This window comes from Gavia stellata, chromosome 10, assembly GCF_030936135.1.
Source record: "Gavia stellata isolate bGavSte3 chromosome 10, bGavSte3.hap2, whole genome shotgun sequence".
Lineage (NCBI taxonomy): Eukaryota > Metazoa > Chordata > Aves > Gaviiformes > Gaviidae > Gavia > Gavia stellata.
The window spans coordinates 26,265,217-26,335,708 of NC_082603.1; the positions used below are offsets into that span (position 1 = coordinate 26,265,217).

The 70,492-nt window shown below is 47.7% G+C and overlaps 3 protein-coding genes across 4 annotated transcripts in view; all 3 read right to left on the reverse strand.

Annotated features, from left to right (window-relative positions):
* Window positions 1-1,730: 1,730 nt before the first annotated feature.
* Window positions 1,731-12,340, reverse strand: LOC104260934 (vitamin D3 hydroxylase-associated protein-like). The gene is given in 15 exon segments (XM_059822198.1): window positions 1,731-1,859; window positions 2,267-2,350; window positions 4,515-4,554; window positions 5,215-5,258; window positions 5,829-5,928; window positions 6,588-6,685; window positions 7,446-7,571; window positions 8,352-8,476; window positions 9,102-9,142; window positions 9,732-9,938; window positions 10,269-10,311; window positions 10,314-10,401; window positions 10,744-10,875; window positions 11,220-11,333; window positions 12,131-12,340. Coding segments are annotated over 15 exon segments (1,581 nt in total).
* A 2,409-nt stretch (window positions 12,341-14,749) lies between these two features.
* On the reverse strand, window positions 14,750-24,934 carry LOC104260935 (fatty-acid amide hydrolase 1). Its single transcript, XM_059821689.1, has 15 exons — window positions 24,767-24,934; window positions 23,436-23,549; window positions 22,557-22,700; window positions 22,075-22,208; window positions 20,773-20,979; window positions 20,309-20,349; window positions 19,613-19,737; window positions 19,254-19,379; window positions 17,998-18,095; window positions 17,524-17,623; window positions 17,164-17,204; window positions 16,288-16,327; window positions 15,605-15,713; window positions 15,120-15,265; window positions 14,750-15,028 (listed from the first exon to the last, which is right to left on the reverse strand). The coding sequence occupies exons 1-15, from the start codon at window positions 24,932-24,934 to the stop codon at window positions 14,900-14,902; spliced, it is 1,722 nt and encodes a 573-aa protein (XP_059677672.1). The 3' UTR covers window positions 14,750-14,899.
* A 32,527-nt stretch (window positions 24,935-57,461) lies between these two features.
* The window catches only part of DMBX1 (diencephalon/mesencephalon homeobox 1), a 21,307-nt gene continuing 8,276 nt past the window's right edge, over window positions 57,462-70,492 (reverse strand). The window contains exons 2-5 of one of the 2 annotated variants that reach the window (XM_059822215.1): window positions 64,249-64,414; window positions 59,861-60,039; window positions 58,325-58,679; window positions 57,462-57,862 (exon numbers count right to left, since the gene is read on the reverse strand). In XM_059822215.1, the coding sequence (XP_059678198.1) occupies window positions 57,462-57,862; window positions 58,325-58,679; window positions 59,861-60,039; window positions 64,249-64,402 (1,089 nt within the window). In that variant the 5' untranslated portion in view covers window positions 64,403-64,414. Of the gene's footprint in view, window positions 57,863-58,324; window positions 58,680-59,860; window positions 60,057-64,248; window positions 64,418-70,492 lie in introns of those variants that run through there. The other variant, XM_009820086.2, reaches the window with a different exon arrangement.

Consider the following 70,492-nt stretch of genomic DNA (forward strand, 5'->3'; position numbering starts at 1 on the left):
TGCAGACCAGGGCTGAAAGCACCCATGCACTCTGCTTCCATATCTGCTGGATCATAGTCAGACCTTCCCTTTGGGTGCTGGATTCTGGGAGCTAATGCTGCGGGATCCTGAAATCTAATGACTGGCTGGAGGCAGGAGAGAGGAGAGCGGGAGGACCAGTAAATCCCTTCCAGAGCCACCCACAAAGAGCAGCTGGAATGCAGAGTGCAAGTATACATGGGGAAATTCCTTTTAGAAATAGGACCCTTTCACTTCATTCAGCCTTGCAAAGATATGGAGGGATACACGAGCAAAGGACACTGTCCTTCCCTTGCAAAACAAGGTCTGCGCATGCTCAGGTCTAGCCAGGAATACTACCTGGGCAGGTTACCCGTTTAATGGTGAGCTCCCATCTTCCCTATGAGAGGACAGCTAAAAATCCTTTGCTCCTGCCCTGAGATAGTCATGGTCATTTGGCAGACTCCCATCAGGCAGGAGCTCTGTGGCTGGTGCCTCCCAGCAGCAGTCCTGCAGAGGTAGGGCATTTTCTGGGAGCCGGGCTGTGCCGTGGTCCTTCTCCTTGCTCTGTGCTGAACAGAGGGTGGTGAGTCAGGCTGAGAAGCCAGGACTCACTGTGTGACTCAGACCTGCTTTTGACCATGCCAGGCTGATGGATGACTGCAGCATCCCTGCAGATAAATAACAAGAGCGGTGACGCCCCTTGGCCCTGTGGCTCTTTCCTCCTCTTGGGGAAATGCTGCCTCCAGCCCCAGTGCCTGGAGGGATGCAGGCTTGAAGGAGGCACGGATCATCGCTAACGTTGATGTCTTGTTTCAAGGCACACTTGCTCATTCAAAGCATTTCAGTCCCCTCCATCACTCCCACCTTCTCTTCCAGCCTCTTCCTCCACCTTGAGAGTGAAGGACGGGATGAGAAACAGCACACAATTGTCTCAGTCAGGTTGCAAGCACCAAACAGTGTGAATGATCTAAACGCAGCCACAGAAATGCTTAAACTCAGTTTTCCCTCAAGTGCTTATAGGCAGTAAGAAATACCCAACCTTATTTTCCCATTGCTTTAACTGGAAGAGAAAATGAGGAAAAGAGTGAGGACAGACCAGTTACCATTTCTCATAGCTTATGCTTAAACAAAGAAAATGAAGCTTTCCACTACTCACCGCACAATTAAACTGCAGAGCCCACTGCCAGCGGATGGTGTGGAGTTCAAGAGAATAAATGAGTTCAGGAAGGGGCCGAACAAGTTCGTGAAGGAGAGCTTTCTTGGCAGTTATTAAAAATGATGGTCTGACTGCAAGTCTTTGCCAAAAAGTCCTTTAGCCAACCAATGGCAGAGCCAGAGAGCGAATCCTGCACTTACCAGGTCATACTCTCTCACAAACATCAGCTCCTGCCCACTGTTGGAAGTAAAATACTGGGGTAAACAGCTCTTTGGTCTCATATCACGCAACAGATATCGTTACATTATAGTTATTGGACTCCTTCGGTCCAGCATTAACTCTCATTCCTTGCTTTTGTTTTTTGACTCAGTTTAACTCTAATAAAGAAGGACAATTTGGACAGAGATGAGATGTTTGCTGACTATTTTTAAACAGCATTTATTGACAGTTTATTGAAACGGTGGTTCAGAGTCTGCAGGTCGCTACCTACTTTGCTTTGTGCATCAGGTAGAAGGTGGCTCGAGTGAAAGGTAGGGAATGAAAAATCATCATAGTGAAGGCAGGTTCCCAGAAATCACACATTTCTCTTTGTGCTGTGGGCAAGCTTCTCCACCTCCTTCATGAAGCAAAGACACAGCTCCTCCTGCCATGGCAGAGCCACGCATTGGACGGCCACCGGCAGCCCCATGGCTCCTTCCACAGCCTGCAAAAATGGGAAATGTAAGTTGGCCACATTCAGAAGAGACTGGCCTTGTACTAAGGTCTACCACCCCTCTGACAACTATGGTCACAGCCACTCCCTGCTGCAAGAGTAGCTTTTGGGCTTTCTACAGCACAGACGATGGAGGGGAAACTCACCCATGAATGACTGGGACAGATATGCCACTAATTGCTGCCCCATAATAATCCAAACACCTGCAGCTCAGATGAGGTAGGGGCATGAGAAGACCCACCCAGAGACCTCTCCTTTGCTTTCTTCCCCACAGGGAAGACCAAGCACCGCACATGGTTTGGGGAATGTCCAAGAGACAAAAATATCTTGCTCCAGCTCTGCCCACAACCACCACTATGGATGCATCCAGAGACACCTCAATGGAGATTACCAAATACCTTCCCAGCATAGCCATGGTTAAAGGGTGGCCCCAGCACAGGACTTAGCTTCCTCCATTTAGCAACGAATTCAGCGCGGTAAACCTAGAAGGAAAGACAGAGATGACAAACAATGTCTGTTGGACAGCAGTGGCAGATCAATACCTACAGTATGAGAAAAGGAGGAAAAAAACCCTTCCTGGATAAAACTGAAAAATCAAGTAAGATCTGAGCTGTGCCTTGAAAGAGCCAATGGATTTTGTTCTTCCACCCTTAGGTTTCCTGTCAGAATACCATGTGCTGCCCAGACCTAGCCATTAATGCTAGGTGGGCATTTCAGAGTTGACTTCTTCAAGTATTAACCCAATCCTTCCTATGAACAGTTTTGTCTTTGAATTTTATTGAATGGAGATCAACAATAGTTTGAAGAATTATGTCTAGCTGACTAAAAAGTCAAATTTCCTAAAAGCTTTGGTTATTTTGGTAGAAGAATCTAAAAGACATGAAGTCAAAATATTTTCACAAAACCTTCTTTCATTTTGCATCAGGATACAGGTAAGAAAAAGAAGCAGCAAGAGACAGGTAGGCAAGCCCGAGGTCTTCCCCCCACAACGCAGGAGGCACCGCTTCAGGCTCATACTGTAGATCCAAGAGAGACCTAGATTTGTAGTCTGGTTTACCACAGCTTTGCTGAACATCAGGCAATGAATGAATCCATCCTCAAAGAGTTGTTCCACTTTATCTTAGTAAATGGACATGGAGGAACCACAGTATGTCTGCTTCTGCAGCCATATTCTGGTTACAGCGACTCATTTCTCCCATGGTCCAGCCCCTATTCTGCACAACTCTCTCACTGCAAGTTTTCTGTACAAGTGTCTGCCACATCTCTCAAGAAAGCCCCAGCCACGAGGCTATTTTTTAGTCTGACCTCAATTTCCATCTGCAGTCTGAGATCCTTCCTGCTGAAAAGTCAACAAATGAGATGGGTCTCCAGGAAATACAGTCAGTGTAGTGAACCTGATTTTTTTTTCTGAGAGGAAAGCTGGTCGCTAGCCAAAAGTTTGGAATCAGCTCTTGTTTGCAATAGATGAAAAAATGTGAATATGGTTTCACTGAAGACAAACAATTCAAAATCTCTCTGAGGCCAAGAAATCTTTATAAGAGTTTTCTTTTTGGTTGGGGTTTTTTTGTGGGGGGAGAGGAATCCATTTTCATCTAAAAAAACCCCCAAACCTGTTTCCTTCCAAACACTCCCATCAGCCCAGTGACCAGGCAGATTTGTAGGAGATTTTCCTCTGCCCTATAATCTGTCAGACCTGCTGCAAGTGAGTGTACATGTCCATCGAGTGACTGGCACTGACGGAGGCTGCGTGGTGCAGGCTGGGGGCAAGTTTCTTCTTGGGGAGGGTTGCAAGGGTGTCCCAGGGAACACAGATCCTGCCTTGTGGGAGGACACCAGAACAGCTCAGCTTCTTCAGCCTTGCAAAACACCAGCTGAAAGGGGATACTATTGCTCTCTATAAATAGATCAAGGACGAGGGAGGCAGTGGAAAATAACAGAGACAAGAGGTGGTATTTAAGCTCAAGGACAGGACTAAAATGAGAATAAACTGGAAGTGAATAAACAGCACGGGAAATATGAAGGTTTCCAACCATCAGAGCAGGGAGGAGAGGAGCCACCCAATAAAAACAAATGCAAGCATAAAACTCAACTGGTTTTAAGAGGAACCTCATCAGCTTGTGGGCAGCACTGGACTCAGTTGTCCAGGAGAATGCTTCCTGTCCTATGTTCCTGATCCCAAATGAGTTCATACGAAACCCACCTAAGCCAAAGAGTTCACAACCACAATTTTTGACTCCTAAGGTCTCTGCTTGACAGTTCAAGCATGGTCTTAGCTCATGACAATAGCACCTAATGTCTGAAATGAAGCATTTGTACCAAAAGACAGAAAGAAGAAAAAATGAAGCCTCATCTTTAGTGGCTGTTCTTATGCTACTTCTGCTTAGAAAATGGAGGGTGAAGGATAATCTTTCTTCCTCATACTCCAGTAAGTAGAGACCTCCTCATGAACATCTATTGCCTTGAGCTTTTATAAATTCTTGCAAAGCTTGACTTTCAAAGAAAAGCCTAGCTACTTTATTTCCACATGATCCATTTCCAACCCTGAATCCATCACAGAGCTCAAAGCAATTGCTTAGAAATTTTAGGGATCTCTCACTATATTTAGTAAGGAAAAAGAAAAAAAAAATTTAAAAAAAGTCACATTACCGCCACTGCTCCATGCTGATCCCAGAGGTTTTTGGAAGACCTGGAAAGGTGGCAGAATTAATCAGCTTTGGGACTGTGGCAACAGAAAACAATTAACAAAATGCACAGACAGCCTATTGTTATGGAAACCGCATGACCCTTCTGGGAACAAGCTATAGCATCACCCAGCTGATTCCACTGGGTTCACATGTGCTTACAGGTACATCAAAAGAGCTTATGTTAAAAGCATGCCACCATGTCTAGGTGCTCTGGCACCTAGACAAAGATCATGGCAGTCTTCTAAATTCACTTGCTCCCGGTTTGGTGTGTCTCTGTCTCTCTTGGAAGGGCAGGTACTTCACACCACACTGCACCTGCGTGCAGAGACCTCTGCATTAACTTGGCACATGATGCTTTGGGTACCAGAATCCACCTAATGGGGAAAGTAGCCCATATATCTCTGTGCTGATCTCCATGGACATATCCTAGCCCTGCCATGACAAGGATCCTTGAGCTCTTAAAATAATCTCTGGCTGCATAGCCCTGGATAACACTGTGCTAACCCCAGGTGGTGCTGAGGCAGCACATATTCATCTGGCTCAGCCTGTGCTGCACAGCCCCATGACAGGGCTTTGCACAGCGAGCTGGCATCTACCTGCATGAACTGGTGGACACATCCATGTGCATCCCCTTTCTCTAGAGCTACTTCAGTGCGTCTTACCCCACTCCACAGAAAGCGCTGAGACCCCGAGCAATTCATGGGTACTTTCGGAGGGAAGAGAAAAACTCGGGGTTAGTCAACAACAATGCAGCTGAAATAGCTGGCTACCATGCAATGGCATTTTGGGCACACTTCTTGTCCTAGCAGAAGTGGCTCTGAAGAACAGGTATGGTTTCCAGTGAAGTGACTTTACTCCCACATTAATTTATACATTTAATCACAACAATCCATGCCAATAAGGCTCTACAACACACTGCTAGCCCTGGAGAGCACCTTCTGGATGTGGGGATGCTGTTTAGATCCTTGGTAGTGATATCCATTTTCTTGGAGCCCATTGCTGGATGAGCTGTATGGCTCATGGGTTCCTGAGAACAGATCATATTTTGACCTCCCCATGCAAAACTCCCACAAAAGGCTGTCAGACCCACTTGGTAAGTTAAGTCCAGGTATAGGGACTAAGTGTATTTAAGTGTATTTCACTATGAAGCCCATCAGGCACTTAACATGAAGCAGCAAAGCACTCCCAGAGGGGAGCAGCCTACCTCCCTGCACGCGGAAACTTCCCCACCTTGCAGATTTCCTATAACACAGACAAGACACATCCACACACTTACCATAGGTTTCAAAATGATAGCCAAGATCCTTTTCACAAAAGCAGGAAGCCTGTAAGTATTGAACTGGGATTTCAGATTGGGGTCCATGATGTCTCCTTTGCTGGAAGGGCAGAGAGTGAAGGAGAAATCAGGACAAGCCAACAGTGCCAGAGCTACTGCAACAGCAGTGCTGTTTCCAAAGCAAGGTTTGTCTTAGAGGGGAGTTTCTAGAAGACAAAATCGGCCTGTTTCAGTCCAAAACACTGAACAAGAGATGCTCATGCGGGGTTTAGATGCTCAGGTGTAAATGCTCACTGCAAAAGTTATAGAGAAATCACCATGTTACTGCCTATGTTGTCAATGCCATAAAGGCTCTGGAGTGCTTTGCAGCGGTGGGGCCACATACAACCCTGGGCACGTTTCACCTTGAAGTGAGTGAGCAGCTGGGTGGGTGTTTGGCCACTAGCCAAGGCTAAGCCACTGCATCTCCAAGTTCTATAACGTGCGATGTTTCCATCATGCCATGGACTAATCACACACATAAAACCAGTTGCCACAGCACTGCTGACGCATGGCACCTTACTACCCTACCGCGTTATTCGTGCATGTGTACTGCTCTTGTGAACTATGATGCTCATGCTAAATTCATCCCCCCAGAAATTGCTCCTCTGCTGCTCATTATTCAGTTTGCACTCACAAGAGTATAAACACTCTGGATGCAACCGCTGGCAACGCAGTGCCAAGTCTCATGGTCCACACTGAAATGGGGGTTTTACTCCCAAGCAGTCCACCAGGTGAGCAGCACTATCTGAGAAAATCCCTCTGGGGAACAGCTCGTCTACCACGTAGTCAATCTTGGGTGGTGCAAAGGGAACAAGCTGCAAGAAAACCATCCCCGTTCAAGAGTCAACAAAGATGAATGATTCGTAGAGCCCTCTGTGAACCTCCCTGCCTCACTAGTGAGGTGAGCGGGAAGTGGTGGGAAGCTTCGGCCCTCCTTGCTGCTGCAGGACAGCAAGACCCCATTTTCAAAGCGACCTGGGTTAGCAGCATCTGCCCCATGTCCTTTCCCGTCTCCAAGGCATTAACACAATTGTGACCCGGCACAGGCTCTACTCCTCTACACGTTAGAGAATAATTTTTAGAGGCTTCAAAACACCAAGTATTTTCAATTAATTTGCATCATTGGAACAGCTCCCATATAGAAATCCCCATTGGCGGAACCACAGAATAATTTAGGCTAGAAGAGGTCCCTGGGGGCTCAACTGCTCCAACCCCCTTCCCACTTACCCACCAAGAAATTGGTAAACTACGGTTAACAGCTGAGGGATTGTGGAAACTGTTGTGAGTTTGGTATTTATGGGAACACCAAACATGGTGGAAAAAACCAGTGCTTTAGAAAAGGGTGGTTGGAGGTATCTGAAGGTGATTCTCCTGTCTCCTGAGCCAGAAATATAAACCAGATTGCTTCGGTTTGGAAAACAAACTTTTGCATTTGCCTTCCTCTTCATGATCCCTGCAGCAAGGAGGGATGGTCCCTGTTTTATGGGCAACAAAAGTGAAGATGGGAAGTGACTTGTCCAAACTCTGTAAGGAGCAGGGTTACAGCTCCAGGCAATCACAGGCATGAAAACCCACCGTATGCCCTGCATCTGAGAGGAGCTTTCTCGTCTGCTGGGTGGCCCGTTTCATGGTGGGCAAGCGCTGGAAGTAGCCGTCTCCTTCATAATATCCAATCTGAAGTGGTTTTGAACCAGCGTAAACCTGTGAGAAGAGGAGCCATCACTTGCACACGAGACGTACAAGATTGGACCATTCCCAGGGCTCAGGGAGCCAGCAACTGAGGTCTCCTGGGTTGGAGGAATGATAGGAGCAATAAGGCTGGTGAAAAGCAGTGTTGTCCAGAACATAGGTCTGCAGCAGTGGTCTTTGGTATGGTCTTTCTGACACCACCTCCTGCCATGTGAACATGTCCCAACTTTGAGATAGCACCTGTACAGACCACATGCCTGGGATGACTGGCTACGGACAGAGTTCAGGGGCCTGTTTCTCTAGGGCAAGCGACTGGCCTGTATTGTCTGGGTGTCAGGGACAAGTGAAAGATCCTAAGATCCTGGGACCTGAGCCAGAAAGACACGATCAGATGGCACAAGAGAGCTAATGGCAAAGGGCAATGATTTCGTAGGTCAGCGACTGTTAAATCGGGCTCTCTAATTAAAGGTGTGAGGAGTGAATTCCTCCAATCGGTAGAAATCAGCTCCTTTAGGGACTGGGCCAGGATGGAGCCAATAAGCTTGTTTTGGACATTGCTGGGAAGGGAAGGGGTCAGTATCTGGCAGGTCTCATCAGGGCAAGCCAACAGGGCCTGCCAACCCTGCTGTGCGACTGCTTCTTGTGGTTGCTCACGCTGGTGTCCTCTGCTCAGAAGGACACTTGCTTCCCTGGGTCCTTCACTATCTTGAGACATGAATCCAGATAGGAATCTCCCAAGATCTCACTTTATTGCTGGGCAAATGGAGACATGGGATTGCCTCTGAGCCTCACCTCTTCATCAAAAGGGATGGGGGGCAAGGTGGGGTCCAGCCAGAACACCTCCTCGCAGAGCAGCGCCTTCATGCAGAGGGCCAGGCTGTCCACATCTCTCGCCATCGGCCCCAGCATCCCCATCACTGCAAGCACAAAGGCCTTATCACTGCAGGCAGATGGGCTGCTGCTGTCTCATAGTTACTGGTAGGGGCCCAGCATGGAAGAGTTTCAGTCAGGCCAGGGAAGAGGAATGGGGAATGAGTGCAATGTGCAAGAAGTGAGGAAGGAGGCCCAGCGGGGACAGTCTGTGAGTCTCAGAGCAGAGGCAACCGACTGAGGCTGACCTCCTGGGCCAGGTTCTGCAGGCACAAGGCCCGCTCAAGAGGAGCAAGGACTACAGCCTTCCTGCCAACAGCAATACTGCCTGGCAGCAGCTGAAGCCAGCAGAGTCTCCTGGAAGATATCCAGTGAGATATCCCAGGCCTTTGGGATGCACATCTCACATTTCTCACTGCTATGCCTTGCATTGCCTGAACGGGTATTGCTTCAATTCTGCTCAGATTCAGCTAACACCTGCCACCATCCAGAACAGAATAAATAGTGCAAAAAGGTAACAGCACAAGGCAGGCCCTGGTCCAACAGATCACTGGTTTTGACTGGCCATGAGATGCATAATTGAGCAAGCACATTTGCCGGCATTTCAGCAGTAGGAGGAGATGTAATAAGCAAAGGTTTAACAGTAGTAACATGTCATCTGGATAGACTTACCTGATTTCATTCCTACGATAGGAGAAACCACACACAGTTTGCTAGGAACATAATGGGAACATTGCTAGGAAAATAATGGGAGAAGCAGATTAGCAGCAGCTCTCGCTGTAAGGCAGGTCACCATGCTGAGCTGCAGACTCCCCGTTTGCCCCCAGTCAACATCTAGGAGGGCAAAAGACCCCACAAAGACTTGACACTTTCTAGGACATGGAAAGAATTCCGTGGTCTGTAAGCTGCTAGGGGCTAGAGACAGTTTTTATCATCTCCTTTCCCTGATGCATCTAATTTCTCATCTGTGAACACACCACCTCTGATAAACAGAAAACTCTTACTAGCAAAGCAAGGGCTGGAAAACATCTGAAAAGGAGATGACCTTGTAGTATTTGCTTTCAGTTTCCTGGCCAGGACTATTAAAAATTGAGTAAGTCTTTGCTGTGTTAAACAGATGGAGGTCATCACATGTCGTTAATAGAGCCCTTAGCCCTAGCTGACACAAGGGAACGGGCGGGTTAGGGTGCTAACTTAAACCTGGAGGAAACCACAGACACTACTGCGAATTTTGATGCACTGTGGGGGACACTTTGCAGTCTCCACAGTGGGTGGAAGAAGGGGACAGATGTTGGGAAGTACCTGATCCTGTTGCCTGTGGGTTTGAGCCCACACAACCCGCAGAAGCTGGATGGCAGGTGGATGCTGCCAGCTACATCTGACCCCATGCCCAGGGTAGAGCCTCCCCCTGTGATGAGAGCTCCCTCCCCTCCCGAGGAGCCCCCGGGGCTCTTCTGGTGGTTGAGAGGGTTTAGCATCTGGCTGAAGATGAGGTTGCTGCAGTCATAGCTGGGGAGAAGAGCAGCAGCAGGTAAGTGAGGTACTTCTATCTCTGCAAACCATAAGCACAAGGCACAGAGCATCCGTGCAGGGATAAGTGTGGAATTAATCCCAGCAGGTAGAATCAGCATGAAGTAGATTTGTTGGGACATCTGACTTTAAGAAGAAAGAGGTATCAAATATAAGAGAAATAATTTCAGATTGAAATGAGGAGGCAATTAACTCAACATGCATGATTAGTTTGGACAAGGGTGGGAGCTTCTGCATGCAGGCCCACCCTCTCTCAGACAGCAAGGGTTACATGTTATAACGTTTTCATGAAGATGAACACGCGATTACTTTATCATCATCTGTGGGATGTTGGTTTTCATGAAGGAGATTGCCCCTGGTTCTTCAGAACCTGGACAATGATGCTGTCTTCTTCCTTCACTTGGCCCAGAAACTTCACCATCCCTCCAGAGGAGATGTGGCCCTTAGGGATGGGAAGCAAAGCTCTTTAGGTACCAGGAAAGATGCTGTCTGGAGCTGTGACAATAACAGATATAAGTCCTGTTGCCTCCTGTGCCAAGTTCCCACCTAACTTTTCTCACAGGCAGAACAGGACCTGACTACCCCAGGGAAAACCAGATCAGAGCAGGTTAGAAATTTATGCAGAGACCAAAATTTCCATCAAAAGAAAGGCAGGTTTACTGTCCCACAATATTTGGTCCAGAACATCCTTGTCTGAGGGAACTGTCAGCCAGTCCTGATGAGGATGGGACATCCTGGCCTGTTCCCAGCCCCAAGCCAAGAGGCAGGGGAATTAGCTATGTACCTTGAAGTTAATGTGGTCCTTGATGCTGATGGGAATGCTGTAGAGCAGCCCCTTCTCCTTCTGCTTCTTCAGTTTCTGGAGCTGATCCTCACAGCCATGAATGAAGTCTATCATGCAGTTCACCTCCAAAGCCTCTCCAGAGCAGAGAAGAGCAGCAAGACAGATGAATGGATGGAAGGAAGGAAACAGTATTTAAATTGAGTTTTCAAGCTGAAGATTCAATCTCCTCAAACCTCCAGCATTTATTGTTCAGACCTTACCTATAAACTTTAGATGTTTCTTGCTGGGATAATTTTCTGCCCTGGATCTCTGTCCTACTTATTTGCTCATAAGCCACCCTTGAGACATCACAGTATTGACAAATTGTACTCCCTAGCATTGCCGGTTCCCTCAGCAAATGCGCTGTTTTTTAATTTGAAAGCCCCCATTGCAGAAGAGCCCTGCAGCACCTCTCCCATGCTGGAGGTATCACTCACTTTGCCCATGTAGGAGTAGAGGACACTTTCTGGGGACAGGGATCCCTTCTTCAGCTTCTCCCCCAGCTCCACCATCGTCAGCGAGAGGACATGTGCAGTCTGGGTGCCTGGGTTCTGCAATGTGTAGGAAATCGGGTGCGGAGGGAAGAAAACAACAGCTGGTGTTGAGGCTGCAAATACCCAATTCTAACATCTGCCCAGAATGACCTTGAATAGAAAGTTTTAGGAGATACTCCCTGTAGAGATGTAGACCTTCCACAAAGCACTGCGTGTGCTGGAGTGGGGCATTTGCTGACGGGGAATTTGCTGAGTTTTAGTTCATAAAAACAGAACCAAAAAAGGCAGAAAACTGCTTCTTGACTGGAGAGTTGCATGAACCTGTAAGAGAGGTTTGACCTGTCTCTGTTTACTCTCCCGCAGGCCTTCACCCCACTTCTAACTCTTAGACAATGTGTTGAATAGCAGTTCAACTAGCTGAAGTTTTACAAAATTTATCATTAACATGGGAAAAAAAAAGTGTGGGGGCTGTTTGCAATCTTCCCCCCCTATGGAGGGGCAGAGGTAAGAAGGATGGGAAAAGAAAGGCTTGGTGGTAGGGATGGATGAGGAGAAGGGGGCACAGGGAGGTCTGGGGTGGTGATCTGATTCAGAGGGTCCCAAACTCCAATCCGGCATCTTTCATCCTCAGGATTCCCTCAACAGGTCTGTATTAAGAAACGCTTCCTTTACGCTGTCTTTACGGGAGGCTTTTTTGTGACAATGGAGGGTGGTGACCCTCAAAAAAATTGGTGATGATCCAAAACGTGCACATGCCCTAACCACCATTCAAAGAGTGATTGATCAGCACTCCCCTATTTCTTTGGTTACCCAAAATACAATCCGTTCCTCACACACACACTCCCCCAAATTACCTCTTGCTTAAACCTGTGAGCTGCCTTCTCCATTTGTTCCAGGGCCAGATCTCATGTCCTCCTTGCCTCCTCCATCTTCTGCTGGATCTGCCCATGTCCCAGCCATTTCAGTAGCACAATGGCTGCAGCTGAACTGCAGAGCAGAGCCGAGAGGGTGCGAGGGTCTCCCCACGATGGATCTAGGATCTGCCACAGCTGCTCTTGGGTCATGATTTCTCTTCCAGTCCTTCCTGTTCTGGTCCAGCTATGGACACCTGGGTCTCCCACCTTCTCCTAAGGAGGGCTGATGAATGCAGACTATTCCATTACCTGCTGTGCAAGATGAGCTCTGAAGCAGAGTTGCATTAACAAAGTCCAGGAATGGACCTATTGGAGAAGAGGGAGCTCAGGAGAACCAAGAGTATGAAGGTGCAAACAGGACACAATGATTCTGGAAAGGCAGTGTGGAAGGAGCTATCTGAAGATGCCTTCAAGAAATATGACCGCTTTGTGTCATTTTCAAGCCAAGCTGCTTTGAAAAGCATTTTGGCAACCCAGATCAGGCAGTGAGCACTTTTGGGAAATCCTCTCTGATGGACCCAGTATCCTTTCTGCTCGCCAGTTTCTAAGCCATCTACCAGACAGCACAAGGCAAAGGAGCTGGACTATGCAGCCTTGCCAGCCCCGGGAGCTGCCCCTTGCCACGGGTGCTCCCCACCCATGGGACTCTCCCCAAGAGTACAGAAAGGAGGGTCTGAAAAATCAAACTTCTTTCAAACCTCAAGGGTCTGCAAGCCTACAGGGAAGGAACAGGAGATGTCTCTGACAACTCATTGCCAAGATGCAAGGCAGCATTGTCATACCTGGAGAGATGCTGGCTCTGCTACAAGGAGGAGGGTAGCAGAGCTTGTAAGGAGGCTGCATCGAGCGTAATCATTGCTCTCTGCTGGAGATGTCTTGTTTGGGGACCGAAAGCCAGTGATCATGCTGCTATCATGTTACCTTACCTGTTACAGACACGTCCCATGGGATCATTCCTGTGGCAGCTGGGAGGGAGCTTGGGGAAGAAGCAAGACCTCATAGAGAAATTGGTTGCTGACTGGAAAGGTGAGGAGGATCCTCCCTGTTCAGCCAGGATGGAGACCAAAAAGAGCTGAACAACTCAATGTGGATGTCACCAACCTCTCCCCACTGACTGTGGGGATGTGGTCTTCATTGCCCCGTGCCGGCCTTAAGCTTCAGTGCTGCCATTCACACCGACCTCCCTCTGCCCAGGCTGGGCTGGGAGCAGCCTGCAGCTGGCCCTTTTTGGCAACCTCAAGTCCCCAAAGCCACACAGCAGCTTTGGCCCTGCCTGGTGCACAGTCCCGTGGCAGCGGGCATGGCTCGCTGGAGATCTTCCAGGGAGGAGTGTTTACTGGTTCAGGTCCGCTGGGGACTCCTGCACCCTGCCCACCTCTGTGCCAGGGAGAGAGCCATTAAACTAACAGAGCGATGCAGCGCTTGGCTTTCGGGGATCAGGGGCGTGGGTGGCATTACCTCTCCTGGGACAAGCTCCTCCAGGCTTGAATTTTAAAATGCAAACATAAACCCCGTCCAGCATATTCTGTGTGGGCAGGGAGCATCTGCAACTGATAAAAAAACCCACCCAAGCTCTTCTGGGGCTTGGCTTCACATACCATTCAGTTCTGGGATGCCTGGAGCTCCCTGCCTCCTTTTTTCAAAGCCTACTGATAAAGAATTGGGGTCCTGGGGGCTGCTTTCTCCCAGGCTGGGATAAACCTCTCTGCCCAGCCCTTGAAAAGACCCCATGCTTTTGCATGACTCTGGTTTAAACAACAATAACACATGAAAAAACCCAAACATAAATCCTGCCCGAGCTTTGTTACAATCCACTCGTGACACTGCTGCACTGGGAAAACGCTTTTGCATTGTGGTATCCCTGTCTGCAGCACCCTTGGAAACCTGCCGGGAGCAGCCGGCGCTGCCACTCCCAGTGGGCGGCTGCCAGTGGCTGGAAAACCCTGCTGGAAAACTTGGCATGGCCCTCTCTACCAAACGGGAGGAGAGGGTGTGCAGGGCAGGCTGTCCAGCTGTCTGTCTGACCCCGGCATGCTGCTTTATACATGTGACACTGTGAGCTGAAGCACTCATACCTCTGCTCCGGGGAAAGTAGGAGTAGGTGTCTGAAGGAGATGGGAGCTAATGATCACTCCAGATTTCACCCCCATGGCGTGCAGGGTGCCAGCAGCTCTGCACTGTGGGAAGCAGTCCAGCTCCCTCCCTGCTTGCCAAAGCCTGCAGGCTGGCTCAGCTTTGACCTTGGGTTGCTGTTCTTCGGCAGGGAAAACACCAGATTTTGTCCTCAGGGAGCTGCGACTGCAGGGGAAAATCCCTTTTCTTACAGCACTCCAAGTAGGAGTCTGAATGTCTCGGACAAAACCAGTCCCCGTGCCTCAGTTTCCCCATTTGTAAGAGAAAGATCATGTTCTTGCACTTCCCCGTGGGGTGTTGAAAGGGTTATTAAAATCCACCCCAACCCCACACACAAACACAGACGTGAAATAACAGACTTTCCAGTAACAAAAAATACTGTATTAGGACAATGACTGGAAGTGCTCCACCACTGCAGAGCTCACCTCACTTTCCCCTCGCACCCCAAAGCCAGCAGCCAGCCCAGCCATCACCGCATCCTTGCGGAGGGGAACAAGAGTCCCGCGGGCAAGTCAGGCCAAAGGATGACCTGCGCTGATGTTAGCCGGGATCCTGCTCTGGGCGAGCACGCAGGACTCAAACAAGCCTGTTTTTCTTCAGGACGAGTGTCTCCACCTCCTTCATGAACCGGAGGCACAGCTCCTCCTGCCATGGCAAGGCCACGCACTGCACGGCCACTGGTAGCCCCACGCTGCCACGAAAAGCCTGTGGCACAAACAGAGGGGGAGAGGGCAGGGGGACATCCAGGGGAAGGGATGGGGATGCTCACACCCCTGGGGAACCTGGTACCACTCACCTTTGCCAGGGTCCGGTCCCACCAGTCCCGAAAGTACCCCTGGTAGCCCTTCAGCTCCTCCTCATCCTCATCCGTCACCATCGTGACAGGGACCACACCAGTGGGGAAGTCCAAGGCGTTGTAGAGCATGGTGTAGCTGACTGCCACTGGGGGAGAGGGGGAGCTCGCAGCGCCAGCCGGCCACAGGGAAAGCCTTCGCTCCCCTCCGCGTACGCGAGCTTCCAGCTAACGGGGCGCTTCCACTGGGAACTCAAGTGCTGCGGGATGGAATGTGGGATGCCCCTTGGCTCCCACATGCACTGGGGGGTTGTCCTGGGTGTACCCCACGGGCTGGGGCTGCAGCTGCCCCAAGAGCCCAGCTCTTCCCACCGCTGGCCAGTGCCTTGGGGATGTGAGGGGAGGAGGAGGAACACTTCTCGTTGATACTGGTGTAGTGCCGCAGCAGGGGCACACTGGAGCCAAAGGTCCCCCGTTGGCAGTCCTACCTGAGAGCTTCCCAGGGTAGCCAATGCCGAGAGCCGGGCCCAGCATGGGACAAAGCATGACGTCCAGATTCAGCTTTTTCCACTGGGTGATAAACTGGTGGCAAAAATCCTGAGGGGGAAATGCACTGGTGGTCAGTGGGGTGAATGAACTGTCCCATGGCTGCTGGCTGAGGCTCTCCTTGGGTGCTCAGCCGGGCTCTCGGCCCTTCCCCAGGAGCAGCCATCAGGCTACATCAGGCCTGATCCTGCTAAAATCCAGCAGCCCTTTGCTGCTTGGCCAACAGCCCTCCCGGTGTACAAAGCACCCTCCCCCCTGCTAAAACTAGAGGTGGGGAAAGGTTGAGTGCGGGACCATGTGGCAACCTGGGACACGGGCATAGGTCTTGAGCAAACCAGAATGGAAATAAAGGCAAGTCTGCTGCAGCTGATGGTCTACGTTTTCAAGTGTAGGAATAAAAAATTCAGGTCTGATTCGGGATCACGAATGTGTCTACGTGTCGTCCTAATCTTTAAATGTGCTGCGAACTTGCACATCCAAGTGAGATCCGTCGAGGAGTGACATATGTTCCTACCTCACATCACCAGTGAATTGATCATCTCCTAACCTTGGTGGGTACTCAATCTGCCTCTTCCCAAAGAGAAATAAAACAAAAACTATCTAACCCCAAATTGCAATACTTTACCTCAATTTCATGATGAAGACTCCAGACTTCATCCACTGTGCTGAAAAAGGAAACAAACCCAATGAAAGGCATCAAGAGGTACTGCAAAGAGCAGCTTTTGGGGCAGGAAAGAGCATAAAAAAGCAGATGGGCACAGGTTAGCTCTGGTCCTGGAGCTGCAGCCAAGGGAAGAGAGGACTTTGGCAAAGCCCTGCCTTTCCTCTGAAGGGCTGGGGGTCTTATTCCTGCTTCTGCCCATGATGGAGGGCTGAAGACTAAAGGCAGACTGGTGCAGTGCTGCTTTGGCCTGACAAGTGTCCAGCCCTGTTACTGCTGCTGTGCTGAGGAGGTGGAAGCCCAGGCACATCATTTCTCAAAGGCCAGGCTGTGTGAGGTGGACTGATCCTTTGATGTGGGGACAGACGTACCACCTTGGAGGCACAGCACAAAATACACCCTCTCTGCTATGGGATTTGAGTCCTTTCTCACCACTAACTGCCCAACACTGACAACGCAGTAAGGAAGAGCAAGCCTCCTTCCCTGTGCATTTACCTTCTTTCTGTCTTAAGGGGTCCCTACCTCATGGCATGATGGATGCATTAACCAGTGCTGAAGCCGACACTGTATTTCATTCCCACAAGCTTCATCCAGTTCCTAAGCAAGAGGCTGTGAGCCCCTGCCCTCATTCCCATCCTTAATACTAGAACAATTTGCCAAACCCTGCAGGGTTATGGTGTTGACATAAAGTGCTCTGTTTGCTCCCATCCTTGTGTTTTCTGCCTTGTATTTTCTCAGACGCATGCAGCTGGGGTAGTATCCTTATTGTAGCAAACACTGCTGCTCTCCAAAAGAGAAACCCAAATCTTCACACATTTACTCAGGCTCAGATTTACTCACTTTGCTCTCATACTTCTTACGATATCTGAAAATCGAGGCATCTGAGAAGGAGAAAGTAAAAAAAAGAAAATAATTTCCATTAAATAATTTCCATTAATCCCATTAAACCCCTGTCCTCTGAGACAGCTCTGTCACAAATACAAGCTGTTGACTCAGTGCTCAGGCAGGACTTGTGGATCTTCCCCAAAATGGGGAGAGGAGGAACAGAAATAGCATCACTCCAGTTTGGAGATGTGTCTAAGCACAGCCAGGAAGCAATGCCTAGAGACTTCTCGGTGATAAAGCCTTACGGCAATGGGAGACAAGTTATTCAACAGCTATTGCTTAACTCCATCTATGCTAGAAAGAAATGGACCTTACGAAGGGTTTGGCAATCCAGGAGAGGACAGTTTTTAGCCAGTTTGGTGACTTCGCTAACCAGAAGAACAGCCCCATGCTGCTTTTCTCCAGCTCCCCTTTGCTGAAAGAGAAAAGGGTGTTTAGCTGAGGAGTGTTAGGAAGCAATCACAGTAGATCAGCTTTCACAAGGCCAACCCCTCCGAATAGCATATCTAAGTGACAAAAAGAGGTTTGCCCCATTCCTCTGATTCTCACAGTATTTAGAGGATATCAGCACCCAGTTTCTTTTCATCTGTCAAGGCTGGTAACAATCCCAAAGAGGCTCAAGGTTCAGCTGAATCACTTGATGGTAAGCTCCCCAGTAAATCCCAGTGCGTATCAGCCACTATCTACATCCAGTAGATCTGCTACCTGTATCCGGATGCTAGCCAGACCCTAGGGAGGATTCTCATAGAAAGGCACCGATCGCACCAAACTGTTCCAGGCTGTACTTACAATTTCTTGAGAAAGGAGGCACCCCCATCTGCAAACACTCCCCTGACGCAGAAGTTGAAGATAATGTAGTCCACATTCATGAGTTCAAAGGGTACCAGCTGGAAGGACAACAGAAGAGGAGTCAGTGGCACAAGCATAAGCAAGCTGTGTGGGAGAAGCCATCGAGGGCTCGCAGTGGGCTGAGTTGGGCTGAGAATTTCCTGCCAAGACCTCAGGAAAGCCTCCAGCATCTGAGGCCCCCAGATTCTCCCCATCCCATCCATCCTTCCCTGAAACGGCCATTTTCCCTTTGAGCAACAACTGATGAGTCAAAAGATACAGGATGGGCTTGGCCCCCTGATGTCCAAGCAGCCCCAAGGCACAAAGGTCCCTCCAAAACTGGCAGTGGGTGACAGAGAGCATGAGTCTGTGCTCCCCACTTCACTCCTGATCCTTGTGCAAAGGGGTAAGGGGGAGGCGTGCAGCCACAACCACACCTCACATACTTGCTGAAATGGCAGAGAGGAGGAAGGAGACAACCTCTGCTCAGCACCCCAGAAACCTGAGACCCTAGAAATAGGTCTGGGTCAATATGGAACTGCTTGGCTACAAAAGATTGCAGTCTGCAACTGCCCTTTTATTTCCCCCTTAGGTCCTTGTTTCCAGATACAAAACCAGGAGGTGGCTTTCCATGCAACATGCAGTAGATCTGTGGAACTGCTTGCCAAAGGACATGATGCAGAAGAGGTGAAACTGGCTTGAGAATAGACTAAATATGTACTTGGACAACAGCTCGTCACACCCAATGAAGAGAGGTGGTCTATCAGGTTCAGGAAACACACTGAGCTGGCAGTAATCATACACCACCAGGACTGTAAGCTCCCTGCGGGCACTGCCTCAGGACCTGGCTTGTACAGCACCTAGCACAATGTGGATCTCAGCCAGGGTGTGAGTAAATGCACCCACACTACAGACAAGTCATACAGCAGCATGTCTACTCCCCAGCATGTGTTATGGATCGGGGTGTGCTCCCTTTTGTGTTCACCAGCACCTAAAAAGCACTGAGATCCTGCTGAGAGGAGAAATCAAGTTGCATTATAAAGAATTTCTCTTTTCCAGAAGCAGCTATCTACTTTCATCAAAGCTGTGAGAAGCTGAATGGATTCCAGGCCCTCTTTTCTTGCCAAATTTGCTTGATGTTCACCCATGGGTCCCAAAGACATGTTAGGAAGAAAGAATAGATGCAGCATGACTATTGGGTTCATGCAACATCCTACCGTGTGGCCAGCATCCTCCAACAGCTGCTTCGTCTCCCGAACAGCACGTCTCATGGCAGGGCTTGGCATGGTGAAGAAATCAGTTTCATAATAGCCTATGCGGAGGGGCTGCGTGCTGGAATACACCTGCAGAGCAAAGGAGAGCACCAACTAGAAGGATGTCAGCCATGTCAGGAGACAACAGTACACCCATGCCGCAGGGCAAGTCTGGAAAGCAGCACTTGTCTCGCCCACGTGCCCACCCACAGCATGTGGCAGGTTAGAACGGGTCCTGGAGGGCTCTCATGAGCCACTGGCATTTTCAGCCTGAGCAATGGCAGCTTTTCTCAGAGACCTTCGCCCCCTTTGAGGTCCTTTACCTCTTCATTGAAGGGAAGGGGGGGCACTGTGCTGTCCAAGCTGAACATGTCCTCGCACAGGAGCGCCCGCATGCACAGCGCCAGGCTCTCCACGTCTTTTGCCATTGGTCCCACTGCCGCGGCCACTGGAAGAGACCGGAAGAGAGAATTCATGGCTGGGGGGCTTTCAAGGCCATGTCCTGCAAAAGCAGGACCTCTTGGCATCATTTTGACTTAGTCTAGTGTTGGCAACAGTTCCTCTTTGAGAATTGGGCTGGGGGTGCCTACAAGTGTCTTCCCACCAGCAGGCCCATCATTATGGACCCAGAGTTGTTACCCATCAATACGTGCCCTGACGTCTCCATTTCATGATTTACAAAATTAAACAAAAAGCTTTGTTGATCACGACACAAGGACAACATAAGACACCCCCTTTGACTGCTAACCCCAGCTCCCATGAAGCAGTGGCAGACAACGCAGCAGCTTGGGGGTTACAGGGTGTGTTGAGGTTTATATGTTACACAAACTGCTCCTCTTGGCTCATGCATATTCCAGTTTCTCAGGAATCACAGTATGGGGGTGACTCTCTGAAAGAGTCCCTGAACGGGAACATGCTTCTCTCTCTGAACATGTTGGAGAAGGTCCCCCATAACCAGGTGAGGGCCCTTCTCACCCCTGTCCTACTGCCCTCCCTGGGGGACAACCATCAATTCCTACCTGCCTTCTGCCCAAGGACACCAGAAAGGATTCCTTTTTTACTGCAAAGAAAAGAGACACACAAAATACAGCAGCTCAGTAGTTTTCATTGAAGGGAAAGGCTTTAAGCAGCAGCAAGTGGTAATGAAAACACTGCCCTCCCTTTGCAGATGCTGGCAGAAGAAAGGGCCAAGGGGAAGCCCAAGAGAGACCCAGCCTAGGCCAGAATGATTTATGCCCTGACAGTCAGGAACAACCACCCCCTTAGCATGCAGATGGAGAGGTTTCCCCATCTCCGTTCTGGGGGAACCAATGCTTCCCTCCATAGAGGCCCCAGAAAATGTCTAGGCAGGAGGGAGAAACAAGCCCTTCCCAGTTCCTCCCAAGTTTCCCCTTGCCCACAGGAGTAGGAGCACCCCAGCACAGCAGTCAGTAGGGTGGCGGGTGGGTCTCACCCAGAGACATCACTGCATTACTTGCAATACCTGAGTCTGTTCCCAGTGGGTTTGAGTGCACAGATCCCACAGAAGGCAGCAGGGAAACGCAGGCTCCCTCCTACATCCGTCCCAAAGCCCAAGATGGACCCACCTCCTCCTACAAGTGCCCCTTCTCCACCAGAGGAGCCTCCGGGGCTTCTGGTATAGAGCAGAGGGTTGAACGTCTGACCAAAGATTAAGTTCTTGCAGTCATAGCTAAGGAGAGAGAGAGAGATTGCAAATGAGAGGAATGTAGGTATCTGCTGATGATGCAAAAAGACCTTCAGCAGGTAATTAGGTAATTCACTAGTTGTTACATTGACATCACTTAGTCTGAGGGAGCTTCCCAAAGCTCCCATGAAGACCACCAGCCTTTTCATGGTGGTCCCAGGACCTGGATTGACTGCCAGCTAATTTCAGTGTCGTCAAGCCTTCCCCAGACAGACCCTCTGGCAGAACAAATACATCAAGCCTCCTGGAAAGCCTCCCTGTTCAGGCAGTCCCAAGTGCCACAGGACATCCAAAGCAGCCCACCTGGAGCAGGTCCAGGCCCCCCCACCCTGGGGAGGCATTGCTGAGCCCCTGCTTGGGAACAGGCAGAATGCCAACTGCAGTGATATTTGGACATCGGAGTCCCCCAGGAACTGGTGCAAAATCTGATAATCCCTGGGGTAACCTCTTTGTGTGGCTTTTTGTAAACATGGGCAGCCATTGCTGCATTGCCTTAAGGAAGGCATGTCATACGGCTCAGGCAATAGTCATCCGCAGAGGAGCTTTGCCGGAGTTCACTTGGCAGGACGCAGGGACACTAGCAGGGTGGCTGCCCAGCAGAGCACACCTGACCTCACCCGATATCAATGCCGTCAAGAGTGGTCTTGCCAGATAGAGCAGGAGGTTTGGGGGCAGGATAATTTAATGTCATTAGCTTAACTAGCTAACTAGCTTCCCCTTCCATGAGTATGTGTTTGCACTGTATAGTTAACAGGACCATCTCTGAGGGGTTACTTTGGAAAAAAAAAAAAAAGATAGAAGTGATTTAAAAAACACTCAGCACAGGAAAGAAGGGCAGCGACCTCTCTCCTCTTCTCCTCCTCTTTTGCTTCGTTATTTCATTTGGAACTAGAGTTAATTTTCATCCTTAGTGTAAATGTGTTTACTTTTTAAAATAAAACTTAAAGACAGTAAGGATGGGGACCAGGTGTTGTTATTTAAAAATAAGTGGGAAATGAGAATTAGACTTGATAGAAGTCCTCACTTGAGATGAGGGAGGGAGGACTGCCGGCATGCCGAGGGAATGGAGTGCCCACCTACCTGATGAGGGATTGCGGAACGTTGGTTTTGACAAATGGAATTGCCCCCTGTCTCCTGAGCACCTGCACCAACACGCTGTCCTCTGCCGCGGGTTTATTGAGGTTTTGTATAAACCCTAACGTGGAATCATGACCCTGGGAACACAGGACAATGAGGTTTCCAAATGGAGGATTGCAATTCCCCCTGCCCCCGTTTTTTTTTTTTTATATATATATATATATATATATATAAAAGCATGTGCATGCACCTCCAACAACCCATCCATCACGCACACATTGCGTAGCATATTGGTAGTAAATCCGACCAGTCTTCTCTGTTGGCTCACAGGGGAGACGGGCACCAAACCCCATCACCTGCCAGGGCAGGCCACCCCACATCAGCTATGACAATGTCAAGCCAGATGCTGAGGTCAAACCTCCCCCTGCCACCAAATTTCAAACCATAGGGATCTCGGGATACACGCGGTATCACGCTGACAGTACCTGGCAGTCGATGGAGTCTTTGATGCTGACAGGCACCCCGTAGAGCAAACCCAGATTCCCAGTCAGCTTCGCTTTCCGGAGCTGGGTCTCGCTTTCCTGCAGATACTCCGTGATGCAGTTGGTTTCTGTGGCGATTTGGAGAGCCTTGGGGGAAGCAGGCAAAGCCCGCAGGTGAGACACAGCCCGCAGCGTCACACAACAGCCTTCTGTTTTGCAAAGGACACCTGCCTCTTCCCCTTTTCCACCTCCCCATCTGGGCAGTCGGTATCAGGGCAACCTTTTCTGTTCCTTTCCAAGACATTTTCATGCCAAACTCCAAAACATTGTCTGGACACAGGGGGGCCATGGCACCAGCTGCTGAGTGATGAAGAGAGGCACTCAGCCCAGCAGAATGCCAAAGGCTCTTGATTGAGCTTCTGGGGTGGCATAAAATGACAACCCCAAAGTGGGAACCCAGGAGGTGATCAGGGCATTACAGCAAAAGTAGAGTATGAAAGCAGACACCAAGTCTTTGAGGTTTACCAACCCATTTGGAGATTGAGGGGAAACAACAGCAGCACTCTGCAACTTCCCTATAGCTATACCTGCTCCTGGGAGGGTATGGCCTCCCCTAGGAAGGTATGGGCTCTCCAGATGCCGAGATTGCTGCTCCCTTTTGCTCCAAACCAAGCTGAGAGCCATGGCAGCCAGATGTCCTCTCTAGCTCTCCCCTAGCTCACAGAAAAGCGCAGAAGGGCCCAGCACTAACCAGCGAGCAGTGACAGCTCAGCAGCATTTGAACCAGGTTTGACCCAGCGTTTAAACCTTGTGCTGGGCTTCTCCCAAAAAGAGCCAGCCCCGCCATGGGTGAGACGCTGCCCCGCCACCCTTGCTCCTCACCTTACCCACGTAGGCATAGAAGACATGCTCCGGAGGGAGGGAGCCATCCCGGAGTTTCTTGGAGAGCTCCGGCAAAGGCAGAGAGAGGATGGAGATCATGTTCACAGAAGGATGCTACGGGAAAGGTTGAACAGGCAATGACACACCTCTGTCTCAGCTGGTGGGCTTCTTCTCTCCCCTTGGTGCCCACTGTAACCCATCCAAAAAATATCTGCCATTTAGTGGCCAAATGCAACATCTGCCTCAAGACTGCAATCCTGATCGTACCTGATACCAGTGAGCATGATGCGAAACCTGCAGGGCCAGTAATAACCCAGGCTTGCTAAAGCCACATGTTCCTGGCCAGACCGGTCTCACCAAGCACCTGCTGTTTAAGAGAAAGCCCTTCGCGCAGCCCTGTTCAGACAGGCCTTGGCCAAGCCTGGGGGGACTGCTCGGTGCAATGTTCTCTGCTGAATTACAGTGGGAATTGGCAACATGGTTATAGACATTGCTCCAGCAAGAAACAAAACCGGATCTGGTGCCAGCTCTTCTCCCGGCATCACCAAGATATCCTATGGGGAAGCGCACAAAGCAGGGAGTCCCTCAGCTGACAGCAGACAGGTAATTTTTGGGTCAGCAGAGGTTTCCTCGCCGCCTACTAAATACCATGAAAAAAGCATCATCCCCCAAGCTGGACTCTGAACCCGAGCAAGTCCACTCCGACCACAGGTCGGGCAGTTCGACGGGATCGCAGGGGACATCGCACCCGTCCCCGCGGGCAGCGCGGCTGCACTTTGGCCTCTGCTGATAACACATTCCTCTCGCCTTTTCCTACCGCCTCCTCAGCAGCCAGGCTGAGCCTCCTACCACGGCGGAAGAGGCCGGGAAGCTTTCAGACGAGGGCAGGGATTTTCCTCTCCTCGCTGCCAGCTACTCTTTGCTGGCGCCTGCGCTGCTGCCCGTTATCCCCCGCTGCACCGGCTGCCCCGGGAAGCATTTCCTTCCCATCCCTGCTACAGAGGGAATCGCTGCACTGCTGGGGGGGGGGGGGCGGGCGTGTGTGCATGCACACGTAGATTTAGAAAGGACAAAAATAAAACTAAATCCCCGTAGCTCCGTGTGAGGAGCCGGGATGCCGTCTCGCAGCCGGGCCAGCTCTGCGAGAGCAGCCCAGCAGCTGCCCCCGGCGGGGAGACACCCCCCGCCCGCAGGAAGGGCTGCACGACCGCTCTCCGCGGGGTACGCTAAGGGGAAGGGCGCAGGGTGAGGAGCCATCGCCGGGCGGGCATGGCGGCTTCGCCCATCCGCAGCCTCCCCGCCGGGGGCCGAGCGCGGCTTGTTGCACCCACCTGCTCCCGAAAGCGCCGTACCGCCATCTCCATCTGCACCAAGCTCCGCTCCTGCCTCTGCCGCGCCTCCCTCACCTTCCTCCAGAGCCCCCGTCGCCGCCGCCATCGCAGCAGCAGCAGCAGGCTGGCGGCCGAGCAGCAGAGCAGGGCGGGCAGGGGGACGCGCATGGCGGGGCTGGCCGGCCCGGCGCCCCGCTCCTCCCGCTGCCGCCGCCTCCCCGCTGCCGGCCGGGTCCGAGGGCACCCGCTCGCCGGTGGGGAGGTGGAGAAGAGGGACGCAAAACCTGGGGAGGATCCCCGGGCCGGAGAGGGTTGGGCTCGCTGGAAAAGGATTTAACCAGTTTGCTGCTTTGCGAGCAGCAGCAGGGGCAGGGAGGAGGAGATTTGGGAGCAGGAGCAGCTCCTGGATGAAAGCTCACCCCTCCCTGTGCTGGGTGGTCTCTCTCCGGTAAGGTTTATTTCGCCGTTCCCCAAGCGAGGCTTTGATCTCCCTGTAATTTTTCAGCCTCTCTGGGAATAGTCTTGGCTAGGAACATCAAAGAAGCAGGGGGGGCAGTCCCAAAGATAGCCGGCTCGTTTGTGTTTCCTGAAGCCGAGCGACTGCGTGGGAAAAAGAAATAATAAACGCCCCAGCCTGTGCCCAGCAGAGTCCACTTCATCACTGGCAGAGCACGGGTGTGCCGGTGCATTGCGAAGTGCTGCGGCTTCCGACATCGGAATCTGGCATCCCTGCTCAGGCAGGGGAGTGCTTGCTGGGGCTTTGCGCTCAGTTTGGAGGGAAACTCCAAAATACTTTCTTTGTCACCAGCCCCACATGGGGTCTGTCCTTAGAAAAACCTTCCCCGCTTGCAAAAGTTCATGAGCAGGTATTTCAAGCTGTCCAGTTTAGATGCTGCCCATAGGATTGTGGAAAACCTGTTGGGAGGTATTTGGGGTGTCTTCTCTCTCCCCCTGCCTCCCAGCAGGATGAGCTGTGCCTAAGCCACCCCCAGGCAGATGCTGAGCTAGAAAATGCGATGGAGAATTACATGCCACCGACCTGATTTTCCTGGCGTTACTGCTCAGGCCACAGGCTTTACTTCAACCTTCAGGCCATCAGGGCTACTTTAGCAGCACCTGAGCGGCTCGCACTAGAGCCTGGCTCCCCCGGAGGGAAATGCTGCACTGTGCCTATGCAGCATCCTGGGAGTCTGTGCTGAAGGGTGTTGAAGCCTCGGAAATATTCAGCCATCCCTGAACTTGTTGCCTATGGCTTCTTGCTCTGTATTTGTGAATGAGCAGCTCTCTGTTATCTGGGTCAAGGAAATTACATGCAAGAACAGCCTTTTTTCCCCGTTTTTTTTTTCTTCCCCCCCCCCCTCCCCTTTCAGACTGTGGAGCTCAGAGGATTATACAGTAACCGAGCTTCGAAGGGCACTACAGTCCCACACATGCAGACTGCTTGGGGCACAAGAAACTGCAAGAGGAAAGAGGTTGGTGGGGGTGCCCTTGCAGTGAGCCAGGAGGATGGAATCAGCTCAAGGTTGGTGAGAGCAGATGCTCTGATCCCTATCTCCTCCTTCCTTCTTTCTCACGCTCTCCTCAGCTGCACTGATCTCACCCCATGGCAGGCAGCACAATGCCAAAATAGGGCTGTTTCCCTGCAGGCTGCAAAACCAGGTGCACCTGAAGTCTTTTAACAAGAGAACAAGAACTTTGGAGAAACAGAAGTTAAAGACTAGTTCTGGTGGAAGACAAAATTACTTCTCCAACCCTCTTCCCCCTAGTTTAAATCCTGATAAAAATCTGTCATGTATGAACACTTTTCAACTTCTGCAGTTCAGCTTGTCAAAGGGAAGAAAACAAAACACGAGCTTTATGTGGAGCCTGTGCCTCCAGGAGCTGCTGCCAGAGACCCCCTTTCTCTCCTCTTCTGGGCAAGTGTGTGGGGGTGAATAAATGGGGTTGAGGCATCAGGCACACAGTGGCAAGGCTGGGATCTCTGCAGGGGCCGGCCAGCTCCAGGAGGTTAACCCAGGGCATGGGAAACCCCAAAATACAGCAGGTCTCTGCTGTGACCCAGCGGCCAGCAGAGATGGGACAAGGCAGAGGACGGGGGGGCTCCAGCATAGGCGGGTGGTGGCTGGGAGTACCCTGTCCGGGAGGATGTGCCTGGGACCCCCTAAGAGAGGTAAAATGGGTCTGGCCTTGCTCCCCATCGGCCTGGGTGAGGGGCCAGCTGCTGGCTTGTGAGGAGAGTAATGCCCTGATGTCCCTTTGGGACACTGGCGTGTCCTTGCCGGATGATCAAGCGGAGCTTTTCCGCTGCTATGTCCATAGGGCTGCCCACAGGCTGCAGCAAAGGGGGCTTGAATCTTGGGGTGCTGGAAACAAAGATGTATCCTGCCCCTGCACTTCCTCCACTGCCTGGGCAGGGCTGGAGCCTGCAGGAGGTTGAAAGGATCAGCTGGATCTGTGAAGGCTTCCTTCCCCATTGTCCACACGCCTCTGTGTGTCCACAGAGCTGGGACTGGGTGGGTACTACCACACCCCAGAGATGCTGTAACCCTGTGGTTACTAAAGGAGCGGCAGAAAAGCGTCATCTTCTTCCAACCGTGACACATCACACATGATCAGCTGGACTGGCTCAGGCTGAAGGACTAGCTAGCTCCATTCATCTGACACCAGAGCAGACGCCAAGAGCGTGGCAAACACACAGCAATGTTTTTTTCCTTAATGCTGTCTCCTGGCATCCGGAGAGCTGTGGCTTCTCAAGCCCAAGGTTAGGTTTCAGTGACTAATAGCTGTGTGCTTGTACAGATATTTCTGGTGTGAAGCAATCTGATTCTGGCACTCAGCATCCTGCAGCAGAGACACCCACAGTTTATTCACGTGCTATAGGGAAGCGACTTCTCCTGTTTGCCGTGCTCGACTGATTTCATTTGTTGCCCCTTATTTCAGAAAAGGCAATCAGCAATTGTTCACTGTTCACCTGGGAATTTATACACTTCTGTTCTTCCATTTCACCCTTCTGCTTTTAGACTGTTTCCCAGAGGTTAACAACCTGCTCCTGCCACCAGCTGCCAGTCACCCCCCTCCCAGACCTGGCCCTCTGGAAGAAGATCCAAGCTTCATTTACAGCAGCAAGTGGTCCCTGTTGCTTCATTTCTCTTCTCCTTGCAGGTTCCTGGCTCAGGTGGGATTCATCAACATGATCTGCAAGAAGGTGAGGCAGCTCCTCTCGGAGCTGGAGTTTAACCCCTGCTCTGTCTCCATCCCGGTGTGCAGCTCCACAGCAGCCCTCCTGCTGCTCACCTGGGCCGTGAAGGAGCTGATGAAGAGAAAGTTTGTCCAAGCTAAGCACCGTGTAGAGACTCTGGAGGAGGTTGTCCAGCAGCTCAGGCGAGAGGTAGTGTCACGTGGGAGTGATTCCTTTTGGCCCTGCAAGAAAATGGCATGTTTCAGTCAAGTTGTTCACTTGGTGACTCCTTTGTTGTTCCCTTTGTAGTCACCTCTGCCTGTAGAAGATGCTTGTTTTCCTCGCTGATTGTGCTCCAGAGCTCTGCCAGTGGGAGGGCTCGTTGCTCCGTAATCTGCTTCAAGCTGGAGTATCTGAGTTACCATAAGCAGATTGAATACGTAGTTTGTGCCAGTTTTGTGAACTCTGCTCTGAAGCAGATTAGGGAGTGTTCGCATATTTTCTCCACCAGCAGAGCAGAGGAGGAGCTGACCTGGAAGAGGACCGTGACTTGCATGTGCAACTTGCACTTGCACAAGCTCTCTTGTGTACCTGGCAGCTGTGGTGTGGTAGCTTGATGGAGAGTAAGGAAAAGCTGAAGAGGTCATAGCAGTGAAGTCCCTAGGATGGGAGGGACCCTTTGGGAGATCCCTAAGACTGCTGAAGACACCTTAAGCAAATAGTTTCAGACTCTGAAAACCTCCTTTCTATACAAATGGGGGAGTGGGGACTTGTTTCCAGTAGTGCCTGTGTTACAGCAACCTAAGTCCAAACAGCTTTGCGTTTCATGTGAATATTACAAAATAAGAAAAAAAAAGAGAGAGAGAGAAAGAAAATTTAAGTGGGTAAAATTACTCCTGTAGTTGTTTTACACAGCTGAATGAAGATAATTGTATTGGCAATTGTGAGTGATTACAGTATTATCTGCCATCAAAAAAGTTATTTTTTTGAATGCTAAAGGAATTAATGATACATAAAACTGTGCTTAGATTGAGTGCATTCATCAGCAGAAATGCCTCGTTCTGGCACTGCTACACTGTAATTACTCCAGCCGCTCAGAGAAAGAGAGCGGGGGATAGGGGGGCTATTGTGGATACTGCCAAAGATTTACATACATTTACACGCTGAGCAGCTCTGGTGCTTGGGGAAGGGGGAGCAGAGCCAGGGCAGCAAAGCTGGTGGTGCGGGACAAGTTTTGCCTCTTCTTTTTCTTTATTGTGCATTACAGAGCTAAGAATGGGGGGGTCATCTCTGTGTTTAAAACTTTACAGGTTGAAGCCAATATGGAGAAGATGGTTAAATGCTCCTCAGAACAGCAAGGGATGAGCCTAGGCTTTATAGGATGCTGCCTCATGGTGCGTTGAATTGATAAAACCATTCCCGGGGTGACAGGCAGTGATTGCCCAGCCTTGGGAGATGGATGGTGGTGGTGGGAAGAGCAGAGGTGGTGTCCCGAAGGGACATCTGCTCATGCCCTGTGCTTCGTGCTGCCACATCAGAGGGGCTGGGAGCATGGGTACATCTCAGAGGGGATGGGGTGAGGAAATCTAGAAGAAATGCTCCCCAGCTTGCTCCACCTTGTGGCCCTTCAGCAAGGAGACATGATATTTGGGGAGGACGTTTACAGGCTGGGGCATTGCAGGAAAGGGTGCTGCAGGGGTTGTGAGCAATCTGTGCAGAGCAGCAGGATTCTTGCCATGATGCAAAGGATTTGGAGGGGCTTTTAAAAGAAGGGCAGTGTGTTGCAGCCCCTTTATGGAGCCCACGGGCCCCTTCCAGTGACGGACACGTGCCCCATTCAAGCAGGGAATCTTAAAACCTTCCACGCTCCCCATATTCTTGTGGACACCTGCCTTCTGAGCTGTATTGTGAGCTAAACTGTGACCCCTTCCAGCCCATGGGGGAACACCAGGCCAGGCACGGTGTGCATCTCTTGCTGCTCTGAGAAGACATCGCTGCTGGGTGCGTTTGGCCTTTCGGCTGTGAGCCACCAGAGAGCAGGATTGAGCTGCTGTCCTGGCAGAAATCTCACGCTTGGAGACTTTTGCACCCTAAAACCCCTGCGCTATACACTCTGAACTTGCAAGGAGTGTTGAATGAAGCAGAAAGCCCTTTTCTGGCTCTTTGGATGATGGCACAGCCCGAGCTTTTGTGGGGAGCAGTGCTTTGATTTCAGGTGATTTTAAGGGCTCTTATGAAATGATGGGAGTTTTGCTGTTGGTCCATCTGGGCCAGGTTGGTTTTGCTAAGGCAGACATCCCCTCAGGGCTTGACCCTGCAAACTGTCAGTGCTCAGAGACCTGTGGCTCTGCTGCTGCCAGGATTTGTTGCAGTGTCCAGGACCGTGCCTCGAATTTGGCAGGCTGCTTGCACTTTCGAATGAGCAGAGGCATCTCTACCTTCTCTGATTGCGTATTGCAGAAAGGGGGAAACAATTCATATTATTTGTGTTTGAAGCCCCACAGGCCAAGTTTTGAGGCTAAAAGGGGCAGCCCCAAGCTTAGTCCTGGCAGTCTTCCCCCAAAGCAATGTTCTTCCATAGTTTGGGGTCAAGATTTAAGTGGGATCCTGAGTTGTAGCGGGGTCCTGAGCCCTCATCCATCTCTGAGTGTGACTGGGCTGAATCCAGACCTCCTTGGCCATTGGTGCTGTGGTTTTCCTTACTTGGAAAAAAGCACACAAACCCTGAATTTTCCTTTTTCTTCTTTCTGAGAGCCCTGCTTTCTGAACAGGCCAGGAGAGGGAGACAGCCAGCCAGTTACTGCACAGCCCAGATTTCCATCTCTCCGTTTGCCGTGGGATAGGAGCAAACACACTTAAATATACACATTGATTTTCCCAGGGGGAAGTTCTGATCTGTGCAGGCCCCCGGGTGACCTGCAATTTACATTTACACAAGCAGGATGGGCATCGGATGGGAGGGGAAACTGAGGCACAGAGCAGGCCCATGCCTTGGTGGAGCTGGTTGGTGGCATCCTTCTTCTTGAGGGCCTCCTGGGCCCTATTGCAGGTTGTGATTGCTCTGTGACGGTAGGTGTAAACATCCCTGTGGTCTGGGGTGGGTCCACCAGGTGGGCTATGGGGAATCATTTTAGCATCACCTTGAATGTCACCCCTATAGGGACATATAACTTGTGCGATGCCAATGCACCTCCCGCCTCATCCATGCCCAGTGTCTCTTCAGTGTCTTGTACAACTGCAGCCAGTCCCTGTTTCAGAACCCCGATGGAGAAGCGGTGGGGACCCTGGCTGGGGGGACCCTGGCTGGGGACGAGCCGTGGTTGGTGAGCTCACCCCAGCACCATGGAGGTACGAGGGGCATGAACATGCACAGGCAGCGCCGGGGGGGTCCTCGCTGACTCCTGTATGTCATCTTCCCGGAGCGATTGGAAAGCTGCAAAGCATCACTGCCTGTGCTCACAGCAAACAAGTCGATGGATCAGTCGGTTCCTCCCACTGCCCGCATTTTCCCTCTCATCTCTCCCGGGCCGGCACTACCGAAGGACTGGTGAGATCACCCCTGCATTGAAAAGAAATAAATAAATAACCAAATAAAAATGCTGACGTGGAGAAGTCAATCAGCTTTGTGTGGCCTTGTAATATCTCATTTTATCCGCGCCACGCTTTATTAAATTCTCATAAACCTGTCAATGAGGACAGATACCATTTCAGTTTACCCCATTAGTTCTACACAATGACATCGGGGGAGAGGAAGATGGGGGGAGGCACTCAGCACAGAGAAAAGAGGAATGAATTTAAAGAAAGAGAAAAAAGAGAAAACCAGAGCCAAACTCAGCTTCGTGACAATAAAGTAATAACGTCGGCACCCAGGGAAAGTAATTGAATTAAGTGGCTTTTGTTAATGGTTTTAAGATTTAGAAATGTAAATAATAGTTAGGACTCTTTAATGGAACTCTGGTTTTAGGTAACTGCAGCCCCGAGAATAAGAAATGCTTTGCTGTTCAATATGATGTCAGATAGTTTTGTTACTCCTCCGGTTTCATGCCTGCAAAGCATATTTTGCAGTTTTAAAGCCGGGTGTGTTTATCATCTTTCCTTTCTAACTTCAGACGGAGCTTAATTCGTGAGTATTTGCATGAACCCTTCTTAGCCAGTCCCTATCACTTATTTGCACTGCCAGGAATAAAGTATTATTTCTCCCGAGCTGCTTTGGAGAACTTCCTGACTGCAGGGTTACTCTGCTCCGAAGCCTCCCGTCTATTTACATGTTCATTAAAGGCAGGCGGCAGCGGATGCTCTCTGCAGCAGGGCCGGACTCGGCTCCTGGGAGTAACACCGTTGGGAGCAGTGACGTTACACCGGGCTTAGGCCAGTGGGGATGGAGAATCCAGCCGACAGGTAGGATGAGCCGGGCGATTTAGAAATTACTTTCATGGGAACTCGTTCTGCTTAAAATGTTATTGGATTTTCATTTAGGAACCTATCAAAGTGCAAGAATAAAGTCTGAGCTGCCTAACCCACATAGGTCTAAACAAACAGTCGTCCCTTCTGCTCTGGGATCCGACGGCTCGCGGATTGGAAAGGGTCCTTCGTTAAGGCATGGGCTGAGTCTCAGGGAAACCCACTGTGCCAGGCAGAATAGGGGGCTTTGCATTTATTGAGGCTGAAAATCTTCCCCTTTGCCGGATGAAGGCAGTCCCTGGACTGTGCCGCAGGGATGCTGCCCTCCCCACTTGTCCCCTTAACTCTGCCCGCTGCTGCATGAGCAGTAGCCGCACAGGGACCTGCAGCTTCACTCCTGCCGTGCAGGGAGGCAAAAGCTCTCTGATGGCTTTTGCTCCAGTCCCACAGCAAGTGAGCAGCTCTGCATACCCCAGATCCCTCTAACGCATCCTCGGGGGAGCTGCCTTCTGGTTTGCTTCACCCGTAACCTGCACTGGTCTCTGCTATTGATGGCTTCAGCTCTGCTTCTGTGGCTGGAGAGCCAGCCTCATGGCTGCAAGCTGCGCTTCCCATCCAGTGGGATCTCAGGACCTACATAGCCTCAAAAGTCTTCCTCCATCACCCTCATAAGCCTTCTCCCATCACCTTCATAAGCCTTCTCCCATCACCTTCATAAGCCTTCTCCCATCACCTTCATAAGCCTTCCCCCATCACCTTCATAGGCTTGGCTGGAAAGAGAGCCTAAAAGCCCCAAGCCCAAGCCAAACCTGACCCAGCTCGTGTGGGCAAAGGAGAGAGTTGTCAGATTGTGAATGCAAAAATAAATGGTTCAAGTTACACATTTCCCCAGGGGGTTTCTTAAGTAGTTGTTTGCAAAAAAAAAGAGAAATCATTCAGTTCCTCCCACAGAATTTGAGAAGAGGTTTCTCACTGCTGTCCATTTGTCGTATTGTTGTACTTTAAGTGAAGCTGGGGTAGAACAGAGGAGTTTGTCTCTTCCCCTATGGAAAAATAAGATAAGAATGAGAATAATATTGCCGTTAAAACAACAAATCCTTCACTATTCTCCCTGCATTAGAAAAGAAAACCCAAAGACCCTATTAATGACCAGATTCTTAAAAACAACCCCTGACTTAGCAATTTCTCTCTGACAGGTCCCTTTTTTCTGACCATGCCGCTGTGGCACTGACTGTGGCAGAGGGAGAGGCAGCTGCAGGCTGGGCTCCTGTCCTGGGCTCTCCTGCGGGTGCTGCGGCCTCGTGCGGGGTGCTGGGTCCCAGCACAGCCCCTTTCCCAGGGAGGCTGTAATGTAAATGGGATCGGTGTCTTTCCCTCCTCTGCAAAGAAGAGGGGCCCAGATGTGTGGAAATTTGGGGGCTCGGTGTTTTCTGTGCTTCACCGTTTCCCAGTAGAGGTGGACTGCACCTGTCTCTTCTCCTGGGATCCTGCTGGGATGCTGCATCCTCAACCAGGACAACAGGACTTTTCTCCCTAAGCCAGAATCCTGCTGTCCTGCATCCTCCCAGGGAACAAGTGACCTGTGTGGGAGGAGAAGTGCCGGGGACCTGGGAGAGGGCTCATGACCCTCTCTGCCTCCAGCAATTCGAGGGGCCACTCTGGCTCCCTGCTTAGAGGGATGGGACAGCTATGGCTGTAGTTTGTGGCTCTGCTTTGCAAGTTGGGGTGCTCAGCAATGCAGCAGGATAGCAGCTGGAAAGAGATTTACACAGCCCTATAGACAGGGAAAGACTATTTAATGTTTGGAGAGCCATTAAATAATTTGCCATGATAAGACCCAGGCAATGCTATTTTCTGCAGATAAAAAGCAGGTTATTTTTCATTAGCTGTAAAGAGGCTGTTGGTGGCGGCGAAACTTGCCACTGGGTCTGTAGCTTGACACAGCATGAGCAGATATGAGCAATATCCTAAAAATAATTGAAATCCACTGAGGGCTGTGTTGAACTGCTTTTTTTAAGTGCATCAGATGAAGCAACAAAGGGATGGGACAACCCTCATTCAGGAAACAGTGCAGATGGACGGGGAGGCACACACGCGTTGAATGGGAGATGCGAGCATGCCGAAGCCGCTCCCGATCTGCAGAAACTGTGAGTGGATGGGAGCTTGGCCCTGGCTGCAGCATTTTGTCCAATCAAGACTGAATTGCAGGTTTTTTGGTGGGGCTTTCCTGGGACTGTCTTCACCGACAAGCTCCCTGCTCAGCCAGAAGCCTGTTAGAAGCAGACGAGGGAAGAACAGCCCTGCAAGCCAAAGAAATAGGACTCCAGATGATTTACATGGAGCATGAGGGGCACCAGAAGGGCAGCCAGTCCAGAAAATGAGATTATAAACTATCATCCCCTGTTACACGCTGGGACGTGGCTACCGGGTGGCCCTCTGGCATCATTTGAGGAGGCAGCCGTGGTCTAGTGGTGAAAGCAGAAGGCTTTTGTCTCCTCAGACTGGAAAATCCCCCATCCTGAGGAGTGTCTGAGAATACACTCAGTTTCTGCCTTCCCTCCTGCAGCCCTTTCCTGACCTCTGTGCAGTGCATGACACCTTTAGAGGCAACAGGAACATCCTAACTGGTCACTGCCACATCTTGCTGCCCCCATGGCGTGGTCTGGAGATGTTTGTGAAGTCAAGGCAGGAGTGGCAATCTGGTGGACTGAGATGCTGGAAGGGAAGAAGCCCTTCCTCCAGCTGGCCAGGTCCTACAGGGTGTAGTGCCCAAGGTGGACCCGCTCCTGCAGCCAAGCTAGCAGCTCCGGGGCTGGTGATACCTGCAGGGCATCGCTCTGAAGTAATTTAAACATTGCCTCTTTTGGGGAAAGGAGAGAAGAAAAGAACCTGGGAAGGGGATACGGGAGCCCTAATGCGGATGCACCAAGCTGCTTAAACTGATTTAGGGTTCAAGCAAGGGCAGTGTTGCATCTGAGCTGAGAGAATGCAAAATAGCCCATCTGCTCACGTAAGCGTGAAACCCGCTGGTAGAGGCTTGGGTGTTTAATGTTCTTCACCTCTGCGATGTGAACCGATAGGAGGGGAAAAGAAGTACTAAAAGGAGTCCTCAGAAAAGGCAGAGCCTAGTGTTTAATCTGCGCTGGCATGGAGGTGGTTAATAAGATAATCTCCGGGCCCTCTAACACAAAGAGAAAGTGAGTTTTCTGATCCATAAAGGATCAGTCTGCAGGAAGCCCCATCAGACTCCTCAGCGTGAAATTACACCACAGCAGGGGGGTACAGTCCTGCTACTGTACAACATTAAAGAGATGAATTAGGACTTGACATTCATGTGCTTAATATGCCTATTCCTGGCATTATCCCACAAGGACCAGTCACCGCCAAGGACTTACGGTCACCGGGTCTAGGAAGGTATTTAGGGTTGCTCATTTGCTTGCTTCCAGAGCCAGGCTATCTGGCTTCCCCATCTCATCTCTTGGCATTAGGAGCAGGGGGGAGCGCAGCCTGGCTCTTCTATCTTGCATCAATCTGGTCCGGTGAATAAACACTGGATGCACCCTTGTTGCTCGAATAAATCACAGAGGTCCTCTGGACTGGTGAGTGTCGAATGAGGGAAAAAACATGATGCGCATAAAATCATGACTTGGTCCTCAAGAGGCTGAGAAAGGGGGAAAGAGCCAACCCTGAAAGTATGTCTCTCGGAAAGTTGCTGATAAAAAAATAAATGTTTACTGCAAAGGAAAGCCTCAGCAGATCTATATTAGAAATTGTTCGAACTGGGTTAGCATCACCAGTGTTAAGCTGGTTGGAGGTGTGCCTTGGACAACCGTGGACACTCTGAGCTACTTTACTGAACGGGCTTTGCCAAGAAGCCAGAGCCTTTTCAAGCCCCAGGTCTGGGCTGTGTGAAAATTCCCGCCTGTTTGAACTCTGAGCCAGGGCAGAGTGCTTTTGGTTTGCTTTTTATTCATTAAATATTTTGTTGAGAACAAAATTTTAGGGGGAGGGGGAGAATCTACTCCAAATTCTGGAAGAAATAAAAAGGAAAATGTTGGCTATGAGGCCAAATAATTTTGTTTTTGAGCTGATCATTTTCCAAGAGAAAATCCAAATTTTTTTCGGAAAGTAGCTGTCCTGCAGGAAATTCCTGATTTCACGGGTGTGCCGCACTTCTGGCAAGAGCACTTGCGATCAAACTGATTGAAAAGCCATTTAATTGGAACTGTTTTAAGAGTGAACAAAAATTTGGCAAGGTTAATGGGGAGAAGCATGGACAGGCCCAGGAGAAATAAATGAGAAGCAGAGTCCTCCCAGAAGCTGATTTTGCAATGGTCTGGCATGGAGAAAGGGCGAGAGCCTCCCCGGCACAAGGACATCTTTGTGGTTGTGATCACATTGTGTGGCACGTGGGCGCTTTGAAGCCCTCAAATCCTGCTCCTCCGACTCTCCTCTTCAACTGTTTTCCCTGGGGAAAGGGGAGCGGGAATACGGTGGGATCCTGGGACTCATCCGGACATGGAAGTGGTGCTCAGCCTGAATGTACTGAGCATGAACATGCAGGATCAGTCCTGAGCCTGGCAATGCAAAAGCATCTCTTCTGTCGGACACAGTGGATGTCCGAATTTGTAACACATTTCTACAGCACTTTGAATATGGACGCATTCTTGCTTGCCCCGCTTGAGAAGGGGTATAGCAGAGAGGTCACTAGGCAAATTAATGGAAAAAAGGTGAATTGGGACTTTAAAACACAAAGCTGCGGTATCGATATGGGGACTATACTACCATGCCCCTTTTCTGGTTTCTCCTGCTCTCTGTTAAACTCATGGTAACCCATGGGGGTGGAGATGAAGGTTTCTACGGGCTATTTTTTCCCTTAGGCAAAGCCTTTGTGGGAATATTTTTCTACTTAAATGTAAATCAGAGCTAACATTGTCATGGGTGAAATCAAACAACACTTTATACTCAGGTATCTTTACTCTTTTCCATGTGATGGAAGTTTTGGTGCTGGACTCGTACATCCTGACATCAAGCCATGCATGGAGGTGCTTCTTGGACATACAAAGCAGTCTCTGGGGAATGCAGTTGCCGCCAGATAAACAACGAATGGAGTTAATGGTTGAGGTGGCTGAATACCCCATCTCTATGGATAGGATGTATTCCCCCCAGTTGTTTTCTCTGCCTAGAAGCACCATCTGGGCAAGTGATGTGTGGTCACCACCCCATCTCCCAAATCTTCAACAAACTAGTCCTGAAGTCCAAATAAACACTTTCAGGATGAAGCAAGAAAGGAGCCTTTGTTGCTGAAAACTGCTCAACGTTTTGGTTGTCCCATTGTCCAGACAAGGCAGACACAAAGTGTTCCCAAACCCATTCTGTTGATTTAAAATAAATCCCAAGAAAAACATCCCTAAGTAAGCCAATGTGTGGAGGCTGATGGAGCACTTCCCACCTGAATGATAAATCCCCATTCTCCAAGACAGTGACAATTTTTTTTAGTGTGCTTGCCTTTTGTCTCCTATAAAATTAGAAGTCTCCTGCTGAGGGTTGGGTTTCATGCCTGGGTCACAGTTTCTACAGAAAGGAATTTTCATTATGTTCTTGGAAACACTTAAGCCTCCCTGCACAACTGATCTAGCTGAGCTTTTCATAACCAGCAGGACCATGGATGCCACCAGCAATCAGGGGTGAAATCTCAAGCAACCTGAGAAGGAGGTATGAGCCTTAGGATGAGACAGGATCTCATAGCAAGATTAACATGGACTGTGAGGGTAATTAACCACAGTAACTGTTTGCTGAAGGTGAGGTGGGGGGTATCTCCTTGTTGGCAGACTTTAGAACAGAGAATGGATTCCCTGTTTCAAGGGGGAGTTAATTCACCATAGTCCTTTGGCTTGTGATATGCAGGGTGACAGGCTAGATTATGAAGCTGGAACAGAGGTTTGGGGACCAGTCTAGCAATAGCTGAGTTTTGGGGCCACACAAAGTGTGAGAGGTAAATAACTATTCCCAACATATCAAATGACGTGGGAGAGAGTGTGTATCCCAAAGAGATATGAGACCTAGGAACTTCTCACAGGACGTAAACCCCCAGATATACTCTGATCAGCAAAATTTAAGGAATATGTCTCTAAGCCTGGGTTTTGCCCTGTTTTCTGAGGACATAGCGAAGGGACTGGTTCCTGCTCTATAACAGCCCTTTATGTAGTTAAAGCAGGCATATACCTGAAACTCCCTTTGCTTTACTCTCTCCAGGTTACACAACATCAATAGTCTTAATTTTTCTTTATAGATGCTGTTTTCCAGTTATTCTCATTATTTTTTCCTGGACTCTCTCCAGCTAATACACATCTTTCTTGCTGTGGTGCTGAAAACCAGACATATTTTTCCATCTCAGGTCTGACCAGAGATGAGTAGAGAGAAGATGCACCCCCATGTCCTATGGGCTCTATCAGGGTTCTCCATGGTTGTAAAAGTACCTCATGGGTATCATATAGCTTAAACCAAGCAGTTACACTGAAAATCTGTAACAGCAGTTGTATAGGCTGAAAATGGCACAACACAATGTGATGAAAATGTGGAATGTGTCTCTTCCTCCCCCCCAGCTTTCTCTGCATAGGCGAGATGCCAAAACCACAAAATGAGTTAAAAGAAAGCAAAATAACTGTTGTAAGGCGGACCTCTTCACCAGCGTGCTATATTCAAAGGTTTTCTGCATTGACTAAAACAAGTTTTGACATATAATTGCAAGAGAAAAGAGCTGTAAAGACTCTACCATAGCTCATACCCTGATATCGGGTGGTGATGCATTGCAATCCAGCTGGGCTCTTGAGGTTTGGGGTAAATCTGACAAGCTGTGAATCTAGAGCATCAGTGAATGTGCAAGGATATTCAGCCTACTTTGACAAACAGGAAACCCAGAACCAAGAATGTGAAGCCGTTTCTCCAAACCACATGTAATGGGGCAGCGGAGACAACAGCAGCAAGTTAGGCATCTTTGACTTGCTCAAGGTCAAGGCTGCCCTGTTTCTTAACTGAAAGTTGATCCTTTAGCTTGGGTGGTGGGAGCTCTATTTTTAGATCTCTCTACTTTTTCATAGCTGATCAGATTTTTACTTCCTGGAAGCTTCTACACAGTCTCACAGTGCTCTTCCTGCAACATCTTTTTTTTTTTTCAGAATAAAGATGCTTTTTAAATATTTGGCAACTGAGGAGCATGGTTGGGTGGTGCTGGGGCATCTCTGGGCTCTTCAGACCCATCTCCTGCCTGGAGCAAGGCTGTTGCCAACACCAGGTCAGGCTGGCCATAGCTGTTTTTACCCAGGTTTTGAAATCCTCCAAGGATGGAGATCCTCCACCTCGGGTGTCCTGCCCCTGGGCTGTACCACTGTCACCGTCAGGAATTACTAATGTTCAGTCCAAATCTCCCAAGCTGCAAGTGCTGGCTTTTGTCCATTGTCATATCATTGTCTTATAAAAGAAAAGTTGAGCTCCATCATCTTTGTGCCCTTTTTGGAGGAACTGTCAGCGGCAGCTGCTAGAAAGGGCTAGGAAGAAAGTGCTGATGGAGCTAGTGTGAACGCAACTGTGAACCAGAGCCAGCATGAAAGATGGTGATCCTGGGAGAGTTAGTAAGGGCATGCTTTTGCAGTGCTGGGGATAACTTAGCTGTCTCAATTATCTGCACTCTCTTTAATGACGCAAATTTTCTGTGCCTTGTTGTAAGGCAGTTCCTTTTGAATCACAGTATTTAGAGCAATAATTTGGGTTGGAAGGGATCTTTGAAGGACATCTGGTCCATACCTCACCTTGGTCATGCTAGACAGCATCTGAAGATGGGGTTGGTAGGAGCTCATCCTTCAACTGTACACTAAGCAGAAAGCAGATCCCTGGTTTCTAAAAGACTGAAGTGAGACAGGATGGAGATACTAGCATTGACCTCAGAGTCCCACCTTTTCCTTAGCCCCAGAGGCATAGCACATGGTGCTGTTTTATTTACACAGCAGAGGAGGCTCACAGTTGTGTGACAAATGTGAATGCTTCTCATGGGCTCAGATGGAGGTTCCTTCCATGCAGGAGTTGGTAACCTATGTTGGGAAGCTCTTCAGGGCAGACCATGGGACTTACATCTCTGAGTGCTGAAGGCTTCTGCTTCTGATGGGAATTACTGTGAGCTCCCAAATTATGTTCACTCATTTCATTTCTACAGCAGACTTCTTGCGTACTGCTGGGCAAGTCCCTTGGTGTCTCCCTGTTTCTGCTTCCTACCAGGAAAATGTCCTCTTCTTCTCCCACCTCCATCTTCTCCATTTAGGTGATGCGCTTCTCTGAGGAAAGGGTTATTTTTACACACAATGGCTATGTACAATGCTTTGCACCACCGGGCTCTCATCCTCCTGAGGGGAAAAAAAGCCTCAAGCAGGATAAAAACCAAATACTAAAAATAGCACGCTGCTGAGCAAGTTTGTGGGGCCGCTCTGTGGAGAGCCGGCGAGGCAGCCCTTAGGAATGCAACCAGAAAAAGGATGCAGGGCAAGGGGAGAGACAGCCCTTTCCACCAGCCCCCACCTGCCCCTCTGTCCCCTACTGTGTGAACCTACTGTAGATTTCTTGAATTTCCCTTTGATGTTTATCTCCTCCCAGTAATTCTATTTGGAGGATTTGCTAAAGCGACGGTTAGAAGAATACAGCCTGGAATAGGGCGGCCGAAGGGCGAAAGAATGTTAGAAACAGGATTAAGATCATATTCTACAAGCGGTTGTCAGCCGCTGAATAGGGCTAAAGTTTCTTATCGGGCCGGGGTGCCAGAATGCCTTTGGATTCTTCTCCCCTCTTTCCCTCCCCTCTGCACAGGGCTTTCAGCGTGGCGGGGAAAGCATAATCATCGCCCTGAATGGGGAGGTGGGCTCTTGCAAGCTTCATCCCATGGCGCAGAGGCTGGGAGAGGGGGTCAGGGGATTGCTGCGGGTGTCGTGGGCAGGCAGCCCAGTTGCTTGGGAAAAATTAAAAAAAAAAGGAGGCAACGGTGGCTAATGCTGAAGTGGCTGGCGGCTTTTAAGGTGCAAACCTCTGTATTAGGGGGAGGCTATTCTCTTTTGAAAGTCCCAAGCTCAGTTTCTTGATTTTTATTTTTTTTCCATGGGATTTCATGGCTTTCACTGGGCATTTTAATTGTTGTTGTGGTTTTTTTTCTTTTTATCCTTCTGTCTTTAGGTCGGATTGGCATCTTGGTGGGAACTTAATTGGAAATATTTGGGGCTTGCTTCTGAATGTTCCAGACGATAGGAAACAGAAGTTCCAGAAAAGCAGAAGAATTTGGAAATAAGGAAGGAAAAAAAAAAAAGTGTCTTTTGAAAACCAACACAGGCAAAAGTACTTCTGAAGGAGAAGAAATTTTAGAAACTTTTGAAGCTACTTTCATATAAAACAAAAACACAAACACACTGAGCTTGCCTGGGCAATGGAATCAAGTACTATTAAATTCCCCTGGGAAATAGTCATGTGCTCATTTCAGAAAGCTAAGGGTGTAAAGGCTTTTGACGTTTCCACCTGTAAGATGCTTGCGTCTTTTTTACAGGTTAGGACCTTATAATAGAGAAGATTTTGAAGGGGCCAGTGTCCTCACCTTTCCCAACCTGCGACACAACAGATGGACCCATGTGTATGTTCCAGTAGACAAGAAGTGTTTCTGGTAAGGTATTCAGATTCATTTAGGGAAATCTGGGTTTCGTTTGACTAATGTATTTAGATTATGCATGCATGGAATGTTTTTCACTTGTTCAGCACAAAGCAAACAGAAACCTTGCCATCGTTTCTGGTTTGCATTGGAAAAGGAAGTCTTGCAGGTAATATCATTTCTGGGTTGATCAAAATAGCTGGGGAAAGGAACAAATTAGCTTTCTGGATCATGACTACATGTAGCTATTCTATAATGAGGGATTGCATTTTTCTGTAGCCCTTGCCTGTTTTAAAGTATCAGGAAAACTTTGTCAAGAGACCCGTTGACTAACAAGTGCTCATCAGAAGCTACAGAAATCCAGCAAGAGGAACTGTTTCCCCAGAGTTTGCAATATTTGGAGAGCAAGGGGGGTGAAAGGCGAAGGGGTTAAACCCCAGCTCCTGGAGCCCTGTGAATATGAAAGCATCTCGGCTTTTAACTGAGTTTCTCCCTTGAGATTTACAGAAATTTGACAGCCAAATACTGAAGTCAAGGAGTCTCATTAATTATTTTAGGGACTCAAGAGTAACTTTCTTGATGCTCATGGTTGGCTGTACTGTGAAACTTGAGTGAAACAGGGAGCGAATGACATTACCATGTCCAAAAGCAATGAGGTTCAGGAAAGTTAAATAGCCCACACAAAATGATGTAAAATAAATTAGATTTTTTAAATTCCTTCGTTTTTCATAGTCCTTAACAAATAATGCTTTCAAGTCAAACTACGAGGCTACATTCTGTAGTTCTTATTGATTTCATTTGGAACTTTGCCTAAATAATATGTGCCCACTTTTTTTTTGACTCTTTAAATCCATCATTGCTTGCTATTACTCCTGGACTTTGTCACATTGCTCCCTGCTGTGATCAGCCCTTGTTGCGTGAGTGCAATCTACTTGCATGCCATAACAGCTCCTGCCCCAAGGAGCTGACAAACTGCTGTATTTTCACACTTAAAACTCATGTTTCCAATCATCCTCAGTTATTTGAAGTACTGGAATATGAACAATCACTCATTCAAGGTGGGCACAAGGAGACGGGGTTATGGGAGCAGAAGGGAGCATCACAAGGGCTGTTTGGGCAAAAGATGCTCTGTGGTCAACGTCCGCTTGTATCACTCGCATATTCCTTCACCCATTCTGCTCCTGGGTCAGTGTTTTTTATGTAACTCAAGGGTTTATACCAATGAAAACATGATGAATAGATTATGCCAGTTAAAGGCAGTGTTACCAGCTTGCTCTCACAGCTGGGGAACACAGAGCACCTTCAAAGCCATGTCAAGAAATTGCAGTAACTCCAATAAGGTGAGCCAGGATACAGGAACCACCTTAATCCTCCTTCTCCAGCAAACTTCTCCTCAGGGACATGCCCGAGACCATCGAGCCTGCTCCTTCCCCCTGTTTTGCATTTGTCTGTGGTTGTACCAGCTTTTCCTGAACACCCACTGCTGAGTGTAACTGGACACGTTGGTGGCAGCTCTCCGAGGAATTTTCCAGGAGAGCAACACAACTTCTGGAAGCCAACTTGAATGCAAAGCAGGACTAGATCTGGCTCCTTAATACTCATAATTCCAATGTTGCAGCAATGCCTCCCCCTTGTGCAAGGGCAGCTTCATGTCCTGTCCCACCCTGCGACTCAAGCAGACAAAGCAGTACCAAGTATTTGTTCTAAAACACCTAGTAATGTATATAATCTGTTTGGCTCTTTTCATCTCCTTTATTTTTTTAACCAAGGTTGAGACATCATAAAACAAGGGATGGTACCTTTGAAAGAGGAGAAACCTTTTCAAGAATCATTGGGAGATGGGCTGTTACCCCAAATCCATAAAAGAGAAGAAGATCGGTGAAAAGTTTACTTCTACCTCACAAATTCATGACGCAACTGCCTGCCATCAGCTCCTGGTTGGTTTGGCACTGCCAATATGGTGCAAAGTGCTCTTCATTGCATCACTCAAAGTAACCTCAAGACTCACAGAATCACAGAATAACAGAATCATTAAGGTTGGAAAAGACCTGTAAGATCATCAAGTCCAACCATCAACCCAACCCCACCATGCCCACTAAACCATGTCCCACAGTGTCACGTCCACACGTTCCTTGAACACCTCCAGTGATGGTGACTCCACCACTTCCCTGGGCAGCCTCTTCCAGTGCTTCACCACTCTCTCAGGAAAGAAATTTCTCCTAATATCCAGCCTAAGCCTCCCCTGGCGCAACTTGAGGCCATTTCCTCTTGTCCTGTCGCTAGTCACTTGGGAGATGAGACCAGCACCCACCTCCCCACAACTCCCTTTCAGGTAGTTGTAGAGAGTGATGAGGTCTCCCCTCAGCCTCCTCTTCTCCAGGCTGAACAACCCCAGTTCCCTCAGCTGCTCCTCGTAAGACTTGTGCTCCAGACCTAAATATTGAATTTCTTTTCCCGTGATGCTGGCCTATACTATGGCCATCCTGGCTAAGGCTGATGAGCCATGATGGCTACCAGTGGCAGCAAACAGTTCGCCGGCAGTGGGTGACAGTCAGGGTGACAGCTGGGAGCCTGCGAGGGGGACAGGCAACTCTAAACACATGCTTAAACACGGTGCTATTTGCCCAATAATCAGTAACATCGAGAGGGCAACATTAAACAAAATAATAAATTGTGTGCTGGGCTTCAAATTGGATCCCTTTTTAATTTGATTTTGCTAGGATTTATTCCATTTGACAAACCATGCTGTTTAGAATACAATAGTGGCATAATCACAGCCCGGGGCCCTCATTCTTCAAGATAATGGGATACTTATTCATCTAAGGCAGGTACAAGTCTGTCCTTGGCTTTCATTTTACAAGATTACTTGTATTTCTGTCTCGTTTGCAATAGGTGATATCTGTCAGAAAGCAATTTTCACCCAATTTGGGGTTCTTAATATTTTGTCTTTAAACTCTTTTGCTGTTGATTTTTCCTCCCTCTCACCACTTGACACGTATTTGGCAAGCAACCTGCAGACAAGTCGCCTTTTTTTTCCCCCCTTTTAAACAAATAAATAAATAAATAGCATCCCTGGCCCTGTTTACACAGCTCGACAATTTATTAGTTAAGCGTGACAGCACAGGAATTTTTCAATGTACAAGACGTCCTGGCTGGTGTGTGTTCCACTTCATCCTCAAGAAAAAGAGAGCCGCGCTTGCTTTTGTTTGGCTTGACAGTCTGAAAGTTCAGCAGATAGGAGCCCCTCGTCCCCCCAGAGATATGCTAAAAAGCAGTGTTTTAAAGGCCAACTGGAAGGGCTGAGCTGAGGTCCCGATTCAGGCTTTGAGGACTTAACTTCAACATTTTTTTCAAGTAAAGATGAATGAAAAGTGGGTTATTTTTTTTGGCAGAGGCACAGTGATTTTTTCAGGTATTGTTGGGAAATGAAAAGAAAAAAAAATCGGTCCACTAGCAAGGTTCTGCTTAGTGCTAAAAAGAAACAGGTTTTTTTCACTTAAAAATGAAGTGAAATGGGGAAAAACATGTGATAATCTGTTTGGACCTAAAAAGTATTTAGATAAAATTCTAGCTCTTTGGGATTTCAGCCCTTCCAGAGTCCCGATGTGAAAAGCTCTTCTTTCCCTGCTTTCCCATTTCCCCTTGCTTACCCCTGCAGCCCCCCGGGCTGCTTTTGGGTACCCCAGGTTAATTTGTCCTCAAATTTCAATTCTGAAAACGCAACAGCTCCATCTCGTATGATGCTTTGCTTTTCTTACCCTTCTTCCCCCTCATCCTTGCTGACAGCTGGAGGAACGTGGGCAGATATGAAGCCCCCTTCCAGCCCTGACTCTTGTGCTGAGACCAGATGGAGACATGACACATTCCTGCAGGTAACATAGCCCTGCAAACGTCCTGGGAGGTGGAGGGACTAAAAAAGCAGGTGGAAGCAAAGCAAACAAACAAAACTGGAGAAATGGGGCTGAAATCAAAAGCACATCTCTCGTCTCTCTTTGTTTAAGGAGGTTAGAGGAGCTCCGTGCAAAGAGGAATTACTTTGAGGCAACTCAGACACCTTTCTTTTCTCTGTGGGTGTCTCCGAAGGCAAAACTAATTCACTTCTTCTGCTCCATCAGGTCTCCCCTCCATTGTTCCCCACTAATGTAATTTTTTTTTGTCTTACTTCAGAAACATTCCTGCCTGAGTAATCGTCTCCAGCACGGAGAGCGAGGAGAGGAAATTAAGACATTATTGAGGGTTTGGGAGATATCTCATGTTTCAGAGTGGATCAGAAGGCCTTTTTTTTTCCCTTTAAGGTGCCTGTTACAGGGAGGCGAGGCAAACATGTTGGATGGCTTAGCTGGGGGGAGAGGGCTGGGATGGAGTGGGGCTGGTCTTCAGGAAGCTGTGATACTTCTCTCTTCTCTTGACACAGCAATAAATATGTCCTTAATTCCACATGCGGATCTGTCTACAGCAGATAATCTCTCGGGGGAAGAGTTTCATCTTTGGTGGTCTCCACAGGGCAATCACAAGAAGTTTTTACTAGATGGTTCCCAATTTTACGTGGGGAAGGGAGGAGGCTGGACTACGGGAGGTGCCAGACAAGAATTTTTTTTTGGTGATATGAAGCAAAACTGAAGCTGACACATAACTTTGGAGTAGTTTTTTTGCCTTCAAGAACCACAAACTGAAGGGAGCTGAGCCGCTTCCACCAGGCGAGTGATTTATCTTGTTATAGGAAAGTTCATTTTTTAACTAAAGAACGAGACCGTACACATGAAAATCCATCAGCAAAGGTTTTTCCAGGGTAACACAGTGGTTTTCAGTTTTTCCCACGTATTTCCCAGGGCAGCTGCGGAGACCTGCGTGGAAACTTCAAGCTGGCTTCAGAACTGCTTTGTTTTTCTCTTCTCCTTTTCATGGAGTCCTTGGAGAGATGGTCTCCTGTCCTCGACAGCCACCCTGGCCACGGCCACCAAACCGCTGAGACGGGCCACTTGGCTTAACTCACAGAGCCTTTGTGGTGCTCGTGACCTATTAATTGACTCCGTAAAAAAGAAATAATGGGGAAATTAGCATAAATATCGCACTTGGCATTAAACTGTGCTTCCAGGTGCCTTTGCAGTAAGGGGGGGCGTAAAGTTTGCTGTTCAAAAATGGTAGCTCCAAAGTCAGTCTGGGAATAGCAGGTGCCTCACCTGAGCTTCCTGAGGGTTGTGTGACCCCATGGACCACCCCATGGGCATCTTTTCATACGGAATAGCCCCAGTCACATCCCTTCCCCATGTCCAATACCATGTAACTTTTAGCCTCCCAGTGTCCTATGGAAAGGAGGTCCCCCAGCTAACGATGCACTCTGTAAAATGGGACCTCCTTAGTTTGCTTTGCAGGTGATGGAGTGACCTTGAGTTTGTTCATTCAGCACCCCGGTTCTCCCCAGTGCAAAAGGAACAATCCCACAGTTCGGAGGCTTTGCAAACTGCGGGTGAGCTGTGATGGGAGCTGGGCAGTCACAGTGTGCAGTGGAGTGGAAAACAGTGCTGTGCAGATGGTATCACCAACACGGAGCACTTTATGTCAGTTTATATCATTTTAATTCTGTCTGTTATAAACCTACCCAGATTTCTCAGTCATGTCCTAGAGTGGACCAGTAATTGTGTGATGTGTTTTTCCACTACGATTCCTATAAAAAACATAAGGAGGAAGTTTGATCTCCAAGGAGATGAAAAATCCTACCAACGTCATCTTTTATTGGACCTTTCGCTATGTTTATTGAAATAACCTCGCACCCCTGTTTATCAGCTCACCCATGTGTTTTCTTGCGGATAAGGTGCAATCCAACGCTCTGATATTTCACTTTACTAATGCAGAGAGAATGTGTTTGAAAGAAAGTCAAGACGAAGGAAATCCGTACCTTGCTGGTGGACTGGATATGCTTTTTTGCCTCTATGTATGAGTGAATTAATTTTGCTGTAGCTCCCTGCGTTCCCTGCTCAGGACTTGTCTGGAAGGTGATTTGCAAAACCTTGAAGAGTGGATGCTGCTGACATCTCGAAGGTCTGCGAGCACGGCCTCTGATCTGGTGGCTTCCAGGAAAAGCAAAGTTGAGAAACGGGCTTGACTTGTCCCAGTGCTGCCCTGCTCCCGGCAGGAAAACAACTTGGGGTGCACGTTTGTGAAAAAGAAGCAGTATTAGGGCTGCAAGGGTGCAATACAGACACCCTGCTCCCAGTCCTGCAACACGGAGGTAAGACTGGGACTAATCGCAGGTCTTGGCTGAACTGCCCAGATGAGTCCTTGGTGAATCAGGGCTTGGGGAAAACTATTTCATTGACCTCTGTTGATTTCTGTGGAAGTCAGAGAGCTAAACATCTTTCAGGCTCTGGGTCGAATCTGGAAGCCTGGTGTAGGTAAGGCGCAGTCGTACCACTTCTGCACTTGGACACTATCCTGCCACAACAGGAACAAAAGTATTTTCCTCCATCAACTGCAAAAGACAAAGGATCAGCTGCAGCCTGAGGGTGGGGAGGCTGGGCTTCACCCCACCGGGGAGTCACGCTCGCCTGGGGATGCTGGGCTGACTGTACCTGGCGGTGGGAGAGACCAGAGGAATGGAGCTGAAGAATTTCCCAGGGCCGAGCAAAAAGCCAGCCTTCATCAAAAAAAGGGGCTACAAATCCTGAAGACACCAAGTAAAATATATGCAAAAGCCTCAAGTGATACACGGACAAAAGTTGCAGATATTTAAGTCACTTAGGCATTATTAATATTTGATTTGTCAAAGGCGAGATGGGTTTCTCTGACATGTACCTTGCAGCAGGTTGAAATAAAAGACCAGCATGGTCCCTTCTGGACTTGCAGCTCCTGAAAACAGAGCCAGCCCCAGTGTGTAATAGGATCTTCACTGCTATTCCGGGGCTTGAATAACATTATGGTGACTTTGCATAGATTTTTGCCCTTAATGCAAATAGGGAAATGATCTTCTAATCAGGTAAGATAAGGCTGAAACATGATAGATAGAGTTGGACTTGTTAATGAAATACAAAGAAGTAGCCTGTAGCTCCATAAACTATTCTTAAAAATAATGCAACGTTTAAAAAAATGAGTTTCTTCTGCTAACAGTGCTGTGAGAGAGCCTTGATGCAAATCTTTGTAATGAGTGCATTTCGATGAGCATTTGAAAAATATATATGTATTTATTTGCATTGATATGTTTATATGGCTTTACATATCAACTTAGTCAGGAAAAATTGAATAAAATGTCTCAGGTCTGGGAAATGAGAAGAGATTATGAAAAGCAGATTTAATATAGCACCGTTTTTTGATGTTTGTGGCACATTTCATCATATTGCCAGAGACACCCAATTACACAGCCTGCAGAGTAATCAGCAAATGGGGGATCCGAAGGAGAATATTAACTGTGGTCTTTTTTTCCCCCTTCCTCCTCCTCCTTCTTTAGCAAATATTATGTTATGCTTTATGGAAATGGATCAAAATGCCACATGTGCAGTTAATACTGAGCTCTGGAGCTCTTTCAAATCTTATTTTTCCCCTCACATTGTATTTTTGTGGAACAAACCTCCCGATAACTTTAGGACATGGTTTTTAAGGCCAAAACGTCACCTTGAACTTCCTGCAAGTTTGGGTTCCAGTTTCAGGGGGTGGCTGACTTTACCTCATCGACCTTGTGCAGGGGGCAAAATCAGGTCATCTTGTTAATTGCAGATAACCACATGCGAGGACGTGATCATAGCTCATCCATTCGTTTCCCTCTCGGTGGAGGCAGGAATTGACTGAGCTATTTGGTGGCCTTGAAGGTCACAGACTCTCCTTATCCACAGGGTTTTTAATATTCAAAGCAAAGCTGTAACTGCAGTGAAAAAGGAACTCTAGTGATTAATATTCCCCTTATTGTGGAAACAAATAGCAATGGTTGCAGTATAGGACAATTGCGGCTGGCTGATATTTTGGGTGCATGTGATCAAATGATCCTCGAAGGCACTGATGGAACCGGGTCAAAAAAACTAGAACTAAAAATATTGCACGCAGGGGTGTTCCCAGGCTCTGCCCATATTCCCACTGTTCCCACTGTTCCTGGCGCTCTGCCTGGTTTAAGAGAAAGTCACTTTCCTTGAGAATGTCAGAAAAGTTATTAATCATTATTACAAATGCACTTGCTGTTCCTTCCCGATGACTTTTTCCCTACTATCTTTTTTCCTCTACAATATTTCTACAGTTGGGAAAAGAAACTAGGAAGTCATATTGGTGGGGGATGACATTCTGAAATTGAATAATTTGACTCTTTTTCAAGAGGTTCATTATCAGATGACTTCAGGAAAATCTCAATAAATTAATTTTTTTTTTTTTCCCATCAGCTTCATCAGGCATCAAATTAGGCCTGTAGCCAAGACGGAAAGCCCTTGACATGGCTAGCAACTTCTTGCCCAAACAGAAGTTTCGCCATGTAGGTTATGTCCATAGTAACCCTGAGGGAGCAGCAATGTAGAGGAACAAGCTTTGTAAAAGCATCTCTGCCATCTTCTCGAGCACAACCCACCCTGGCTTGCTTGCTCTAGAAAAGGGAACAACTCTTCCATCAAAAGAAGAGAAACATCTCCAAAATTGCAGGAAAGCCCCAATCATTTGAGAATGGTCGAATTTATCCTGCACCACGGTCTTTAAAGCCAAGGTCTCTGGTCAGGTCTCTCCCATCACTGCCCCATCAGGCGTGAATTTATCTCCTGGCTTGTGCTGGAAGATGACGAGAGAGCAGACCCCTTGTGCTTGCTTGCATGAGGTGCTGCAGCAATTATTTCAGTGTTCTGCAGCCAAAGGCGGCTTTTCATCTGCCACCCCGGCTGGAGACAGTGACCCCAACAGCAAGACGCTGATATTCTGCACCTTCTCGTGCAGACCTTTCCGTGCGGTCCCAGCCTCCCCTGGCTGATGGGCAATGGCACTCGCCATCATCGGCAGGGACGTGGCGGTGCCGTGGGGCCAGGCAGGGGAGCATGGCGTGCGCGCCGTTACCTGAGCCACACCCTGTGTCCAGGTTTTCTGCACTAGAAGATGCCTCATAGCCCACCAGTGACACAACTCAGGTACAAAACAGGTCAGCCTGCTTGCATTGATGCCCCTGCCAATTGGCTTGAGTAGTTGTTAATAAAGGATTCGCAAAATAGATTCTCCATGATTTTTTTTTTCTTTTTTATTAGTGGAGTATGAAAACAGGCAATAATTTTACAGAAAGCAGGACTGGCACAATTGGTACATAGCATCATGCTGCAGCTTTTCGGAAATGAATATAAACTCTTTTTTTTTTCTTCTTTTCCTACCTGAATAAATAAATATGATACACATTTGAGTTCCTCGATAGTGAATTCTAAAGCACAAGGTCTTACACTACAGCTTAATTTTACAGCATTCTGTACAGTATATTACTGTGATTTCCTTTTTGTTCTCCTTTAAAAGCCTTTGTTCCTTTGCAAGATAGGTTTGACACACAAACACGGTTACACTTTGGAGCTAACTGTACGCCTTGGGTCAGAAGCTAGGAAAAAAAATAAATTGATTGCCTCCTGGCATGAGAAAATAAACCAAAAAGTTATTTTCCATTGCACAGACACATCTAAACTCTGGTGTGAGGTGGCCCTGCTCAATTGCTAGAGCAGTTAGAAATGGCTTTGGCCATTTGTAGGGCATCAGATGCACTATTTAACTTACTATGGGTTTAATGTGTGTCTTTCTCAGACAGCTTTTGCTGAGGGCTTTTAGCTTGGAGCCCAGACTGTTAAAAAAAAATAAATTGTATGCTTTTGTTAGTATGTGACAACTCTCATATTCTTTACAAATTAATTCTGGGGCTCAATTTTGTCCTTAGCTGTGGCATTGCTCCACTGAAATCGGTGAAATTATTCCACTATGGCTTCACAGCAGTTCGGAGCAGTGGCTGGGTCTTACTTTACGAGTGTTGGCATTAATGAGAGCCTTCATTAATGAGAGGCACCCATACACAAAAGAGTTGACATTAGCATCTCAGCTTTTGCACCTCTTCCCCAGGCAGCCTGAGAAAGCAGGGGACAACACAGACGCTGCTATCTGTGCAGCTGGGAACAAAACAACGCGTCTGCAAAGTCCATGGAAAACAGAAGACGTTAATCATTACTGGGCTGTTTTGTAACGTGGTGGGAAAGTCGCACACACACATCTGAGTGGGGGATTTTTTTGTTTGTTTGATCTTGCTTTGCTGGAAATTTGTTTGTTTGGGTTTTTTTTTTTTTGTTTATTCCAACCTTTTCTTATCCCTCTGCTATGGATTTGGCCTGAGAGCAGACCTACTCAGAGAATAGCTTTTTTTCACTCAACAGAAAACACAGGAGATGTATTGTGTTGCTCTAGAACAGATCATAAAAAAAACAGCAAGGGGCACATGGAGGGGTAAGAAGGGAGGAAAAGAAAAATCAACACAGCTTGTAAAAAACAGCAGGAAAGTTCTGTAATTGACTTTTTTCAAGCTTAATTGAGTTATGTTTCATAGCTACTGTAATTAAACTAATAGAATACGCTGGATTTGAATTTGCATTTCCTTTTACAGAGGTTTATTTAATCCTTTACGTATGAACTCGTCAGAAGTGTCCTGAAGTTGCTCAAAATTGTCGTGTCAATGGAAGTACCACACGAGGCACACAGGGACAGAAATAGCTCCAGTTCCCTCCTCTGTGTCCATGGGCTTTGGTGCTTCTTCAGCAAAGATGAGCAGCTCTTTGGCTGGCTGCGGTGGCAACAGTAACCTAGAGCTGGTTAAAATCCTTCACATGGTGAAATACCTAAATGGGAAATGAGATGTGGGGGGGATCTGCTTGTTGATGATTATTTTCATGTTTGGGAGCATTTTTGTGTTTCCTACACAGCAGATGATGATTTTTGGTGGGGGAAATACAGGCAAAACTGCTCTCTCTCTTTATTCCCCTATTCACCATGAAGAATATTTCTGCTTGTTTGTCAAAAAATAAAGAAGAAAAAAGAGAAAAAAGAGGTACCCTTTCTGCCACCCGGCATCATTACTGGATCTTTTCTCACTGGTAATAAGTCTTTAGTATTTCTCCTGCAGTGTTTGAATAACTCCTTTATTTTATTAATACCTATCAGACTTCTCTTGCAGAGTAGAAGAAATTTAACTGCAAACTCTTACCCTGAATATTGTGACCTGTTTTCTCCTGGGCCCTGATCCTGCAAGGACCGTAGCTAAAACCTTTAAAAATTCGGTAAGTAGGGTTTGGAGCGGTAGCTGTTTCACCAAGGAGAGGCAACGTAAGCAAAGCCATAGGAAGGCGAAAAGACCGGCAGAGGAAATCTCCAGATACATAACCTGTTTCAAAATAGGAATTAGGGAGATTTTTTTCCAGTCTGTTTTTAAAGGACTGGGCATATCCTTTTCCCAGCCTCCATGCCATGCTGTGCGTTTATCTGGCACTCCTTTCATGCATAAGAAACAACTTGATCATCTGCATCACGAAACACAAAATATTGCTTCTCTTTTTACATTTATCTCCCTGCGACTGAAACTGTACCAGGGATGCCCTGCCCTGCACCAGCTGGGCGCAGCATCCCGAGAAGACAGATAGCTTTTTTTCCCCCTAATAGCTCGTCTGTTGGACGGGGTAGGATCTCTGGGTTACGCTCCAAGCATTTTATGCCTGTGATGGAAGAAACTGTGTTATATCCAACTGCAATGTTTGCTAAAATGCATCAGATTTCTGCCTGGACAGTGAGGGGAGGGAAACCTCATTCCATTTTGTTTCTGAAACTCTGTTAACAACCTCATTTTCCTAAATAGCTGGGACTGGTGGAAAGAAAGAGAACAAGAAGACCTCACTTTCTCCATTGCAAAACGGGAGCATTTGTAGGAGTTTTTCCCACCTGAAAAAATTTTCATGTTTGTAAAGTTCAAAAAGGAATGATGCAGAATTGCTCCCTTCAGTCTTCCCACTACATACACAGGCTTGAATTGGATGGGGAGATTCTCCCTGTGTTTTTGATTATTTTTTTTGTGTGTGTCAGAAAAAGCCCAAAAGCCCAGAGGCATTAAAACAATTTGCAGAAAAAAGTCAGTTTTGACAGATAACTCCTTATTAAACTTTTGCAAGCTGGGAGCCTAAATTCTTGCTTTTTTGCATTTCCAAATCAATTTTCGCTTTACATGTCAGCTTACTCCCATTGTGGATGTTTGACTTTGACCATAAGAAGATAAAACCCAAACTTGGCATTAAATACTTCAGGGGCTCATATATATTTAAGGTAATATATTTTTTCTTTTGTTTATTTTAAAATTTTAGATATGTCATCCTGATTCAGAATGGGAGGAATACTCTTCATGTATGAAATAGTCTCATGCCCTGGTCCAGGACCAGCTGCACCTCGATCAGCTGCTGCACTGCGCAGAGGCAGACGAGGATGACGCTGAAGAGACACCCCTAGGGCTGATGGACATCCGGACGTCTCCTCTCCCAATTTGCTTTCTGGGCTCTGCTGGCCTCATCCCGATGCCTGTGGTTTTAATGGCATGCCAGATGCTCCGTCTGGGAAGTTCCTGGTAGCCACTCCAAGCCTGCTGTGAGGATGTCAGCGATACTGCGGGTGACGAAGCAGGTCAGGCACCAGCGTTGGTCAAGACGTGTGAAGGTGGTGAATATTAAAATGAATTTTTGCACTGAGGCACAGAGAAGAGTTTCCCTCCATGGCTCAGTGGGGAAGGTCTCTTCTGCCTCCAGAGGATCATGGCAAATCTAGAGCTTATCTCCTGCACTCCGTGTCCCTGCCTTGCAGAAGCAGGGCATAAATCCACATGTTTTGACCTTCCTATGGTGGATGCTGTGGTATCCATCATGACCTACAGTAAGGGTATTTGCCCTGATCTGAGCCGACATCGCCCTTTCCAGCCCCGTGGAAGCTGGGCAGAGGAGAGATGCCCATTTTACCTGGGATGGCACAAGAGCGACTATGACCCTCTGTTCTTTGCCTGAAACACCTGCTGACATGGGCAGTTTCATGGGCATCTTTTATTACTTAAAGAAGAGCTGAAGTCCGGATCCGGTCTCACTGCCAATTACCACCCTTGTTCGCTTTATCAGCTCAGTCTAGACTAGCACCAGGGAACAACATCAGAAGGGGCATTAATTAAATTTGCAGTTGCTCTGCTCTGGCAAAGCAACTCCATAGCCTACAAATGTGCTGAGGTTAACAGGAGGCAGAAAAAATAAAGGTGAATACAGCTTTTTGAGGAAGGGGGAGGAGGAAAATTAAAACTTTGTTTTGGTGTCCCTGGATTGGGTGACAGGCTACAAAAAATGAAAGCTGGGACTTTCAAAGGATCTTTTTGGAGACAGTAAATGCACTTTGGTGGTTTTAATTTAATCAGACTCCTTTGAAAGTGGCAGCCAAAAATCCACTTCCTATGAATACATTTGGTTTAGAAAAAGTGGAGAATTCTACCAGTCACAGGGGCTGATTTGACGAAGTCAGGGAAACTAAAGCAGGAGAGAAACCCCCAAGACTGAAGTGTTTGGCACAACAGAAATATTTAAGGAAGATGCTCCATTTTCCTTGGAAGCTGGTGCAGTCGATGAACTGCCCTCTCTGGAGCTGCTCTTGCTACAACTTTATGAGGGATAAAAGATCATTTCCCACCCAACTTGGCTATTCTTACTTCTCTATTTGCAGGAGTTAGATGCTTTTCCAAGAGACATTAGTGGAGTTGAAAACACTCTTTCCCCCCGCGTTTTAAGAGGTAATTTGACCGCTGGCTTCTGCCCTGGTGCGAAGCAAGGTGGGAGCAAGAGGGGCTGTAGGCTATGGGTCTACGCTTCATGCTTAAATCAAATAGGGACCAGCTGATCATCTGCAGTGAATTAGCACAGCTCTGCCCAGTGTGTTAGTGGCAGACCTGGCTGACACACTTGGGATTCAAACGTAGCACCTGCCACAGAGTCAGCCTGGATTTTTTGGTCCTAGGCAATATCAGAGATTAGATCTGGATATCAGCCCTCCCTAATGCTCAGGATAGCAGCAGTGGATTCAAAGGATTTATTTGTTTTGGCAAAACAAATGTGATTTGAGTTGGCAGAAACATTGCTTCTCAGCAAGGAAAACCACCCCCGGCTGAATGACGGGTCGTTCTAATGAAACAAGGCTGAAACTGTTCACTGAAATTATTTTGAAGCTGGTGAATTTTGGTTACTTGCAAACCCTGTATTTTTGGCAAGTTGATCTACTCCCCCTCAGCTCCAGAGAATATAAAGAGACTATAAAGCCCCTGCTTATCACCTGCTTTGCCTCCAGCATTGCAGCATTTTTCACTTGTTACATTTTCACTTGCTAACCAGTTTCTGAAGCTGCAGGCCTTGAGGGTAGAAGTTGGTGATCAGAGCGTTTTTCTAAACACAGCTTGCATTAATCAAGTTTTTGTCAAAGAACCATATAATTCATGGTGTATGAACACACCAGGAGTTCATACAAAGTTTTTATTATTCTCTATTGTCATAGTTGAACCAAAATGCTCTCCAAAAAGAAAACCCCGTAATTTGTAAATAGAGGAGTTTACACTTCACTGAAGATCAAAGAGGAAACAATCTAGATGAAAAATAATCCTGTGAATTTGGCTTTCATTTTTCTCCCCAGCCAGCAGCATTTGGCCAATATTTTGTCCTCTCTCTTTGAACAAGTGCTATTAAAAAGTAAACGAAAAATGCCTGCCTTATAGGAAGTGCTTAAACAGGAAATTCACCTTCACATCATTTCCCTGCTGTTATAAAACTGGCTTTAGCAGAGAAGGAGAAGTGGAGCGGTGAAGTGCACAATCGCTTCTCTTCGTCATAAAACACCTTTAGGACACTGACCCAAGAAGAGCAACTAGCTACGAGCTGAGGTCAGGAGGATGGCTGATTTGTAACTTTGATACTAGCTACTAAAATTGAGAAGGAAGGGGGGATAAAAGCAAAAGAGGTCACAGTTCTGTAACACTGACAGTAACACACAGGTGATGGGTGCTGTCAACATTATAAACTATATACAAGACAAAGCAGGACTCTTTCTTTTCCCAAAGAACGCAACAACAACAAAAAAAGGTGTATATAACACAGTTGGCACATTATCGCGGGGATGAGGAAAGGGGGCTTCTCCTGAACGTTACAGGCTTAACTCGTGGCAGTCCAGAGGACAGTTCATCTGTCTAAACATACATCCTCTCCCCCTTCCTCCTTAAATATTTAGCGAAGACCAGGCCAGTAGCAATGTCTGATGCAATTGTGGTGCTAATAAGACGTTAATAAATGCAAAGTTTTCCCTGGAAGGGAGCACCTTACTCCAGGAAGAGATGAGAGTGGGTGGGGATTCAAGGAGTGACATATCTGGTGCCAACCTCTGGTGCATCTTCTGGCAGGCAATGGTAGCTCATCTGGCAGTCAGTTGGGTAGGGTGTCAAGCCCAAGGGACGCCGCATGCTGCTTCGCCCGGAGCCTTAGGTTCTCAATACTCGTCGTTTTACTGTTCAGGCTTGGAAGGGAGCTGGAGGCCTGCAGGATGGGTGAGGACCAGACCTGCTGAGCGTGGGAGAGCGACTGGTAGTACGACTGACAGTGCAGGGAGCTCAGTGGCGCCATGTTGACATTCATGCCCAAGTAGGGCATGGCAGATGGTGTCCCCATTTCGAAGGAGGAGTAATGGACCAAGTTGTTGGTGGCTGCCATGTGCTGGCGGAATTGCTCCTGCAGGCGGAAGAGGCTCAGGGGCGAGGAGGAGTAGGAATGAGTCTGAGCCAGGCCACTGCTGGATGAAGGTGTCACAGTCGCACTGATAGGGGACTCTGTAGGAGGAGACAGAGGGGATGGGGGTTATTTCTACAAGCTGGATGCAGGTGCTGATCTGCACCCCAGCAGGGTTCCAACTCCAATATGGGCTTCTCTCTTGCATCAGGAGGGCAAACAAGAGAGGTTGTGTTGGCTCAGGAGAGCTAAACATGTTTCTGTTCCATGCTTAACATCTTACAGCATAGAAATGGGGCTGACCTCTTTGCTATGGCTTTACTGCTGCCGCTGGGTACTGCTCTCCCCAAGCTCTAAGCTGAGCAGAAGGTCTTTGCTCTTTCTGTGCTCATGCTACGAGGGACATCGTGTCCCATTTAGTGCTGGGGACAAGAAGACAAGTCTGGGCAGCCTACCTGCAATCACCCACGCCACAGGGAATAAGGGACTATATAAAACCACCAGCATCCCCCTTGGAAACACCAGGTCCTGACACCAGCCCCCATCAAGAAGCTGCCCCTCACCTGTTTTTGGGCTCGCTCTCTTGCAGTTCAAAGCCTTGCTGTCCACAGCAGGGCTCTTGTCCACTTTAGCCTCATCCAAGGTGCTCTTAAACTCCTCCTCTCTGTCAGTCTGGTCCTCGGGCGCTGACTCGCTGGCCGACTGCTCCGACAGGGTTAGGTTGAGGTCCGCGCCTGCCTCACTTGGGAGGTTCTGGACTTTCTCAGTGTCCGGGGTGGTGGCCTGGGTCTCCAGCATGGGTGGCTCTGTCTTTCCCTCGCTGTGGCTCCCTTCACAGTCCTTCTGCTTCTGCAGCTGCTCCTTCTGCAGGCTACGCTGCTTTTTCCGGAATTTGGCTCTCCGGTTCTTGAACCAAACCTTCAATGCCACAAACAGCAAGAGGGGGGGAAACTGGTGAGAATCTTGCTTAGCACCAAACTCAGCATCATTCAGCCTTGGAGCTTCAGGGGAACCCCAAGTAATGAGGTACTGCAAGCCCACTGCGCCCAAATGTCATTCCACTTTGTTGGATCTTAGATCTCTATCTGTTTTCAGTGCTTCTACAAAGAGCACAACAAATATATTTTAAAAAATGTCCAGCCTTTATGTTGATTCTTTAAGCCACTCCACTGGTGGTGTTTTCTGGGGTTTTGTTGGGTTTTTTTCTAAATTGGTCAGGCAGTTGCATCCAACCAGAATGTCTTATAGCTGAGTCTGATGATATTACATTGCTTTACACTACAGTGCTCTGTTAGTTTTTAAAACCATTTGGTTATAAGTCTACCAAAACCATGGCAGCCACGCTCAAAATAAGTCATTACGGGCATAAGCTGTTATCTGGGAACTGGAGGAGAGAATCCATATTTTTTAACCTAAATCAGTAGACATGGATTGGAAGAAATATATTTGCAAATCTTGCCAGTGTTTTTTTGGTTAGTTAGATGAGGAAACAAAAACTTTGAAGATCAATATGTCTTGACACTTATATAAAAGAACTATTTTTTTCCACCACTTATCCACTTCACACTGAAGAACTTGCTATTTAGTCTTTTAAAGCTCAGCAATGCAAGAACCTCCCCACCAGCAGGTTATGAAGCACATTGTGCTAGTTGAAACTAAAAAAAAAAACAAAACCCCAAACCAAACCTTGGCTTGAGATGTTACAAATATTGACACTGGTGGAAAAGAGCAGCTGGAATTACTTGGGTTTCTGCTCTTCTGAGAAAGCCAGAAAAGCCTTGCAAATAAATAAATAAGTAGACTTCTATTGATGTTTCTAAAATTTCCCCAAAGAAATGTGAAAGAGCAAATGAAAACCAGTGTACACTTCAGACAATCCTAAATTTAAAAAATGTGCATGTGGATTAAGAATTTCTTTAGCAGATGTGTGACTTCAGATGATTTTATTCCCCCCGCCCCCATCTTTGACAACTTTACTGCCCCAAAATCTTTGGTTACACTGGAAGAATCTTGAAAGGTCAAGGGAGCTGTCAGCCCTCTGGGAACCCCACTATATTCTTTCAAACATCCCCACTCACAAACCCACAAAATATCAGCACCTGGACTCTGGCTTCAGGTAGGTTTGTGCACATAGCCAGCCGCTCTCTCATCACCACATCTGGGTAGTGAGTCTTCTGGAAGGTCTTCTCCAGTGCCTCCAGCTGTTGGGCAGTGAAGGCCGTGCGACTTCGCCTTTGTTTGCGGTGCTGGGATCCATAACGTGCCTCCAAAATGATGTCTTGAAATGTACAGCCGTTGGAAGACAAGAAAAGTGACCAATTTAATTATTGGAATTTGTATGCTGACAGTCGAATAAAGCACTTGCTAACACCAGACAAAGCTACAAAACATTTTTTTCATGGCTCTAGATCTAATAAAACACATACACGCATTTTGCTGGTTAATTGAGGTGTCCGAGGAGATAAAACCTCTGACTAGAAAGCCTGTTCTGGAGAGGGAACCTCTTCCTATGACAGCTGTGGAAACTGTCGAGACTCCAATGCTCAATTTGGTTGAAATAAGCCAATCTGCTCCAACATCAGTGGGGCAGGACACACAGATGCCCAGACCCCACCGTGGCATAAGCCTCTTTCATTAAGAAACACAATTAAAAACAAGATGGGGAGATTCACCATTGTAATCAGGAGAGCGACCCAATGTTATGTGTCATGTTCTCCTTGAAGCCAAGGGCAGAGCTTCAGTAGGCTTCAACACTACCATGATGCGCTTTGCTGATCAATGGGAAGAGTCCATGCAGCTGGAACGCAGCGGCCTCTAGCTGGTTTTGTTGACTGCAGCTGCATTAGAAGACATGCATCTCCCCAGAAACCAGGCTGAGCTGGCTCTTCTTTAGTGTCTCGTATGTAGCCCACTGTAGTCTTCAAGGCATGATATTGGAGAGCTGTTCTGGGCTCCAGTTCAGGAAAGTGCTTAAGCTCATGTGCTTATGTGTGTTTAGCTTGAAAGCACGTGCTTTACTGAGTGCGGACACTCTCCAGCATCTGGAGTGGAAACGCCAGCCGGGAACCAAGCCCAGCCCCGCTGATTACAAGCCCAGAGCTCATGTGCTGAGCTCTTCTCAGTAGAGGAGCTACTCACAAGGTCTGACTTTGCAAACTGTGCTTACAAAATTGAGGGTAGAGAAGAAATTCAGACTGGGGAAAACCTGAGGCCAACAGTAAAGGGCTTATTATTTTACCAGAGGCGTTATTATTGCACAACAGTTAGCGGGAGTAGAAAGATCTTAAATCAATGAAAATAAGTTAGTTTAAAATTAAAAAAATCCCCTTTTATTATGCAAGTTGGGACATGCTGTGCTACAGCACTGGAATGAAATAATCTGGCGAGAGGTTTGCTCTCAAAGAGAAAATGCAGAAAGAGCCATGTCTGGTATCATTTTTAATTCAGTTAAGAATGTGACTTCCAGTAGAAGGGAGGAATGAACACACTAGAAAACAACCTAATAGGGAGAAAAGTCAGCATTATCAGTGCACGGAGCCAGATGACGGCTCTTGCTGCTGATTATTTGTGCTTTTGTCACAAGCATTGTGGTGTGAATGTAAACAATAAAACAAAACCTGCTGTCAGGCCAGCCCCAGAACCACACAGCCAGGTTCCAAATATGTTGACTAATGAGTGCAGCAAATCAGGTTTGCACTGCTCAAGCATTCCTCTTCCAAACTTCCAGCTGTTTCATTCTAGGTCAGCATTTGCAGTGCCTTTCTGGGGGATTGCCAAAGCCACGTGGGTTTGGCAAGCTGGAAAAGACGTGATCAGGCTAAAGGTCTCCGGCCAAATACAATATAGTGTTGGTTGCAGACAAGAGACTTTTGTGTTCAAGGTATCGGAACTCTTCAGGGAGTTAAAATGCTGGTAATAGCTGCTGCTTTGGAGGCAAAGACACTGTCCTTGATGCATTCAGACACAGCTCGCAGTGCAGCCAGGAGAGGAGAAGGGATGTTCCAGGACAAGAAATTGAAGCTACCCCAAAACATTTTACAAAGCTAACATTTGTGTTTCAAGTACAAGAAATCAGGGGAAAGGACACTGGTTAAACACCCTACCTGCAGGCTGGAATATTCCCGAATTTCTAGAGTAGAGGTTAGACCTATCAGCTCCCTGGAGGCGGCAGTTCATGCATTAAGTTGGCCACTCCAATGAGACCCAACCAGCAATTATTTTAATGTTTTAACTATGTTTTCAGGCTTTGTGCAAGAAGGAGAATATAAATTGCAGGTGAGGCTTTGCAGTTACAATCAAAAAACCTCTGTTTTCTGACTTAAGGTCATTTGCTTTTGTGCTGCTTTATTCTGACTGTCCCTGGAAGGCAAATGAGATCTATAACCTGCACTGAAAGATATTCAGAAGTAACAGAATGTGAAGCAACTGCAAAGGAACCAGCTCGTAGGTATATAATGCCTACCCCGCCAATGATAAGCAGACAAGGGGACCATGGGATTTAATTTGGAAAGTCTTCCAGGTGGGTTAGATAAGAGATAAGAGGTCACAAAACCAATTGAATCTCCCAGTCAAGAATACGAGAATAGCTTTTTTATTCTTTTTTTTTTTTTTTAATCTCACTCTGCTTTTACTCTAGTTAGGGTCAAAGACATTAAGTCCTCCATGCTCTACTGTAAAAGATACAGGTGATCACAAAAATCTTTCAAGAGATCCATGCATCTAGGAAAGGGGCACCTTGAGACTCAAGGTCTGCAAGGCACGTTGCAGAGTTCAGGACCATCTGCTCCTGTGCACCTAAAGGGTGAGAGAAGGAGGGGATGGACGACCAGGACAAGAAGAGTGTCCACCTGTCATCACTCTGCAGCCCAGCGGTAAAGCTAGGATTAGAGTCCAGGTCTCCTTTATTCCACTTTGGTTCTTTTTTGATGAGGACAGTGACTCCCAGCTCTGCCCTATGGCACCCCAGAGATCCCAGAGGCCACAGCTGAGTGGTTTGAGGAACCATGTTAAGGAGGTCACTACTAGTAGCTGGATAAGGGAACATTGCTGGCGTGAAGATTTGAGAGTTAGCTGTGACTGACTGATGCAAAGAGTCTAAGACTTTTACCACCATGCCTTCGTGGACTACCCACCTAGGAGGACTGTCCTGAAACTTCTGCATCCTTATTTTGGCTTAAGCCCATGTCTCTTAAATTTAGCCCACTAAAGTTGTCTGAGTAGATAATTTTTCCACCTACTCTAGGCTGGAAGGAGTCTCTCCACATTCTTTTTTTCCTTTAATATCAGACAACTAGAAAGCTATCTTAAAGCAGATGTGTAATTTTCAGACAGTCAGTGAAGATGGTTCCATTGTGGGAAGGTCTCCAGAATCACATCTACGGTAACTTTTTGCTTTAGCTCCAGTATACTGGTTGTCAGGTCTGCTCTACCACACTGCATCCAAGCCCTGACCAAAACGGTGATTTGCAGCTCTTGACCATTTGCATTGCAGTAGCCTTTGATGATATCAGCCAGATCTGGGAGTTATGCGGTAGGCTGAAATATAGAGCAGATATATTTGCCCTACCATACCAAATATTCTCAGGTTCCCATCAATTATTTTTGAACATTTCCCGTTACCAAATAATAAAATACTATCTGGACTTTGCACTTCCTCCTAATGACAGTATCAATCTAGTGCTCTTACACTCATGGCTGAACACAGAAAAACAGATCAGATGCTCCAGAGCAGCGGCTACTGTCCCACCATCAACAATGCTGTGTAAATAACACTCTCTGGGTAAAGTCGCATGTGACTTTCTCTGAGCCTAGAAAAGCTCTTTTATGGAAGGCAAAACATAAAAGCATCAGAGAGGGAGCCAGCAGGACCTGCAAGTGTCACCCAAGGTCTAGGATCCCCAGGAAGAAATAGGTCAAGGTGAGACCCAAAGAAGATCCAAACGAAGATCATTTTCCAGGGAGAAAGAGTTTTTGGTAGGACAAGTAATGGAAAATAGTTACAAGAAGGGGCAACATGGAAGAACAAGCTATGGCCTGGGATGGCAGGAGATGATTGTTAGGGGATGCAAGTCCTGGGCCCCTCCGCGAGGGAATCCAATTCACTGCATGCTCATATTCATTGTGCTGTTCTTTGCTAACAAGAAAGTAAAATTTTCTGCTATTTTTTGTTCACTTGTTAAAACATATTTCAGTGTCTCTTTAATTCCCTCTTTTCAATCCCATATGGTGGGGCTGAGTCCCTTTTCACCCCCGGGCTCCCCAGCCATTGGAGGCCAGTCTGCAGCAAGGCGCAGTGGTCCGCCGGCAGCGAACACTGGATGGAGGGCACGTGTCACCTGCAGAGCTTGGCCACATGGCTAGTATTCAGGAACACACCATGCCAGTTGGCTATGTCACACTCCAGCTCCGGAAGAAGAAGAGTTGCACCCAGTTGAAGCAACAAGTGTTTTTTTCCCGGGGAACGGCAAAAGCCATGAGTTTTTCTTACCAGCCAGTCTCTCTGCCAGGGTGAGGGCATGCACCGAGGGCCTGTAGTCGGGGGCATGCTGGGCTTGCTGAGCTGCCTGCTGGTGGAGGTTGTACATGGCACTCAGTGAATTCATGGCATGGAGGGAGTAACCGTTCACTCCATAGTGCTGCATGGTGACATAAACCTGAAAAACAGCAGCGGGAGGACAGAGGTGCTTAGGAAGGTGCTATTCCAGCGTCCTGGTGTCTCAGCAGAGCTTTGGAAATGCTGAGCTCAAACTTAACCTGCTGCATGCAAGGCTCACTTCCAATCTTCCAACTCCAACAGGTTCTGGGACAGGAATCAAAATACCTCCTGTAGACCTAAAGCATCAGTGACACCGGTCTGACTTCCAAGCTTAGACACCAGCATCTGGCTATACCCCACTCATGATATGCTGAACAAAAGATGGGAAAGGATATTTTTTACATACCATAATAAAATTCATCATATTATTGTGACTTTTAATGAACCAACCTAGCTCTATCCCAGGACTAGCTGGGATTTTGTCCCTATCATTGCCTACAGTGGGCTGTTCCATAATCCCATTGCTATAATGTCAAATAATCTTTCTTATCTGAACCCACTCATGCGTAATTAGTTTCCATTCATTTTTCTTAAAGTTCTTCTTAACAAAACACAAATGATACAGAAAAAGAAAAAGCATATGGTGTAAAAGAAAATAAATCTGTAGCGTAATAGGACCAAAAATGTTATGGGTAAAGAGGGAATTAAGATTTACAATAAATACTGACATTTCGTAGCTCAATAGCAAGGAAATTATTTCAAAAAACTAACGCCTTTTTTTCTACTGTGGGCGCTGCATGAAACTTCAAGCTGTTTTTCCTTACAGACCATCTGTAAAACTGAGCTAATATTGATCTCATAAGCTGAGTGATGCTTCATTCATCCCTGTTATAAATGACAGAGGGCCTCCAGGATGCCGTTTTTGTAGTTTGTAAGACATGGGAAAGGAAGTTGTGAAACATTTGCCACAAAAGAAATTTTTTAAAACACCGTTTACATCAGCAAGTCATCATCTGGAAAGTCAGTGCAATGAATGAACATTCAGAGAAAGAGGTCCAGCTGGACTAACATAAGGAAAGCAGACAGGTTATCTAGGCAACCTCTTGGAAAACAGTTTGATCACTGGAGCGAGATGGTTCAACTGCCATGATTTTAGGAGAAACCTGATGCAAATATATGGGTGAACAATTATCTGTTGTTTTTTCTGTACTGAGGAAAGACCTTCATTTTTGCCTGTGGAGAATTTGTACCAGGGAGGACAGACTCTTGGTGAAGAGGGAGGAATGGAAGCGAGTTGGTCCCACTACCCCTCCTGCTCTGAATTCCCATTCTCTCCCAAACCACCTTGATGTAGGAAGCAGAAACATGGAGTGATCTTAACATCTGGAGACCAAGCTGTCGTTCCTGGGAAAAGCAGCTGAATTTTGTACTCTAGGGTCTGGCAATGACCTGGGGCATCTTGTGGTTTCACCCTTGCAAGCATGTCTCTGTCACGGTGCCCAGGAATGGAGGAGGGAAGCCATGCAGCTGGAGTATGATCCAACACTCTGCTCAGGGATGGTCCCCGTTGCTCTAGGATGTTTTTTTTGACTAAGGGATTTTGTGTCATGAGTGTGAGTGCTGCCTTTGGGATTGTCTTCTCAAAGAGCCTGCAGTAATTATAAACCAATAATTTGGGAATCTAGCACTCAGCCTCATTCCTGTTTCCCCAAGTCCCTTCTGATCTGCCACCACATCATTCCAGTGCCAAGAGCGCTGGTGGAGGGTGACAGATCCAGGTGTGGTTACACCACAAAGACTTAATACATACCCCGATACCACCTTCATCTGCTTTGTGTCTCCCTGTTTGCCCACCCTGGATTCACTCCCCAATTCTTTAGCTTTAGACTCAAAAAAAGATTGGTGGCTATCCAGCACCTACATAGAACCATAGAATATCTCAAGTTGGAAGGGACCCACATCCCACCTTACTCTGCGCAGTGCCAGCCACATCCCTATGGCCCACAGAGAATGTTACCGGTCACATCCTTTCCTACCACCTCCTATATAACAATATAAGAAAAAAAATCAACCCTACCTTCGACTTCAAAGAACAGACAGACAATATGAATAGCTGATTTATTGAAAAATGCATTTAAGGATGCCTGAGACACATTTTGTTGCTACTTCTGGAAAGCAGGGGAAAATTAGATCTGTTGTGTTTTATGGTATCCAAGCAATTACTTTTGAATTCATTTTCAAAATGTTTCATTTCAAAATTTACCCTACTTTTTAGAAAAGCTACAACCCCAAACCAAATTAATAACCTTCATCTATACCCTATTAAGGTTTTAGTCACTCTAACAAGAGAGAAAGCCAATGCTATTCTAAGCTGAACCACTGCAAAACCGGATATTTTTGGTTCAGATGCTGACCTAAACACAAGAATGCCATAGCTCTGCTCTAATCGAGCTTAGGGAAGACCTAAACAATGCCGAAGTTGTTTGCTGGTTCTCTGATCAAGTTGAGGGACTTCACATGCCAACAGAATTTTTTGCATTTTCCCCACGATGGGTTCACAGCAAAATTACAGCAGGGATGTTGCTTTGCTGGACTTCAGAGCTTTGCTGCTGGTGGCACATGCTAAGGGACAGGAGTGTGTCCCAGTGACATGTGCCATTGATGTGGCCATAGAAGACATCTCCCATCACCTGGGGAAGACCTGCAGGTCCCCAACCTGGACACTACCCTGAACAGTTCCAGCGGTATCTGTGGCGCAGCCTCACCCCATCCTTGGGGTGTTTTTTTTCCAAACAGCATCATCCCACCCCAGGCTGCAGCAAAGCAGCGCTCAGCACGCACCAAGCTGGCTCAGCAGCCAGCAGTGCTCAGCCGGTCCCCATCGTCAGCAAGACCGCCACAGCCATACAGAGAGTTGTTTGCTGCTTCATTTTCGCAGTCCAGGAGCAGGACTGGCTTTTCTGGCCAATGCAGACAACGGAACAGAGTTTTGCAACTTCATTTTGTCTCCTCCCTTCCCACCCCCTAACTTGTGAACCAGCTGCCCTGTTCCACCAGCTTTGGGCAGCAGGGTGGAGGTGTCAGAGCTTAAGTTCCTACGTGTTTCATGAAAACCATTTGAGGACACAGAACCTACTAACTGCCCCGCGCTGCTGCCAGACCTCCATCCTTAATAGATACTGGAGAATCCACGCTGGGGCTCAGCCTTGCCAGGAGATATGTGAGAGGCCACGTGTCTTTGACTCCCAGCTCACAGAAACACCCGTTTCTTTTCTAATACCCCTTGCATGATGTTGGTTGTGTACCAAGCTGGAGCATTAAGGGAAAAATGAAGAGGGAGAGGAGGGGAATTTTCCCATACTATACAGTCTTCCAAGGACGCTACCAATGATCTTGTGCCTGGAGCCCAATGTTTCCACTAAAACACTTGCTCCAGGAAGATTTCCGTTTATTTGCTTGTTAAAAGATGCTTTTGTGTGTATATGTGTGTCTGAACAAACTCTTCTGGGTGGCCTAGAAGAAAGTGCATCAAATAAAAAATAAAGAAAATAAAAAGCAGGGGACTTAATAACGATGGACTCAGGACAGAAGTCGATACCCATCACGGCTTTAGTGATAACTGCCTGGCGCGCTGCAGTGCAGACGACAGGCTGGACTTCCTACTCACTTGTGCAGCAAATGTATCATCCCAGATTCGGTATAAAAAATGAGGGAAAAGAAGTATCTTGCATTTACTGAGCGAGACTGTTCAGCTTAATAAGCAAAGTTAACTGAGACCGCAAACAGCTCCTGTTTAACTGTCAGCTCCGAGCACACTCCAACCCAAATAAATTAAATATTTAAAAGACATCATGCAGCAATTTTTTTTAATGGAGAAAGCCATTCATCAAGCCACCACTGTGTTTCACAAGCTGTCGAATAGTGCTTACACTGGTTAAAATAATCTTTATATTTCATTAAGCAACCAAATAAGCTGATCCCTTCCCACTGGCTGTATAGATGGTTTTAATTTTCAAAATCTGCAAATGCATCTTTTATGTCTCTGGGTGGCTGGAGGGCCTCAGGAACAGCCGCAGCCGGGAGGAGGATGAGAGCAAAGTTTGAGCTCCTGCTTTGTGGAAGGGTTGAGTAGTTGTCGATAGAGCTGGGAGGGTAATGTAGGGTCCGTCGTGAAAGAAAGGGGATGCCTCACCCTGGTTTTGTATGTCAGAGATCGTTGAATTGAAAGCACTGGACAAAGGAGATGGGAGCTGAGGAAAGGTACAGGATAACAGGTAAGAAGAGGACCCCTCCATAGGGTGAGGCTAGCCTGGGTTTGCCCCTGCCAAGAGCCTGCGGGCTGATCCTGCAGCATTTGCTCAGCACAGGAGGATGGACGCCTCTGTGCAGTGCCTGGGACTGGTACCTCCTGGGGTGGGTGGTTTCCTTCTGCACGACCCCTCAGGGCCACATCAGTGACTCTCCCATCCCTGGCATCAAAAGACTTGCTCTCTCCCAGCTACCCACCTTTCGCAGCGCTAGGCTGGGATGTCTCCACGCCATGTCCTGTGCCGGACCCTGCCGGGGTTCCCACTCCTTCTGCCTTTGCAATCCTGGCATTACTACCTCAGTTCCAAAAACTCTCCTATGGCTTTTACCTCTCACTTGAGTTTTCACCATGGAAGTCTCATGGATGCTGTGCCCATTTTTCTTCCCAAGCCTGCAGACCCCTCAGGCTGCAGGAGCTGCATCCTGCCAGGATCTGGCCTCACAGAGAGGACCAGGGGTTCCCCTTAGCTTTAACTGCTACTGGCTATGAGAAACCCACATTTCCCCATCCTCTGCACTGCTTAGAGGCTAGGCGATGTAGGTCTCTGCCCATCCCAGACTAATCCAGGAGCAGACCGCTGCTAATTCAGCTGCTGCTGTTCGATCTGATGCAAAACAATTTGCACATTTACCAGCCGAGAACAGGAACCCTGTTATCACAGAGCTGCATTGCTCCAGCCGCAACGTGGCTCCCATCCGCCCCTTCCCAACACTAGCCTTGAAAACCTCAGGTTCCCATAAAGTCATATAGCACAAGAGTGGTGCAATTTATTGTATACCACTTAACAGTGCAGCATATAGGGGAAATTTGGCCCTGAGCTTTAATATTATCAGCTTTGGCTTCTCAACTTTTGTAAATAGGGAAAATTAAAGCCTTTTAGCTGGTAACTAGTTTTGTATCCAGGCACATAATTCTGTGTATAAGGTGTGTGTATGAGGCCATCTTTATGCGGGAAATAAGCTGTACTAAAAAAGTTACATCAGGACTTTGGCAACTCATTGGTAGAAGTGAATTTCAACACTGTCATTCATTACTGATGAAGAGAGATGTGCCAGAGATGCATTTGAAGTTTGGAAGAGCTCGGAACCGCCTCGGCTCTGCACCCTGATGCAAGACACAGCCTGAACATGGGAAAAGCATCAGGAAAAAAAATTCGTGAAAGAAAAGTCTGGTGCTCTTGTCTGGTGTTCAGGGCCCTGCAGGTGACAGGAAAAGATAGGAGCAGCCCTGTCAGGTAAAAAGGAAAGTTGTGGTCCTCCAGCCCGAGTGCCTGCTCGGGCAGTACAAATCGCTACTCGTGTTTATGCAAAGCACAGGAACCCGTTGTTCATTACTAACAAGGAATAACAGCAAATGGTTTGTGCTAACAACATCCCCTTTATTACTACTGGCAATAAACATCATCGAAAATAAAATCACAACAAAATATCCCCCCCCGGAGCTGTTCTGCTTTATGATTTTATGCTTTGAGTCCTTGTTCAGAAACACTTTAAATCAGCAAGATAAATAATGAATCTCTGTCTCTGCTTTTCTGACAGTCTAGGAAAATAGGCTCACTCTATACACAGACATTGGTTTTATATGTATTTGGTACTAAATGAATTATATACCTGGGGGGTTCTGAATAAACGATCCTTGCAAGAGATTTTCTTCAATTTTTTTTTTTTTATATCCCTAAATCTTTAAGATATATAAAGGTCCAAAATCATATAAGATAATAACCAGCATGTTACAAATCAGTTTTGTTCTTCATGTGAGATAGCTGAATGTCTAAAGAAACAATCTCACCTTTGTAGTGGATGAAATATAAACAATTTGAAATACTGCAACACGTCATATTTTCTCATTTAAAAGTCAAAGTCCAAAAAATAGGCTTCCAAAGGACTT

What these genes read in the sequence shown, in the direction of transcription:
- LOC104260935 (XM_059821689.1), bottom strand. Translation starts at nt 24,934, where the DNA reads ATGCGCGTCCCCCTGCCCGCCCTGCTCTGCTGCTCGGCCGCCAGCCTG. An exon ending in TGTCCTTGGGCAGAAGGCAG is followed by an intron (nt 19,738 to 20,308) that starts GTAGGAATTGAT and finishes GGTCTCTTCCAG; the next exon opens with TGGCCGCGGCAGTGGGACCA. An exon ending in CCCTTCCCTTCAATGAAGAG is followed by an intron (nt 19,380 to 19,612) that starts GTAAAGGACCTC and finishes TTTGCTCTGCAG; the next exon opens with GTGTATTCCAGCACGCAGCC.